Here is a 72,089-nt window from a genome sequence, read left to right as displayed (position 1 = left end):
GTAATTGCAGAAACAGAATATTCTTTCAGGATCTAATCATCAGGAGATGCAGCAATTAAGCGGAAGTCCTACTGGGCCATTGCTGTTTGTGCAGTTTTTATTTATTTATTTATTTATTTATTTTTATAATGCTAACACATAAAATTTATCATCAGCGTGTTTTAGACTGTTCCAAATTTGTCCCTGGGCATGAATCAGCCCCTTTTTTGCAGTATGGTGGAAACGTTATCTTTCATCAATGCTTTGGTAAAATGGCCACGAGTCAAGAATCCTCTGAGGCTCTGAAATTTCTTCTGATGGTATCACACAAACGTTTTCAAGTGCGCTTTAAAAAAAAAAAAAAATCATTTTCAAGTTATTTTACTTGTTCTCTCGTTTGGAGTACTGCAAATCGGGTACATGTAAACTGGCAATGCCAGTCAATCAGCCATCCAGTTTTTTGGACGTACCATTGAGTAGACCACCCTTTCACATACTGAATTAGGGGAATCCCTTTTAGCTGTGAATAAGTAAGTTCCCCCCTTCCTTATTTCCTCTATTATTGCATATTTGTCACACTGAATGATTTCAGACTTTTAGACAAAATGAGAAATTAGATAAAGGGAACCTGAGCAAGTGCAAAACAAATTTTTAATTACTTTTTCCACATGGGTAAATTAGTTTGTCACACATGCGTGATATCGGAGTTTGATAGCTTTTTTCATTAAATAAATGAAATAATAATAATAATAATAATAATAATAATAATAAAATCTGTTCTGTGTTTCCTAGGTTTCCCGTTGTCCAATATTGCATTTTTGTCTAAAGCTCTGAAACCGTTCAGTGTGACAAATATGCAATAATAGAGGAAACGGGGAAGGGGAAAATACTTTATCACGACACTGTAATGTCTTCAATGCCATGAGACAAAATTCTCATATTGAAATGCTGTGGGTGCTCGGGGAGTTCTCACGAATGTTCTCCTGAACTCAAAAGCATCAGGACGATAATACTTTTACCGCACATGCAACATTTAAGCACAATTTGAAAAGCTTCCCTTCACAAATATATCAGAGTTATTTCTATGTCCCGTAAGCTTCAACACGGGTTGTATTTAGAAATGACTGTTGGTTCAGTGAGATGTGTATGTAGCCCAGCCCAGGCGTTCCCAAACTGCTGGTCGCGAGTTGATGAGCGGATGGCCACGATGGCGATGCGGCCTTTGTGTCACACGTCGTTTCCTCCTTTCTCCGTCCAGTCACAGGGAAGCCCTTCTTCGTGGTGTCCAGCTTCTCCCACCGGTGGATCTTTGGCTGGGAGGGCTGCCGCTACTACGGCTGGGCGGGGTTCTTCTTCGGCTGCGGCAGCCTCATCACCATGACTCTGGTGAGCCTCGACCGCTACCTGAAGATCTGCCATCATAGATACGGTGAGCTCCCGCTGTTCCCGTGCCAAGCCTTAGCGTGTGTAATAAGGTCAAATGAATTTGGCATTAGCTAATGTTGGTTGTTAACATGAATTAATGATGTGAAAATGCATTAATTTAAGCATGAAATTAAATTTTCATGAGTTGGTAGTTAACAAATGCATTCACTAATGGTTTGGTTACGTGATTATTCATTTGAAAAACATAGGATAGACGTTTAATTAGTTAACAAAATACATTAATTGTTTTTTCATTCCGATGCATTTTTTACTCCAATATGATTTGGCATTAAATAATGTAGTTAATATGAATTAATAATTAACAAAGCTGTTTGTACTATTAGTTAGTAGTCAGTAGTTTGTAGTCAAGAACTGCATTAGTTAATGCCAATTCATGTGGCCTTATTGTAAAGTGTTCCCACTTAGATTGTACTTTCAGACATCAGACGATGCTCTATGGTGACATCTGAAACAACCCCAAAGTGGGAATTGAATATAAGCACCGGAGAACTAGCAATTGTGACAATTCACAATGTGAAAGCTTCTTTGTGACCATTCTTTGTAAAAAGCACTATACAAAAAAATTGAATTGAATTGAAATTGAATTCATTAAGCAAAATAATGTGGCTGAATCATGTCTGATTACAATGAATAGGTTGTGAGATGTACAATATGTTGATGTAAATGAAAATGAGTGCCAAATGCATAGTCCTGTGGAGAATTTCAAATCTGTGTTTACTCATGATCCAAGTTATCTTTCTGAGTGGCTCCCCTGACGTAATGGCAGTACCTTTATTTGGCCACTAGATGCTAAGTGATTACTGATAGGATTTCTGTCGGCAAGCGCTGTCCTTGAAAAGTTTACTTCAGTTTGAAATCATGAAATGCTGAAAACTGGCACATAAATTTCCCGCTTCTTGGAATGTTTATTGCAGGAACTTGGCTGAAGAGGCATCACGCTTTCCTCGCCATGGTGTTCACCTGGCTGTACGCCTCGTTTTGGGCGACCATGCCGCTGGTGGGGTGGGGCAACTACGCCCCGGAGCCTTTCGGCACTTCCTGCACTCTGGACTGGTGGCTGGCTCAGGCGTCCGCGTCCGGGCAGTCCTTCGTCATGTGCATACTCTTCTTCTGCCTCATCTTCCCCACCGTCATCATCGTCTTCTCTTACGCCAAGATCATCTGCAAGGTCAAGGCGTCCGCCAAGGAGGTCTCCCACTATGACACCAGGAACAAAAGCAGCCATATTCTGGAAATGAAATTAACGAAGGTGTGTATAACATAACATATAAACATTTTTTTTTAAATGTATACGTGTATACATATATATATATATATATATATATATATATGTATTTGCATGTGTGCCTGTGTGCATGTGTATGTGTGAGCCAACAGGCTTTAAGCTTGAAATAAAGCAGTCAAGCCTTGCCCTTAAACTGAACATTGCCCTCAGACCGTTTCTGTTTACTACCTGATTAACAAGCATGCTAATTAGCTGGCTAATTACTCACTGACAGGTAATTCCCTTCCTCTAAATTATACTTCGTGTGGCAGCAGTTTTTTTCCCCCTTCAAGCCGAGAGAAGAACTGCAGAAGAGTCAGTTTAATTTTCAAATCAATTTAGTCATTATTCAGTTTTTTTTAATAGAATAAATAAAATATTCAGAAATTCACTGGCAGGTAAATCCATAACTGCACATCACCATGCTTTGAGTGCGCTGCAAAACAAGCCAAACAGATCCTTTTTTAAATTTTTTTTTTAAAGGTGTTTTAAAGAACATTTAGGCAGTTTAATTTCTCTTTGCCTGATCAATATGTCCTGGTGGGTATGAAAGATAAATCAAAAAAATAAATTAATAAATTCCAAGAATTACTGGCAATAGTCTGTTGAAGATTGTTCAGATTATTATATGCTTGTTTTTAATCATTTTAAGTTCAGTCTATGGTTATTATAATTTCTAAAAAATAAAGTTTGGAATGACATTGTTCAGTATTTTGCACAGTAATACAATGTGATACGAAGGGTCAGAGATGTCATTATATGAATTACTGCGTATGGGGTCAGCAAGGGTGTAATTCTCACTTTGTCCTACAGGTGGCAATGTTGATATGCGCTGGTTTTTTAATAGCCTGGATCCCATATGCTGTGGTGTCGGTGTGGTCTGCATTTGGGGCACACGACTCGATCCCTATTCCAGTGTCTGTAATACCTACCCTGCTAGCCAAGTCGTCAGCCATGTACAACCCCATCATCTACCAGGTCATCGACTGCAAAAACGCCTGTATCAAAGGCTCCTGTTTCAAAGCTTTGAAGAAACGGAAGCACTGCAACAGTTCAAGGTACCGCATTCGGCCTCAAGCTCAGTATCTGTGGAGCTATTTCCCAAAGTGATAAACTCTCTCAAGGGCTAAATTAAAAGCTAAGGCTAATTATGTTTGAATCACATCCATGCCATTGTGTGTAACTAGCGATACACAAGCCGCAGGTAGCCTAAATCTATCCATTTTGTTCGTATACTGGTTCAAGCATTTACAGTATTCCTTATTTACTTATTATTTTAAAGTTATATTCTTACAGATGCGTATATACGACTGCTTTGAACACTGATGTCAGAAACAAGAACTGTTCAATTATAATGCATGTTTACGATAGCGGTTTTAAGGCAAAAAAAGGTTTGGAATACTGCATTTACATATGACTGGTTCTGAATTGAAAATTCTGTTCACGCAGACATTTCAAAACAATTTCTCTCTGTACTAACTGGACAACATTCCAGCTAATTTAAACCACATTTTGTCCATTGTTCTTACAATATACTTTGACAAGGGCAAAAGATCAAGATCCTGTGGAAAGTCTTAATTGCTGTTCCAAGGTGATATTAATAGATCTAGACCAGGAGGAATCTCATTACAGTAGTTACTGTGAATGACAAAAAATATGAAAATATAATAACATTTTAGTAGTAGTAATGCTCCCTTGATATCTGAACAATGCGCAAATGAGGGTTTATGTATTTGAGTATATTTTAGGCATTTACCAGATGCTCTTATCAATAGGTATTTAAATTATTTAACAGGGAATCCACTTTATATAGCTGGACATTTATAAGCCTAGTTTACTAGCCTCAACCCTACACTGCCCATGTATAACTTTATAATCTACAGAGAGCTCAGCAGGCATTGAAACTAATGTGAAACATCACAATAACTGGAAAAACATACTGAAACGTATTATTCAACATTACCATACCAACTTTACATATAGATTGAATTCTGCCCCGCATGTAAATGTATTTGAATCTTAATAATGTTACTATGGTAAGTGTTATTGTTGATGTGTTCATAATTTTGTGTAAAACAATGGTCAGCAATGTTTGGATAAAAAAAAGTATGTGTTAATGTATTTATTCTTTTTTTTTTTACATGGCTTCTTTAGCAGCACATATACATTTTGGTGTATGTTTTTTTTCCCCCCTGCATGCGCAGTCTCTGTTTTAATTTGAAGGCAAACACTAAAAAGCACATTTACGCTGTTCTCATTTACATAGCTGAAAAGCGAATTCACACGCCGTTTGTGTTCTGTCCTTACTTTCCATAGCTCCACGCCGGGACGAGCGGTGTACTTTTGGCATTTGTCATTGTGCTGCATCGTATATTAATGGCGGCGTATTTGTTCGTTCTCTGCAGGTTTCACTCCATTTCGGGTTCGATTAAAGACTTGCCTCCGGACGGGGGTCGTGTTGAAATGCAGAAAGGAGCCGGGTTGTGCTCATCCTAACTGAGACTTGGGGGCCTGTTTCCGAAAACACCTGACTCCACCCCTTTCGCTGCTTGTCCAATCACAATTCAGGGTTAAGCTACACACCTATCCTGTTACCTTTTGCTGTAAAGTGTTTATTTTAGAAAATGGTTTTATATATTCTCATTGTGTACATAAAATATAATGGTATTTCTTGTTAATGGATTTGCACCTGTAACTAATACCAGTGGTTTAACAAGAACAGTATCTTATTTTGTATAGATGGTCTTATCTAACTTTCACGATTTGTATATTTTTGTATGTACATATATCTATATCTGCAAACGGTTAGCATACAGTGTATCTGCAAATGTGCATTTTCAGTGCAGGCTGTAGCCTACACTGCACACACTAAGTGACTGGTACTGTGACTTAGGCAGGCTAATGAACCTGTATAGCAGGTTCAGAAACATAAACTTGTATAGTAGGGGAGTCACTTTTCCACCACGGTCCAAGTACTCAGCAAAGAAGTTCAATCCTTCACCTGACTTTTGCACCTGGGCAAGATCATACATCTCCTGAAAATAATGAGGCACTGATGCTTTAAGATTATAAGATGGCTTCGTTGAATGTGCTGGTATAATTTACATGGGGATCGATGACCAAGGGGCTTTTAATATCTGGGGTCTCCTTGTAAGCCCAGATTTGATAGAATTAATGGCCCTTCTTTACCAGACAATAAAGTCCAAGTCTCCACAGAACCCCAGAAAGAAAGAAAGAAAGAAAGAAAAAAAAAATTATGAAAGCATTAAAACATTTTTACCTTTTTTAAAAGGAGAGATTGAGAGGGTTCTTAAATCTGTTTACCTTATTGTCTAGTGTTAGCTATCACACATTCGGTAAGTAATGTGAAAATAAAACAGAAAAAAAACACTTCTCTATTTGTAGCACATCTATTTCATTCTTTCATTAAGTACACAGCTTAGTGCACATAGCTACAGTCTGCTATATCTAAAGCTGCTTTTATTCAGAGAATTTGTGTTCAATTGTTTGACTAAGCTACAATGAACTTCTGCTTTGGATTTAAAGTATCAGGCTGCATATCTTCCCATTGCCTGCATATGGGGCTGTTTAACAAGTCAGTTAGCAACTAAGCAGCTTATTGGGAAAGGGTTTTACTCCTCCAAATAGTGGTTAGCTGGCTTCATTGGGAAGGCCTTGAAGGCAAATGTGTGACAGTCAAAATGAGTCAATATCTGTGCCTATTGGGCCCCCAAGATGGAGTAGCATCCCAGCTGTAATAATGCATTTAGCCTACAGGTGACTTCTTGCAGTATTAAGGAACGTGTTCCCTTGTACAGTCAGCTGAGGTCAGCTTTCATATCATTATGGGAGGAATCTGTCATATGAGTCATGCTGAAGCAAGCCATACACTTTGGTTATGAGTGATTAGACAATATACACGAATGTCATTGCATTGTATATTTCAAATTGTATGGGTTCATCTCCTGTGAAGGCTTTACACTTGGGTCACAGTCACCTGCTCAGCCAAAAATATCCTACCAAATATTTACCTGCAGGTTTTGAATCTACAAATGTTGAACAAAATAGAGCATGTGTTGTCAGATTACCTGAGGTAATACTGGATCAAATAAAAATCCTTCCTACCTCGAAGTTTTAGCATGAAGATGAGATGGCTCTTGGAACAAATTGTTTTCACTGGCACATAATTTATCGAGTGATTCCAAGCTAACAACAGATGTGAATTTCATTAAGAATTTAGTCTGAATCTCAGAAAGAGGCAGTGACGATATATAATTGCAATAATATGGCCATTAAGTATGATGACCCCCCCCCCCCCCCGCCCCAACAGATATATTTACAGGATAAGTTTGCATATATGCTGATATACAGCTGTTTGTAATGTATATGCGAGTAACAATTTTTAACATTGGTGTAAATACCAACATAGTTTAGATGTTATACAAGTAAGCCTAAATAATTAAATGGACAGATATCACAGATCTTGAACTGATCTAGCAATCAATCATATTTTGACAAGTATTGCTTTGGAGATCATAATAAGAGAGGCCCTAAACCAGGGCCCAACCCTGTTCCTGGAGATCTACCATCCTGTAGGTTTTCCTTTCAGCCGTAATTTGGTACACCTGATTCTAAGTAATTAGCAGCTCTAGCTGTTGATTGAGCTGCGCTTTGTTAGGGTTGGAGTGAAAACCCTACAAGACAGTAGATCTCCAGGAACAGGCTTGGGCAGCCCTGCCCTACACCATTAGTGCCACAGCTGTTTTTTTTTTCACTGCTTATTTTTACCTGTAATTAACATAAATGATGTGGACATTAGGCAAAGAACAATCATGGGCATGTCGTAAACAATGAGAGAGGCCTTCTCCTTTCACGTCACGTCAAGAAGATACACGTTTTTGCCACCATTATTGGTGTGTGTGTGCGTGTTTGTGTGTGTGTGTGTGTGTGTGTGTGTGTCCTATATCCTCTATGTACAGAACATGTGTGGCTGTGTGAGAGCACTTTATTGTTGCATGAAGATAAGAAAATAAAGGAGCGGTGCCCTGCTAGGGCCAAGGTTTCTGCCTCAATGGTCAAGCATTGGAGATGCTTTTGCTGGTACTATTTTGACCTGTATTGTGTCTGTTTAAACCTTTTCAAGTTCCACTGTGTGTCATCTGTTTTTTGTCAATATGCACTTTCTCAGATTAAAATCGCAGCAACCTAATCTTAGAGGATGTCAGAGATATTTACGGTTTAAATGTAGCATCCTTGTTGGGTTCTGTATGTACACAATATCCCTTTTTCGCAGTGTTGACTTTGTATTTTGAGAATGTTGCATTTCATAATTTTGTCTTCTCTGTGATAGTCCTCACTTTCTGTTGAAGAATTTCTAGAGGTATATGAAATGTGCTTATGATGACTGTTTGCCATGTAGTGTACACGTGTCATTCCACTCGACATTAGAAAATAGTGTCCATGTCGAAATCACTAAAACTGTTACCAGTCATATCCTGCTTTCACAGGTGCAGCACAGGCATCCACATCCATGTCACAGCAGATGACCTTCAACTGACCCAACTAAGCTGTCAAAATAAACACAAAATAAACCCTGAAACTTGCCTTTATGTGATGTATAAGCACGTATTGAAAGGTATTGAAATATAATGTAGTTGATAGGTGGCAGATTGTGTACGTTGTTGTCTTTGAATCATGTAAAGATCAATAAAGATCTGAAGATATGCACTAGTACAGATGATCTCAGCTTACAGAAGAAGCTAGGAGTTTTTTTTCCTGATTCCTGCCTTGTTTTTGCATTAACCAGTAGGCCTATTTCCGCAAATTGAGATCCCAGCACAATTCAGTCTTTTGAGCGCTAGGCCCATTATGGTGCCACAGCAAAGGCCAGACGCTGCACTTAAGGTCAAGATGAAAAAGGTAGCTTCGCTATGGTGTGCCGTCAGTCATTGCTGTGATTGGATGGACAATAACACCAGTCTATGTAGGTCATGTAGTGGTTCATCGGTTCAGTGGTTGAAACTTTGAATTAAGGCCAGACGATATCAGTACAGGAAAAACAAAGATGAGCAAACCCACGAATAGGATGGCCTTTCAGACCTGCTCCAGTCACACTGCCTACAGGAGATCCCTCTTAGCTAACGAACGTTTCTTTCTTTTCTGTATTTTTCTCCCCCCCCCCACCTTCATATTTACGCAGAGCGTGGTAGATGCTTCCCTTAGCACCGCGGCGTCGGCTCCTGAAATAAACTGAGCGAACTCCAGGGGATGCGGCATGCAGGCGATGAAATCCAGGTCTCCCATTAATATTTTATTCCGCGAGAGATTCCAGAATAGGCTGGGAGCGCCGAGATTCTGCCTCGACGCCGCAGAAACGCGGGGGGACGATGCGGAAAGAAATCGTTCCACCGTAGTTAGTTTTGCTCCCCGTTCATGGGCGGAGTTGAAATGGACTATTTTCGTAATCTGATGGGATCAGTAATTAGCACAGATGAGATTCTCTGTAATGTAATTACTTTTGAATCAGACATGAACTTTTCATTATCCACTGCATGAGATGTGATGTGTGAGCAAGATTAGATTTCTGCAGTTTATTACACACACACACACACACACACACACGCACATGCGTTGGTCTCTTGATCAGGCATGTTTTGACTCATGACGTTTTATTGTTCATATGTTCGGACCTTGAAAATGATTAATAATACTAGTTCTGTTATTTCCCCAACATTCAGTGACAGAGGAAGACAGATCTCTCTATCTTTTTTTGTTACTTTCCTCTGATAAATTATTTAAAGAAGTAGACCCAAAGCATGCTGCTCACCACTGTGCATTGGTACACAGCAAGTGATGCACTGATCTAATTTGGATAAGGCTTGGTTCTAAGGAAAATGCAGGTTTGTAATTTCTGAAGACGCACAACTAGTTATCCTCTGGTCCTGCTCTGAAAACAGAAATGCACTGCTGGCACACAAAGGTCAGCAGACAGTTACATGCTGGCTGTTATTTTCAGTGTTTGAAATAAAAAATAAAAAATCTTTTCGTGCAAAATTAGCAATGGGCAGGAAGATTATTGCAGATATTTTTGTCAAATACTCAAAGACCAAAGACATTTTATAATGTATATCTCATGTACAGCCTATAAATAATATTCTCTGAGTTGACAATAATATTCTTATTGGGCTCCTAATTGCAGACAAAATGTTACATTAATTTATTGATGTAACAGTCTATTTTCACTGTTTGTGTAATGCTTCCCTTTACTCATAAAAATGGTTTAATGTCATCATAATTCCTTGCTTAGGCAACACTTGTGCACACAGTACTAGTGAAACTTCAGCACCAATCCCTGAAGAACAGCTCCTGAGCCTTTATCCAGTGAAAACATTAACCCCTCTGGACATTCTTCACTTTAATCTCAACCATCCAAGCGTTTAACATCCTTTCCATGCCTGCTCCTCCCATTTAGCTGCTCTTATTTTGGGGTGGGGGCAGGCTTCAGAGAAGTAAGGTCATGTGCCAACTCTTTCATGTGATCAGATCAAGAGAGTGCACTCACCAGGAAGGGTCTCAGTACCTTCAGAGATACTCAGAACAAACACAGTCATTGCTGTCACTACACATCTTGCACCCTTTGTGTCCTTATGCGCATGGTGGATTTGAAGGCCCAGGGTTTTCATCCTGGTTATTAACCCATTTAAGGGGTAAGATGATCACAAAGAAAATGTGATTAGAATGTTCTTAACTGAACAGTCTAATGCTGATGTAACAATCACTCCTGGTAACTGAAAGCAGTGGAGTTCTAGAACATTGACTTAGAATTTAGAAAAAAAAAAAAAAACATTCCAAAAAAACCTGCTCTTTAAAGGGCTAACTGGGTGGGTGCACTTCAGTTCCCTGTACCTCTGTACTGATGGCACGCTCCCCAGCACAGGTAGTGAACTGGCACAGGGTCGAGTCTTCCTGCATTGGCTGCTGCTTGGAAAGGAAAGGTCGTTCTGCAGTGCTGAGGTCACGTTGCCTTCTCGTATTTTCCGTTTTTCTGGAATACAGCTGAGATCGCTCTGAGACATTGAGACTCCGTGGACTGTTTCCATAGCGGCAGACAACACAGGAGGCTGTCTGTGTAAATAATGTTCGGAAATATTCTGCTGCACATTCCCAATGGGAATCATGTCCTTGTACGTTGTGCAGCAAGTACAGTAACTCCCTTTCTTCACAAAACACTGCAGTATCCTAATGTCGAACATGTACAGAGCGTGTTTCCACTATGGGACTAATGCTGCAGTTATAAATATATATATATATATATAAGGCAATCAGGCAGCCATTCCTCAATATGCTTTCAACTTCACCTTTACATGGCCTGTTGTGATGGCAACCTGAGGACTTCAATATGTATGGTGATGCATAGTGGCTCTGACAAGACTAGAATCAAGTCAGGCAGAGCGGAGCAAATTTTAATGGCGTTTTGGGGCACGTTCACATTACCATTAATTAATTTTAAATGTCACTCCAATCGGCTTTGGGAACGAGGGCTCGGGCCTTTGATGGCGCTTAGATTAAATTCCCTCCAACACCTCTGTGTGCAAGCCGACGGAACAGAAACTGGAAAACAAACAATACTAAAACTAAAAGTTTTCGTGTTTTATTTTCTTTTTAAACAGATTTAGCGGTTTGTAGCAGTTGCAGAGCTCTGGGGGGTGGCTAGGGTTACCTTCAGGAAAAAAAAAAAGATTATATGTCAAGCAGCGAAGCGGTTGTGGAACTGGGCTCAGAGCCAGGTGGTTGCCAGATCAAATCCCAGGTGGGAAACTGTCGCTTCGGTAAATATCCAGCTCGAGCTAACGGCCGATGCATGCGCTGACATCGTTAAGGCCATCCGCCAAAGGAAAGACCCAATTGGTTCGTGCGTGTCTGTTGGAAATTTGTAGTGTATACTGACTGTATATAACTGTCGACAACAGGAAATAAAGACAAGGCCTCAGCTGACCTTGAGCGCTGATAATATGATCAAATGTCTTGTGGGGCTGTGTTTATGTATCATTACCTGCCCACTTTGAGCAGGTATAATAATTCATAATAATGCATAATACGTTGCCTATGCAAAGCAGTATATTGGATACAATGGGTACAATCCATAGAATGATTATCATGCATGTTTTAATTGTCTATTGTACCTCATAAATGCATTAAATAAAAATAAAAGACAGTGCTTTGTCCTCCTCATAATCTCATCTTGGAAAGTTCAGCAATCGCCAAACAATTACATACCGTGATTGTGAAGAGAACTGACTCTTGCATTTATCTATCAGAGTTGAGGACAAATGATGATTGAATCCAAACCTTACAGTACATCTCCAGATGTCTGTCTGTGCCATTGAGATATAGAATATGGTAGAAAGATACACTTCAGTCAAAAAAATTAAACACAAACATTATTTCATAGACAAAAGTTTTTAATGAAAATTGTATTTTTCTCATATAAAAATCACTTAGGCATTATATTTATAGCTTCAACATAGCAGGCTGTAGAAAATAGTTTACATTGAAAATATTTAAAGCATTCAAAAGCATACTTCTAATAAATTTCAGACTTGAACATTCCTTAAAGTTTTCAATTCACTAGGATTTGTTTTTGGCATGTCTGTATAATTTACTGTCCTTCACTACAACATTAAATGCTTTGATGTTCCAGGACTTAATATACTTTTACTTTAGCAAAATATGTGCATACTGTACCTATATATTTACTGATGTGTGTTAACTGAATCAGTATTCTCCTTGAGCTTTGTCTGCTGTTTATGATATTGTAATTGTATAAATGGAAGACGGTTTTTCAATGGTGCTTCAGTGTATACTGTACTTTTTAAAGTGTCGATCCAGCAAGATTTTAATACACCCCCATACAGTATGTCCCCGAAGGATTGGACTCTGATATAAAAATTATTTTTGGATGCAGTTTTGTTAAATATTTTGGAAGGTTCTCATTATTTTATACTGTGATGTGCACTGGGGAACAGGCTAATTTATAAATTAAACTGCATTCACAAGACTACTTCTACTTTCAGTGGAAAACCAATTATTTACATACCTAAATTTCTGAATTTTTTATGGAAATATTAATTACAGATTCCCATATATTTAAATTCAATGTGATGTTTTGGTTCTAGAATTGACAGATAAAATATAACATTTTAGTTTCTCTGTACTATTGCTTTTTGTAAACAGTAGCCAAAAACCACCACTCAGCTTGGCTCTTGCATCTAAATCAAAAACTAGCAAGTGATCCAGTTTCAAACAGAAATAGAACTGTTTAGAAACTGTCGAACAGTCAGCAATGGCAAATGATTTGTGGTCAAGTGCAGCCAGCTAAATTTAACAAGTTTACTAGGGAATATAATGAAGAGGGATTGTGGCAGACAGTGATGTTCAACCGCTGATTTACTAATTGCTAATCAGCCTGCTTATAGTTTGTAAAGCAATCACACCATGTGTCAATGATTCAAGAGGGTGTGTTACTTAGTATAGTAATACTACAGCCTAGCATCACCTCACACCTCTGAAAACACACATTAACCTAAAATCAGTCACAAGGGAGTAGTCAGAGGTACTGTATTAAGCTAATCTGCCCACAGAGTAATATGTTCAGTGTTAATTCAACTCTAACAAGGGCTAATATACAGCGAACAAGGATCATGTATACTCTATCAGAGTAAAAATCCAGGCCTAATCTATCAGAGTTGATTTAACACTGAACATTTTACAGTGTGTTGAGGCACTGAAACAGAAATGTTGGTGGACAATGTTAGCAAATGATGATTAAACATTATTACTATTTAGCTATTAGCTAGCTACAGATTTAGTATTTTAAGGTGCACGTGCAAAGGATGCATTTCAATTTTTTGCTAAATTGAAATCCACACATTGTTAAAAAATTTATATAATTCTGGCAAAGTCAAAAGATTAACAGATGAACAGATAAGGTAGAGATTTTCCCCGAAGGTATAACTTAATCCATTGATATGTGAGCCAATAAGAAATGAAAACATTCAGCATCGTGACACAGTACTGTTGTCAGCAAACCTGGTAGACTTGAATACATACAGATGAAAAACATCAATCTTTATCATGAATGTAAATTCTTCCAAGCTAACCTTTCAAATTCATGGCTGGACAGGTGCTGTAAGTAGTCTACAGTTCAGTTATGCCTTTACAATCAATATACTAGCTTATATTAGGGAAAATTATATATTAAGGGGGAAAAAGATCAGTTCCCTCATATATATTATATGGCAAGACAATTGCTCTTAGTAAATCCAGCATTCCAAACAACAAAATAAAATGTTGTTAACATAAAATTATTTCCTTAATTATTTTATCTCCAAAATATTTAACTATTGCACCCATTCAGGTGGTACTGTATGTGAAATTTGTCATTTAGAAAATTTGTAAAAATGCTGGACAGACACTTTAAATATTTCTAATAATTTAAAGCTCACGCGATGATGTACAATTTTTTAAACACTGCCTTGAGTAATGTTTTGTGTTTTGTTTTTTCATAATTTGAGAACCTCATCTATGTTTATTAATTCAGTTATTTATTCCACAACCCACAAACCAGTGTGGCTGCAAACAAACAAACAAACAATCGCACAAACGAGCAAACACGTTAGCTGTACAAGCAAAAATGTTAAAGAAGAATGTCGGATTCCTGGTGATTGCTATGCAGTGAATGATGTATCAACATCCAGCCTATACCGTACTATTATTAGATCATACTCCATGGATATGGAAATATGAAAAAAATAAGGAATATCTGCATGTTTAAAAAATAGGCTGAAATTTCTTTTTAAACCTTGTTTGTAATTATTTCTTTTTCGGGAAGGGAAGTGCTCGGGGCCTGACGGCAATCTTGAACAAAGACTGAAGCAGACAGGGAAAGTCACTGCAGATAAGTTATGTAACCTGGTAGGAGCACCCCCCTGCCCCCCCCCCCTTATCAGAATGGGTGCAGTTCACTGAATTAACCACCGGGAGCGGCTGGGGTCGAGCTGACGTACCCGTGACGAGAGGAGGATAAAAATAAAGAGACAGAGCACAAACAGACCGTGAACAAGTCAAGGCAGATTATGACAAGGTGGAGACAGAGTACTGTCCTTGCGCACAGGTGAACTGAATAAGGAAACACACACTGCAGGTCTAATAGGCCTAACGTGCCTTCCTTCAGCCAAATTCGCCCCTCACGGGCATTCACTATGATTTGGGGAAAATGAAAATAATACATTTTTTACTACACTGTACACAATGCGGTAAATCTGTCGTTTTAGGTGTTAAACACGGAGCTGATGGTGTGGTTAATTCATAAGCGTTTCCCGGGTGAGCAGAACAGTTTTGGTCTTAGAGCGATCGCACTCTTTTGATATTCAAACTTAAGGGCTTACCTCCGGTGTCTGAAACGTTTTAAATTCTCTGCTGGATTGGACTGTGGAAGGGGGATTACCATGGTACCGACTGTTACCGATAGTCTCTTCACTCATATTAAATATAATTCCCTCTTCTCTTGCTCTCTTGCTCTTTCTCTTTTCTTTCTCTCTCTCTCTCTCTCTCTCTCTCTTTTACACTCACACACACACAAACACACACTTTATTTATCATAACGTTTTATAGCACACGTGGATTTTTTTCGGGGAGAATGAGGGAGTCGACCACACTGTTGTCACAGTGACGCAAAAGTCTCTGTCATAATGCAATTGGCTGCCACTGTCTTTGTCAAGAGTCATGTCATGGAAGATGGGAGGCCCAAAATGAAGCAATTAAGCACATTCTCAACTTCATAATTAATCATATTGTGGATGATCGCAGAGCTGTAGCCCCATTTGAGCATTTCTGGTAATTAATGGGTTATTATGGCAGACTGAAAAAATAAAACAAATATTAATAAATGAACGTCAGTAAGAAAGGTATATCTTGCATAAATTTGTAAGTCAAGTTTAAGGGCAAATCACAAACCAAGGGAAATGAATGGAGTCTTATTAAAGGTTTGACACAGTAATATATTCTTCTACTACTGCCAATTTTTTTTTTATATAAAGGCGGAAAAGATTCTTTCAAGTTCCCTCTATTCTAAAAATAGTTTACTAAGACAATGTGTCCTCTTGGTAGGCTATTTTGAGAGGAATGAATGTCTTTTGGCCCAACACTTTTTCCATATAACTTTCAGACCTATTTGCATAAATAAAAAATGCTGAAATTCAAGCAGAACTGGACAGTGTGAACATAATAAATAAATTGTTCCTTCAATCAATTACCCATTCTGTAACAGTACAAATCCATTTTAATTTGTAGCATAGCTATTATACTATTAAAATGCTCATATGTCATACTTGCTACTGCTGAACCATAACCGACTCACTGAAAAAAAAAGATAATTGACATTCTAAGGTATACTACAAAACAAAGAGACTCTCGATTTTGCAATGCATAACTTCATCGCACTGCAGTGAACAACTGCTGGTGAATTATCTGGTGATGCTAACCTTAACTAACCAAGAGAAACAGTCTTGCCCCTCGATTCCAGTATTTCCAAGGTCAGAAACTAAGCATGCTGTGCTAAAATTATCTTTGAGACAAACCCAGAAAAAAAAAAAAAATTTAATGGCAATGTCATACTTAAGAATGACGAGAGAGCAGAGGACTGGTGAAACCCTAAAATGTATTCAATTCACTACAACAAGAGTTTAAAAAAAACATGACAGAAACAGGTTTCATCTTCCCCGTAATGAGACCTCTTGTAGACTATGGTCTCGGCAGCTGGCTCTGTAAGGTAGGGTAACTTCGGGCAAAGTTAGACACGAGGATAAGGGGTCAGAGCCAATGCTCACATTCAGCTGTCAGGCGGCCCGTCCGGGGGGGGATGCTGTGGCTTTTTCAGAACCTAGTCTAATTGGCCAAGGCTACAGAACACCTTCAAAGAAAGTCAAACATCAACAACCTCACACATTTCACACATACTGAAACCGTAACATCCTCAACTTCCAAGCCACACGTTTTCTTGATTATATTTTTGTTCCCATTTGAGAGACACATTTACTGTTAATTGGGGAAAACACACAATGGTTGCTTAGTTTGGTTTTTGTTCTTTTGGGTCAATGTTAAGGTTAAAAGTAAAATGGCTGTTTTAGTGAATTGCCATTGTGCCAGTGCAGCAGACTGAATGTACACGTTCAGTGTAAATTCTACATTGTATCACTCAAGCACTCTAGCATAATTGGCTGTCTTATTGTATGAATTTTTAAATACGTTTTACTCAACATTCTAATTTTCAGGTTATTGTATATAATATCTAATTATATCATTTAAAAAATCAATCCATATTGCTGAATGGAAACTATCGCTACAGTGGCTGCTGTCTGAGAGCACACCGCACTGTACACACATACACACAATGGGGCAACAGTGTAGGCTTCCAGCTGAGTGGAATTTTCATTTGAATCTTACGCTGAGCGTGGCCACGAAAACGGAGCTGTACAGCAATGCGAATGAGCGCATCGTAAAAGCACCCCATAATAATTAAGTCCTTATATTCACTTAAAAGCCGGTGACTACTCAACAATTATGCGAGTGGCAATATAAACACAGTGTCGAAGAGGGCCGCGGAAGCCATTTTTAAAAACTAAGACAACGGGGTTCTTAACCATAAAGGCGAGCGATTTGTGACAATGCTCTAGGAATGATTATACATGCCGTATATGCACACTTTATACAGCATTACTGAAAAAGTGTCTCAAGCACTCATCTCTATTTGTTTATTGTTCTTGCTGTTGTTATGGCAATAACACAGGGCCCCACAGTCAACTTAGAACACAGGAAAACCTCAGAGCTATGAACACTCAGGGACTTAGAGAAAGGGGGAACATTTTCAGAGCTGGAAAAGTCTAAATCACCCATTTTAATTAGAATAATTTACTGGATCTAATAAACGAATTACTCTATCAATGTCATATTGTAGCTGTATATTTTTTTGTAAGTTAATGTCCAATAATAAATCCATCAATCAAATAATCCAATAGAAAGTTGGATCTCATTAGAACACTCATTTTTTCCGTTGGATTTCCGAAAAGTTGCAGTGTAAGATGCAAGAATGTATGCGTGCCAATTACAAAGAAATGGAAGCGCATGGTAGATACCAGGGACCCAGCTGTGAGTTTAAAGCAAGCGAGGGCTGACTCTACATGTATCAGGAAAGACACACAGCATCAGCACAGGAACACTGAAAGGGGAAACAGCAATCCTTCCGTAAGCAGGCAGCTCTTAAGTACCCAGCGCAACTTAATGGGCTTCCAGCTCCGTAAAAATTACAAATGCAATCGTCAAGGTGACGAGCAACACATTAGAACGTGTGCAATGTTGTTTCATTATGCCGTTCCCTTGGAAACGTGCTCCCAACTCTCCGATTTCAGATGGCCCCAACAGACAGCGGTGCATTTCTAATTTCGTTTTTCTCAATGGGGAAAGTATGACTCATTTCCATTTAATGCTTCCCCCCCCCCCGCCATTACTGATAATAACAAAAATAACCGGGACAATGTACGAAAAGGAGCTTGACAGAACCGAAGTGCTCGTACTATTTTCCGGTTTCGCACACAATCTGTCTGGCCAACCGGACAGTGCTTATAACTCTGAGGTTCCCGCCAAAAACGTGAGCTGGCCCCGTGCTACCTTTTTGGAGCCGTGCCAAGCTGGCGCCATCCGCATCGCAGCCCGTGGTAGGGCGTAACAGATTCGAGATGACAAGCAGCGCAAAAGCTCTTGAAGACTCCGGCGGCGCGTATGCGAAATTAAACTTCTGCGTGAGGTCACAGATGTGACGGAGATGCCACTGCAAGCTGACCGATCTGGAATGTGCCGTCTAACATCAATTCACCGACTACAACCTGAAAAGTTCTTAACGAGCTAAAATATTTAAAATAAACACAGTATCACACGTGTTCTTGATTTTTGGATATTATAAACAGTGGCAAATATAGACAATTTATATCCATAGCATAGCCTTCAATTTACAAAGGTATTTAGTGGATTTATTTCACGTATAATTTGGTTAGCTTTATTGTTTATTACATATTTGTGTGTCTATGCAACCTACATTGGTAATAAAAATATTATCACCAGGGCAAGTGAAAGTGCAGTTAAGTTGAAAGAGGCAGTTTTTCCCGGTAATGTTGCAGTACAACTAAAATAAGCAAACAAACAACTGAACTAAAATCATCCACCATCTTCCATACTAATTACTTACAATTTGAAATGTACCAAACGGTATACTGTGGTGGTGCGCAATTAATTTATCTGTTTATAATTTTTTTTAAAAAATTGAATATGAATGAAAATCCCTCAAGTTATTACTGGCCTACTGCGTTTGACTTTTGAACTTTTTCTTTATTGCTTTTTTAAGTAAGAATTTAAGCTTAAAAAAATCTTTTCATTGATTCTTTTTTTTTTATAAAATTAGAAAATCATGTACAAGTATTTTACATAATAATGCTATTTTCTGGCTTTTTTCTGTTTGTTTACACCAGGGGTGTCCAATCTCATCCAAAAAGTGCTGGTGTGGGTGCAGGTTTTCGTTCTAGCCCAGCACTAAGACACCTGATTATCCTTATCAAGTTCCTGACAGAAGACCACGACTAGTTACTTAGCTCAATCAGGCGATGCAGTGCTGGGCTAAAACAAAAACCTGCTCCCAAGCTGGCCTTTTTCAGACAGCAATTGGATGCCCACGGTTTACACATACGGTAAATGTCACAAAATATGATCTTTAGAATATGCATCGAAACAAGAAATGTACGTTCCTACAGCCTAACAAAACAATAATAAACAGGGGGTTACAGACACTTATTAGGTACATGCATACACATACATACAATATAGCGCCATGCTTTCACAGTCAATTTGGGAAGTTTACGAATTCAATTTGCATTTTTTTCCCCATTATAGTAGGTTGATTCTCATGCCTCCTTGTTATACACAAATGATTTATGGCATTTATAAGAACACAATGATGCCCCTGGTGGTCAGAAAACAGAAAATTCGCCCGTTCCCCCCCAAAAGTTCGGATACACAAACACCTGGTAATAATAACGAGGTGGGTGATTATTATGGTTTTTCTTATGGGGGTAACCTGTAATTGTAATCAACATTCAAAATTCACTCTCCAATTAATTTTTGTTCGAATCCCTCAAAGGTAGACAAAACCCCTCTGTATGAAACGCTAAAATTCACAGCGGCGGGGGAAATCAACTCTTTTCCAAAACGACGTAATCTGCCATTTTGTATCGATTCATTAGCAGCTCTTGTCATACATTAACAAATATCGCATCCTGTTTCTAGTGCTGGCGTACTGTGCGGCTTTTCCTTCAGCTTTTTGAGTTGACCTTGGGACATAAAAAAAAAACACGTCTACGAAGACCAATATCTGGACAGCTTGATGGTGAAACTGAAACACTGCTAGACAAAATGTCTTTTCAGGCTCATTTCCTTGGCTTCCCAAGTTCATCATATGGGTGACAGTTTCGGTCTATGCATTCACTTCCTGTAAGACCCGGGCTAGACAGGTACATAATGACAATGCCCCCTGTTAATGACAATAACCACACTGTTATCGCATTCTCAGAACCTCTTGTTCTGGCTAGATAAGATGTCCCTAGACAGGACCTGTGCTTCCACAGTACACTCATGCTGCTGGATATAAAGTATGAATTATTGTGGAAAAGACTTTTTAAATGAATCTTCCTTGAAGCATTTCTTAAAAGAGAAAGGTTCTGCAATGTACTGTACGTTGGCGATTACTGTTTTTGTCTTTGTTTGTCTCCAAAATTCTTTTTTTTTTGTATGTATACCTGCCTGCTATTATCTAATCACATGCATAATGTTATTAAAATGTGAATTGCAGTTCCATTCCTAATCTTAGACATAGGCAGACATGAGAGAGAACTTTTTAAAACTAAAAAAATAAAATATACAAACACAAAATTCTGCCTTCACACAGTAATGTGCAAGATTCGATAAAATAGACAATTTGTCATCTGCTTTGTTTGTTTCGGTCTGTATTTTTAGGTCTGTGTAGGGCATACACATGCATAACTATCCTTTTTTCATTAGCTGATTTGTGAATTTTAAAATGTATATGACGCCCTAAAAACTTTTCAGGATCCCTAGAAACTTTCTATCTAGCAGCTTTGCATGGCATGTATAGGGAACTAGTGTTCGTCCCCCCTGCTCTCTCTTTAAAATTAGATCTAAAAAGACCACAAAGAGACATTCAACGGGTCCACAAGTTCAGGTGATGCTGTAGACATTCTGGGTAACGTCAAAAATGCTGGATTATATTCGTTGGGAAATTCTCACTGGAAGGCCAATTATAATACATAAAGTTTACACAGCTTTATTGAGCCTTTATGTAACCAGGGCAGTGAATTAAATGTATTTTGACAGAGAGTGGCACTCAGGAACTCGGGGTTGAGGGGGCAGTGTAAGCAAAGGATCTTTCTATCAAATGCCAAATTAAGTTAATTATGTGTTGGCATAATGCGGGATCACGCAGAATGCATTTAGACATTTTCTTTAGAACAGAAAATCCTTTTCCTCTTTTTTTCTTATTTTTACTGCCAGGCTCTCATCATGGTCTCTACTGGAATAATTCACGAAGGTGGACCTTTTACTGCAGTTGATTTAAAACATTATTTTAGGACATAATAGATATGAATATAAATAAATATGAATATAATATGAATATGAATATAAAAATATGATTTATGACACATGCTACATAAACCATTGTTATGGCTTGAGCTTCTTGCTAGGATCTTGTTTGCTACATAAAAATAACTATACAAATGCAACTGCAACACTTTGTTTTGACCTTAGCCCAAAATGGTCACAGCAACACGTGAATTAATGTCTAAAACGAAAACAAAAGGAAACAAAGATATTGTATAGTGGGAAAAGTGCACTATGGAAAAGTTCTTCACCCTGATGGTGAGACTGGCTGGCTTTTGTTGGGATTTCGAGTACCTGTCCTTGGGTATGAGCTATCTGTGGCTTGGTCAGCTCTGTCACCCCTCGACCAGAGAGGCACTGCCTGTTGCTGCCACCTGTTTGTTTTTCTTCTTTGAGGATACGCTCCACACACTTTTACACACTTTTACACACAGCCCTTTCAGACATTGGTCACATGATCAGGGTTGTCCCTGACTTCGATGCACTCTATCTCCTCCCGCTCCCTCTCGCGCTCCCTCTCCTTCTCTCGTTCCCGCTCCCTTTCCCGCTCTTTCCGTTTCGCCCGTTTCTTTTTCTTGTGCCTCTTTTTGGAAGGGGGGAAGAAGGTGAGAAACACGGGCAAGATGACGAAGCAGTGCAGCACGGTGCAGCCAGCGGTGAGGAGGGAGCACTTGAACAGCGTGTAGGTCAAGTTGGAAGGCACAAACACCAAGGGCATCATCCCGATCACAAAGCAGGACGTGTTCTGCAAAATGGCCGCTCCGTGCTCCTCCAGCGAGATCTTTATGCACTGGGTCCTGGTGTGCTCGGTGGCGAGTACAAAAGTGTAAAGGTGTGGGACACAGTGATCCATCGCAAAGTTCAGGGTATAAATAAGGCACAGGATAGATATGCTGTCCATGTCGACATTCCACAGCGTCATTAGGCCCAGGACCCCCAGCTCCACCGAGGTGACCGTCAGTATCAGCCAGAAGTTTCCCAGGGGGTTGATGACCAGGAAGAAGGTCAGGATCAGGACGATCAGGACGCTGAAGCCCGAGGTGAGGATGGGGGAGATGACCGACGAGCTATACCGATCCATGAAGACGAAGGTGGGGTTGAAGACGATGAATTTGATGCTGTTGATGAGAGAGAGCGGCCTCAGTCTCTCCAGGAGCTCCACCACCTCCTCTCGCGTCTTCTCCGTGGTCCGGGCCACCAGGTACATCCGGGACGCGATGATCTCCGTCTCGTCCCTCATTTTGTAAAATATGATGTCGTCCTTGAAGTGCTGGTACTCTGGGCTCCTTAAGAAAGAAGTTTGGAGGATGGTTATGAATTCGCTTTTGGTCGACGCGCTGACGTTCACCACCTTCAGATACTGAAAGAAGTTGTCAATCCACGAGATCTTATTGAACCCGTGGCCCAGCGTCTTCAGGTGCTCTTGAACCGTGGCGTTCCAGTACTCGATGGGTTCGTAGATGTAGAACCCGATGACCGGACTGTAGTTGCTGAAGTACTTCTGCTGGGTCAGAGCGTAGGAGGCGCTCGGGGAGTTGCTGGCCAGGAGGTTGACTATGTTCGACCCGTCGCTGATTTGTAAACATCCCATGAACGAAAACGAAGCGTAGATCAGGTAGAGGATGACCACGAAGGGTTTGACGTAGGTGTTGGTAATCCACTCGGTGTAGTGCTCCCGCAGGAAGTGCTGGATGAAGTGGTTCTGGTAGGGGATGCTGTCGTGGTGGGTGGAGAGGTCGTGACCGTCGCTCATCATGGTCTTGAACCACGTGGGCTGCCGGTCCAGGTACTCCACCGACGGTATCTTGCAGCAGAAGACGCTGTGGTACCGGTTCTGCTCCAGCTGCCCAGCGAAGACCAGGCAGGAGCCGTAGAAGGAGAAGACGTAGAAATAGTTCACCAGGATGGCCACGCACATGCTCTGGCAGAAGATCTTCACCGACTCTATGTTGGTGAAAGGGCTGGCGCCCATGCCGAAGGTGATGATGTAGAGGGAGCTGGTCATGGTGTAGCACACCATCACGTCGGCAAAGGCGTCGGCCACCCTCTCTTTGAACGGCAGGTTTTCTCTGGTTCTTCTCCACCCCGCCAGAAGCTCAAAGACTCCTTTTGTTCCGTGTCCTAAAATAGCAACAAAGAAAAAATATTTAATTAGAAATCTGTAGGTGTAGAGTATGAAGGGTCGGTGGAAGTTACTGAAACACACGCGCATGCACACACACACACACACACACAGACTCACACACACAGCTGATAAACTGTCACAGATTTTGTGTGTGCATACACACACACACACACAGCTGATAAACTGTCATAGATTTGGTTAATTTTACCAAACTGCCAGGGAAATGATTTTCACAAGATTTGCCCACAAATATCTGAAATGTCTCCCTTCTTGCTTTTCCTTCTTCATTCAATAGCTCTGTAAGTTTCCAATCATCATCCACAGAAAAAAAAGTAATTGATTTTGTATGATTGCTCCAATAAAGTGAGTGAGGTGAATTGGATAATTGACTATGATTGATTTCAGTTTTATTAGATTGCAGTGCAATTCAATTGCTATAGTGTCAATTAATTTGGCAGGTGTGGAAAAAAATACCCATAAATTTGGTTTATTTATGCAAATGTGATGCAATTTACCCATATACCCATATGAGGTAAAACTGGCATAATTCCAAGTGATATGTACTAGACCTTGTGGCTTTGTACAGAAATAATCTTAAAATCACTGGAATAAAAAAACACATAATTAAAAATATGGAGCATGTTTTCCTCATTATGTTGAAAGGTGGCAGCTTATTAAAAGCAGAACATATGACTTTGGCTAAACATAGCCATACCAGATTAATGAAATTAATTAATTAATTAAATCCTTTTCAGCCAGTCAGGAAATACAAATTTGCTTGCTGGTAGTGAAGTCATGCTAGCTTTAATTTAATATGCCCAAAATCAGTTTCCAACATCTCCTACAATCAATCACTGCTCCCCCCCCCCCCACCCACCCCCACGTCTGGGCATCCCCATGCGGGGAAAGTCCTTTCATCCATTCATAGATTCTTTCTCTCACAACACGCCATTCAGCCGATGGGAAGAGGCGTGGAGTGAAGGCACGCTTTGAAAAGATGCTGACCTCCTTACTCCAGAACAGCACCTCCATATGCCAATATCCTCCTACTCTCAGTGCAGTCGGGTCAATCCATAGCACTGCTTCGCCTAAAAACATCTCTGGGACTGACTGTGAGACACACTGGCTTTTATAAAGGCAGCCAGGAGTCTCAGGAGACTTCGCAGGCCATCTCTCGTCTTTCACACTCACACTGTGGACATTATGGATACATAAAACGGTCAGTTTAAAAGTTAATACGAGGAGTTAATACGCAAATTGACAAACTCGTTCTTCGTTTCGTCTCCAGAGTATCCGCGGCGTGATAATGAGGTTCTTTTCGTTTTTGAGCGGCAGCCTTACCGAACGAAACAGGGCTTTTAAAAAAAAGTTCCTCCGGTTTGTGGAACCTCCAAAATTTACGACGAGGCTCAATAATTGAAACTCTCCGGAATGTTAGAAACACAGACGCGTCGTAAAACACCCCTCGCGACTCAGCGTGTGCCTACACCGAAAAGCCGGCAGTTTGATGGCTAAATACGTCAGCGGCTTTTAAAAAGCGGCTTAATATTTAATTAGGCGAGCGGCGTGGAGGACCGCTCGTCTGGATGGGACGGAATGTAAGAAGTGCCGGAGAACGATAAGAACCGGCGGTTTTCACAGAAGGGCCACCCCCCCCGCCCCCCCCGCCCCCACCCATTTCAAGCGGCTATATGAATCACCGCTGCCTATATTCCCACTAGCATTGAAGTGGGAAGGCAGGTTCGAGAGGAAGGGCTCTTCAATTCATTAAAAAAAAACCCCCTTCGCTGAAGCCTCCTCACTGGCTTTATTGGAATGTCATGTGACCAGGCCTCAAGCTCGGTCCGCGGAGAGACCTTCTCCAGCTACTGGAGGAAAAAACGATGAATAATTAAATTATCAAACTCCACTGTCAGGTTTCACAATATTTGTGTACAAATGTATATAAGTGCACACAAGTACAGATATTGTGGGCAATTCGTTCTGTATTTGGTAATGAATTTACTTCCAAAAAATGTTCCACTAATCAAAAAATTATTTAAATGCTTTAATATGGTGTTTAATATGGTGTTTTCTCAACACACATGAATATATGTAATTGACTAAAATAAAAAGGCAATAAATATTAACAAAATATTTGCATAAAATAAGTTTTCATTTTCTAATATACAACATATTTACTCTATATATTAAACCATATATATCACATTTTCATCTCAATATTGTTTAGTGATAAAAATGTCCTCAGCAAAAACAAAGTCACTGACAGATGATTTAACAGGTTCAGCTGGGCATGGATTTTATATTTATGCTTCATTTGTTCTCCTGCCCTGAAAAATGCAATGCAGCCACTGAAGGGACTGGCTTTGTCACAGTTTATGGAAGATTTGTCAATGGACTGGATTTGAGCCTGCACGCCCATAGAACCTGTAACCACACAGCTGCAATCATAAGGGAAACGATGAGTGGAAAATTCATTATGGAGGAGGCTCAAAGCATTCACAAACAAATGTAGCTCATATGGAAAATGGTAGCATGGCGCAATAATCTAAATCTGCAGCGGGACACGGATAAGATGTCATTCTGTATAGGCCCAGAGGGTTCCTCAGTCTGGATTTGGCACTCTGAAATGGCCTGTGGCACATTATTAAGCGACAGCAGGTTGGGCTTATTAACACCGGTCACACTCTCTCCTGATTGGACGGGAACTCGCTGTGAAGGAAGAGTCCTGGTCACACTAACAAAGTGTGTGTGTGTGCGTGTGTGTGAGTGTGTGTGTGTGTGTGTGTGTGTGTTTGTGTGTGTGAGTGTGGATATGTGTGTGTATGTGTTTGTGGTTGTGCGTGTGTGTGCGTGTGTATGCTTGTGTGTGTGTGTGTGTGTGTGTGTGCGTGTGTAAGCTCGTGTATGTGTGTGTGTGTGTGTGTGTGTTCGTGTGTATGTGTGTGTGTGTGTGTGTGTTTGTGTGTGAGAGGGTGTGTGTGGGTGTGTGTGTATGTGTGTATGTGTGTGTGTTTGTGTGTGAGAGGGTGTGTGTGGGTGTGTGTGTGTGTGTGTGTATGTGTGCATGCAAGTGCGTGTGTGTGTGTGTGCGTGTGTATGCTCGTGTATGTGTGTGTGTTTGTGTGTGTGTGTATGTCGTGTATGTGTGTGTGTGTGTGTGTGGGTGTTGTGTGTGTGTGTGCGTGTGTATGCTTGTGTATGTGTGTGTGTTTGTGTCTGTGTGTGTTTGTGTCTGTGTGTGTGTGTGTGTGTGTGTGTTTGCGGGGGTGCAGAGGGGGTGTCTGGGGTGATGAATCACTTACAGCGGGCAGGTGGGTGCCCTGTCTGGGATTTTTACGAGTGGCTTAATTGAAATTGAGGGTGACCGAGGGACTTGGATCGTTATGCCACCCCAAATCAATCCCGCTCCACCGCTCATAATTTTTTAATAATTGCTACCGCGCAGCTGCTGGGACCTTATGTCCTTGGACCCAATCTCGGGACGGCGCCAGGTTTCAGATTTTAGCTGGCCTCCGCACCGTGCCACCGGGACTAACGCCCCACAGGACGCCGCACACACACACACACACACACACACACTCGCGCCCACTCCTCCGGTGTTCCCCTTTATTTTTCCACCCAGCCAAATAATCGAAATGTGCGACGCCGGCTACAGAGGAGCGCCTGCCTCAGATTGTTTTTTTTGTTTTGTTTTTTTTTGTTTTTTTTGGGGGGGGGACGTGCCGAGGAGCAGATCCCCTGCTAAAACATACGGCGGGTGTCTCTGAGGGAGCCGGGAGAAGAGATGAAAGGCAGTATGTCATGTCAGGCGGAAGCTTCCGGATAGGTACAGAGTTTGACAGCACTTACAGAGGGGCAGTTTGTCACCGGTCTCCGGCGGACAATTTTGGGCACAACGGCGGGGGGGGGAAAAAAACCCCCCCTACGTGAATCTCACCTCCACCCCGTAGCACGACACCCCTCTCTGCACTAGCCGCCCCTCCCCATCACCCACCTCGGCCCCGAAACCCCTAAAAGCCAGCGACCTTCACCCCTGGACCTGACGGGCCGCGGGAGTCTTGTTTTTGTTGCTGCTCGGTGCTTAAATGATCAATTAAAGCAGCCGATTACGCAGTTAACTCAGCACACCTGGTTTCCTGGGTCTGAACCGAGTGCTGATTATTAATGCGAAAACTAAAAAAATAGCAGCAGACCCTGCGGACCGAGACCAGGAATGAGGATCGCTGCCCCAAGCACAGCCTCCACCATCATGGACTTTCCACAGCTGCAGAGTCAGACAACACATTAATCTTTCAGGTGGGGGGGGGGGGGCAAACAATTGATCTTTAATTCACGGGGTATCATAAACTACGTCCAGTCAATTTTTCAAAGAGGGGGATTTAACATGATGAACAAAGCTTGCTTTCTAATATTTATCTTTCTCGTGCTCGGCCACCCAAGGCATGTCTCAAAGCAACACGAAAGCATCCTCATTCTTCTGACGCTTCTTCCACAATAAAACCATTTCAAATTATGCTGCTTGTGAGGCAATATATCGGACAAAAAAAAGGTGTAAATGCTTTGATCGGGGAAAAACCTAATGGTATTCTACATATTAAATTGGGTCACAGTCCTGATGAACACAATCCAGTCCTGACTAATGTGTAGACAAACGACAGCTCTGGTGGAAATTCCAGCTACCAGCCTAAGGCCTAAAATGGATTCTAGCTGGAACCAGCTTCTGCTCCAGCTGGATACCATCTGGAATTTGATGATGGTCTGTTGTCCGTACCAAGCTGGCCCACGGACTCGAGACGGTCTTGCCAGCAAGGCTGCTATCTCAACCATCTTAAAATCCTCTGCACAAGCTTGAAACCAGTTGGATCAATTTAAAACCGGGCTACAACCAAGCTGGAATTTGGGAGTGCCAAGATTCTTTTTTTTTTTTTTGCTTCAACTTGACATGGAGTTGCAACAGATAGAATCAATAGCCCTTCTTATAAGCACACTTCTAATTAACTGAAGACACCTCACTTTAATTTGGAAAAGACAAGAAGGGTTTCTTCATCAAGACGACCAAAAGTGAACCAAAAATTCCTCTGCAGGTGGTCTATGCACTCAGACTCAAAATAAATGCATGTCGATTCTGGAAGAATAGATTACTGTGTATGGATTTTAGAAAGGGACGTATGATATTATCAGGTCCATATAAGCCGATATTAAAATATTTCTGTAATTTAGGGTAAAATATAAAATATGGCTGAATATAATCAAGTAATAAGATAGCAGTTGTCTACTGAAACAAAACAGAATTGTATCTGTCATTTAAGTTACTCAGCCAACATTTATCAACAAACACACAAAGGTATAAGCAGTGAACAGCACATGTGCACACACACGCACACACACAGACAGCAGCTTGAGCCAGAAGTGGCTGGGCATCTGTCGATGAACGCACTGCCACACCACAGGCTGAGCCCCACAGCCTCTGCATTGCTAATTCAGGCCTTGGCCATGTCATTAGCAGAGTATAACTGGGAGCCCACAGCAGGACACCTCCACTCCACTGACTTCCTTCCACACGGCTAAGGCCGGGCTCGGATCGACCGGGGTTTCCCAGGGTTACGGCTGCACAGGCAACCGCCTCGCTGCAAGTTACCGTCGGCCATCTGCGAGGGAAATTTCCCCACCGCAATAAATGCGGCTTATGAATAAGTCATACTTTCAGCCATAAGCAGTATTTGCCTTGCTTAAGCTATTATGCAAAAAAAAGCATGAAAACTTAATTTTTTAAGGACAAAAAATTAGTGAATCGGTTAATCAAGCCAATCCAGTATCTGCGGTTAGTGGAGCATATTGCTACTGTTTCCCAAAACAATTCCACGGTCAGCTGAAGGTACGGATGTGTTCTTCATGCTCTTTGCCGAAAGGTCAAACTGAATGTGTGCATACAGCACAGCGCTGGAGTTCGCTATCTGTCCAATATAGGCAGGTGCCTCCTTCCTGCCCCGAAATGTCACATGATACGCAGTCTCCTTCCCGGTGCCACTGGGGAAAAGTCATAAGGGATCATTAGACTCAAATCACAACAATTATAGTGTTTTTATTGGCAGCACAACAATACCTCGCTTCGCCACACGCATTACAAGTGATGCGTATTTGGCCCAGTAGGCCGACTGAGCTCGATCGCGGCCGCTGAAACGCAGCCCACATCCCGCGTAACGGCAGTAAAACAGGGCTGCTAACTGCACGTAGCCGCCGCACGTACCGGATGTCCTAAGAGGACGCGTTATCCCATCACTCTGACAGGCCGCGTTTCAGTCTGCTCGTAACGGGTCCCCGAGCCCCGATTCTGAATGCCTCAAAGCCCCCCGCTGGGGGGGAAGGCGTCGCTCGCGGAGAGGCCTCGCGGACACCGTGCGAGAACTAGCGGAGCGGCTCGTGGCGACACGAGGCGGTGTGCGTTTCGGAAATTCGTGGGACACTCGTTGCAATTTTTTAAATTTTTTTTTTTGGAGGTGTAACACATAGTTCTCCATAAGGAAAAACCACAGCTTCCTCCTGCCTGTGTATACTTAACCACTTAAGTGCAGAAGAGAGTGTAGGCATCCGCTTCGCAACTAAAACTAAAGCGAAATTATAATAAAAATATAACAATAATAAACTGTATAGCGCCTTTCTTACAATGAATTTGCAGCCGTAAATGCTTCACCCCATGGGTGAGATATAGCATTTCAAACACAGTCGAGTAAATAAGTGAATACTGTAAGTAAAGACTGTACGAATGTTCTCCACTAAGTGAAATACCATCATACTTCTGGAGTTATCATAATTCTGGACATGCATACAACTTGCAGGCTGACTGGTAATAGACTCCCCATCCCCATGAAGTAATCATGAGTGATGTTCACTCGTGTGACTACCACGCCCTCAGAGGAAGCGAACAGGTTTTGCGGTAAATTGCTTTAATTACTCAGGGCTACGACGCACTCAAGATATTCAGACGCTTCAGTTTGTCTTCTTCACACAAGGTGATAATGGCCACCGCCACCGCCGCTGCAAATACCGCTAACATTTCCACAAGTGTGATCATTGTAATGCCCCATTTGTTTTCATCAGATTTAATGGTTTTTTTGAATTGTCGCCACCTATAGATTAATGAAGTCATTTAAACAGAGCCTATGTCTGTGTTTTATTACACAGTACCCGATACGCAGGACCAAGGGAGCTTCAGTACTTTTCCGTTAATTTGAAAAGGTTAATAATATTGTGCAATGGCCACCATTTTCAAAGTGAATACAAGGTTTGGCGGTTTCTCATAATGCTTTTCACAAGGTTTCACATTTGGGTAAATTTTACTGAGCTTAAAAATAGGACCGCGAAAGGTTTATTGTTTTCACCCTGAGAGTTTGAGAGCAGTATGAGAGAGATTTATGTCCTTGGGTTTTGTCATAAACTTTGATCACAGTGTGCCAAGATGTTCAAATGATGTAGTGTTGATCTGAACACTTTATTTTTACCACTGCTGTACTGTTTTTACATACTCAGAAGTGGGATGGCTTTTATTTCTTCTATTCATTTCTATTGATACATAAAAGTGATTTCATAAAAGGAGAAAGAAAATGCAAATGCGAAATACAGTGCAGTGAAAAAGTATTCGCCCCTTCCTGATTTCCTCTATTATTGCATATTTGTCACACTGAATGGTTTCAGATCTTCAGACAAAATGTAATATTAGACATCCACGTAAACCCAAAACGTAAATTATAATTTAATTTACTTAATGAAAAAAGTTATCAAACACCCATATTTACTATGTAGGCCATATATACTGTTTTTTTTTTTTTGTTATTTTGGTGATTTTGCATGTTGTTCATAATTTCGCCATTATAAAAGCATTGAAAAATAATATCTGAAGTTCAGATCATGTTCTGTCTGACACATGAAAACTATCATTTTCATGTTTGGTAAAGTGTATGCATTCTGGGAAGCCCATAGTTATTATTTCCAGGCACAGAGCAATCTGGCATCTGAGCGAATGAAACTAAATTTAGCCACGGCAAGAGGAGGTCTGTCACGTCAAAGCACGTTCCCTGCTGACTGTTCAATTAAAGATGGATTACTTCATCTTGGCCACATCGATTAACAACGACACAGTGAACCTACATGGACAAATAGTGCCACAGCGGTGAATTGAATATCACGAGGCAGACCGACTGAAACAACAGGTGGAACTTCAGAATGGGGAAAAGACACAAGGCCCTTAATCTAATAAGCCCATTATTGTTGTTAACTATGAATCAGGTCTTCCATAAATACTAGGCCGAATGAAAATTGCTTATCGGGCTATGAAATACAAGGGATACCGGACATTTTGTCCTTCTGAATGGCTTTCTCTTCACTCCACTGACTGTGCAAATGCAATTTTAAACTTGGCTGCAGTTAGCCACCCAGCAAGATATCTCCCCAGTCTAACATGACAATAGTAAATTAAACAACTGGCCATTTAATGGAATATACTGTAATATGTAATTCTTCCAGGCATTCCCTGTAAGTAGCTCGTAATATGTCCAATTTTTTTCCGGGTATTTTTCTCTGTGCTTTGTCTCAGCAGTACACCTCATCAAATTCAGTATTTTGTCTCCAAAAACATTTCGTTAACATTGGAATTGAATGCTCCCCACAGTGAATCCCACGCTTCAGGATATTTTAGCTTATTGTTATCAAAATAGCCAAGATTGTACTTATTGGCCAAGATACTGATAACAGTAAGTATTGTGGAGAGTGGGACTCAATAAGGAGAAGGATGATACCCAAAATTGTTTTTATTACATTTATACAGTAAAGACCTTCCTTGGGTTTTAGATGAAGTGTAGTTAACTATGTGAACTGCTAGGGCCTGATATTCATAAGCTGCTGACAGTCAGTGAAATGGCATCTAGGCATTCAAGTGAAAACCCGGGCTACATTTGGTTGAAAAGTGAAAGCTTTCTAGCCGACTAGGATGTAGCCAGGCTATATTCGGGTAAAAACTTGAGCTATATTGGGGTTAACCTAGTTTATGTGAAAACGTTTCACAGCCTAGATTTTCACCCGTCTGGATGTCTAGATTCTGGCCTTTGCTCACTTTTGTTATTACAAATCGTGGAGAAAGTGGATAAAAGTGTAAGACGTGCGTTGATGTACCTTTACTAGATTAACCTTTACTGCACAACATTGCCCTCCCCGTGCTCACTCTGGGTCTGTTAGCGCTACATGCTACTGTATCACTGTGCACAGTCACGTCTGTGTGGAGCGTGAGCTTGTTCATCTGTTCTGGGAGACCAGAGTTCCCCTGACAGTGGACCCTAATGAATGAGAATCAATGACCCGATGTGCTGGGGGGGTGTGGCCAGCGAACATTGGGACGCTCCCCTTGCCCACGGTACTCACAGGCATCTTGCAATTTATTGATCCGGGCGGTGGAGAAATATCGCCGGCTGAGACAGAGAGGGTAGAAAAGTATGGATTCTGTTCTGAAGGCCAGACGAAGAATGAGAGAACCTGATCATTGCTTTGTCTTTATGAATTAATTAACTTACTTGATTCTGAACGCACTCAGCAACTTGATTTTCCCCCAACTCCTTAGAGTCCGAAAGTAGTATTGACGGCACTCTGTAAACCCGACTGAGCCAAAAAAAAAAAAAAAAACCTGTATTATTTCACCTTAAGAGTACTTCCTGTCTCCTAGTGACACTGTTCCAGCATGTGGCAGAAGGACACACGGATGGGTTCATTTTTAGAACTGAGTCATGATTGATTACAGGAGTCATTGGTGTCCTCAGACGCACCCTCAAACAAACCTCGTAGCCACCCGTCAGAAATGGCTTCAGAAATTATGCAGCTTCACGTCCTCACAAAGACATGGATTGGAGAGCGTATAATATCAGCTAGATACTAGATAACCCACTCACTGGTAGTGCTGCTGTTGCCTCTGCTTTTAAAAACATCGGCCTGTCAAGGGAATTTCACAACATGGGAGTTAGCCCACCAACTTTCAGAAGTGTATACATTTTTTTTTACCTCTAGCTTTTGTCCAATCATATTTCATCACAATATTTGAAAATATTTAGATAGACGAGTGTGAACATATCCGACAGTGGGACGATTTCTGAAGTTTTATCAAACATCAAAACATTCTGTCTCGGAAATGTAAAAATGAAACATATAATTTATTTATTTATTTACTGCTGCTGGGTAACACATTTGCTTAACAGTTGACATTTTTATTTTAAAAACGAATAAAATAACTGCACATTCCTATGCAACAGCACTTAAGAATTTCCATTAGTGTGGATGTGCTGCTGCTTACACTGACAATAGTAAGGCATTATTCTAAATTACTTTCTCGATATGTATTTATATTCACAAAATAAACAATACAACCATCCCCTTGGAAAATCCCTCGCTATCCTCATCCATTTTGAAGTCCATCAAACGCATGCTGTCTCACGGGACCCACCGGAGGAGTACTCAGAGCAGGGCACCATCTCACCCAGCGGGACAAAATCAATTCTCTCAAATTGCCATTTGAAGACAATGTAAAAATACAAAGGGCAGTAAATCAAAGTGGTCTACCAATCTCCAGAGCAGTTATGTCAATGCATGGCTCACAGAAATGAATCTTTTTTTTTACCCTTTTAGAAGAATTGAGGGTGTTTAGAAACTCAGCAAGTACTGAGCAGCAGACATCTTTTTTTTTGGCATTTTAAAGATGACAGAAGCACAGAAATAATTCAGCTTTCTTCCCATAAAGCCAAGCCAGAAATATCATCCATGTATAGTTTCATCCAGCAATACAGACTGTGCATATAATAATAATAATAATAATAATAATAATAATAATAGCAGTAGTAAATTGTCATTGCTATTATTGTCATAGTCTGTACTGTAAAGCCCAAATCATGAATACTTAAATTTATGAATAGTACATAATAGCACATTTCACAGTGCTTAAAAAGCGAACTTTAAATGACATTTACACCATTAGCACTCTTATTTGTTCAGGGGCATCTGTTCTTGGCCGGCCCGGTGCAGAACCACTAATCATTCCACTACAAACTGCCTCACGCTACAATAATGACGCCCTAATCTATTATATAGATTTGAATTATCTGCTAGTTTAGCGATCGGCTTGTGCTATCAGCCCGTCCAGATGCCATAAAGATTTGCGAGCAGACTTCCAGCTAACAATGGTAGGCTGCGGTGTTCAGTAAAGATACGATACCCCGTGCTTTGTATACCACTGGAGTAATACGCTGGCCATTGCCTGCATAATGTGAGTACAAAGCAATATTATGACCATAATTTTGTTATAACCACTTCCATGCACTGTCACAAAACTATAATTATATTATACAGATCTATAGTTATAAACGCTTATGTAAATTGATTATCTGGCTACTTATATGAGCCACATTGCTCGCTTGGTATACATGATAATACCAAGACTGTGTCATTTCATGCATCGGTTTAATATCATGTAAATCAGGAATGATGATATTGTGCCACATTAAACTTGTATGCTGCTTACACCCCATGGAGTGCGTTTAATGGCTTTCCCCATCTTCCCTAGGGACTGCCACTGAAAACTGGCCAGTCGGTTAACACTGGCACATTTACAGTAATGTTCACTAATGTGCTCTCTCCTCCTTGTAAAAATAAACCAGTAAATAAAACAAAATGCAGTCCACACTAAACAAAAACTTGACCTTTGTCCAGGAATTTCTCAATAAATTCCACAGCCTCCATCCAATTTAGCTACAATGTATTTTGCCCTTAATTTTTTGTAAGCACATTTAAGTTACTGTTACATTTGTTTTATAGTTACAGCAGAAGTTGTTAAATAGCCATCTAATTCAAAATATGCTAAGTATACCACAATTTTGCCAATACGAGAACAACAATGCAAGCAATGGGCCTCATTCCCAAAACTTTTTTAATTATTTTAATGAAATTACTTAAATTATTTTTACTTGTGTTCTTAAAAATGTTCCTACACAAAAAACAAAAAAAAAACAAAAACAATATGAGACTCATGAAACATGTGCAGACCTTTGTTTTTGTGCATATCCCAGGTGTATGAGATGATGAACGCTGGCTGTTTTTATGTGCAATCCTGTTCATGTGATTCGCATAAGGTAACAGCCACGATGAATGCCGAAGTGTTCTTGGAAATGTTCTTACACACAGTTCACGCGCAAATGTGATCGTACACGTGTTTCGGGAATGAGGCCCAATTGCCTGGGTAATCACGCTTCAGGTTTAAGGTTGAAATCATTCCTAAACTGTTCACAGGATAATGCCAGAGAAGTCTCACGTTTGTCAGAATCTGAATCACCACAGACTTTGTCACAGCTCTTGCACTTTCTAAAGTGGCGTTTTGCAATCATACGCAACGCAGTTTCATGCCCTGAAAGTCTACGAAGCCACCACACGTCGCTGCATACAAAGGGAATCAAATCAGAACATTGTTATGCTACAATCAGGATGTCTATCCATAGACTGAGCCAGGAAAAAAACAGCTGTTTCGTTTTAAAGGACACTGTAAAAAAAATCTTGTTAAATCTAAAAGATTGCTTCCAGTAACTGCCATTGTTTTATTCCAAATCACTTTTTTTTTTTTTCCACCAACACACTACTCCGGTATAATTACCTGTCATGTAATTGCAAGGACACGATCGTAATCTATGTGTGCGTCACACACCAGACCGTTCCTCCGGGTTCAGGCGGGAGCAATGAGAGGCAGAGAGCGGGGGTTTCTCTCCAGTCTCTCAGGCAACGCTGCACCACAGAAGAAGAAACGCGACATACTCTAGGCTGTGTACAGACAGAGAACTGGGAAGGGATGCCCTCCTCGCCTACTGAGGGAATTACAAAGCCCTTCTCCCCAGACACACAAATGTGCGCACACACACAGCAACATTCAGTCCATTGGATGGCAGTCCCTCTAGACCACCTAGCAACTCAGTTTCCACCCACTTCCAAAATGAGAACTCCACCACTCGCGCACTCTAAAATACTGTATCGCGTATTTATGCAAAGAATGGCAATAAATGCCAAAAATTATTAGCACATCCAAATTAATTCACATATTTTAAGATGGCAAAATAAATATGTGACCGTCCTACTCTGGAGTGTGAGAAATATGAACATTGGCTTCTTGTTTTCAGAACACAAAAAGATGCTGCAGTTATCAATCAAGCACTGAGTAACACAAAGCACCAGTATGGCCCTGTAACCCACCAGGACCAGTGTGGAGAACCTCTGGGGTGGTGGTACTTTGAAACAGCAAGGGGGCTGAACAATGGCAGCTGTGACTAAGCAACAGTGTCTGGATGTTTGGAGATGGCTGGCATTAGAGGCCTTTTAATGGTCTGAAAAGTTAAACCAGGAACAGAATGTGTGGTGGTTGGACCAGAACACTAAGCAGGGTGTGATTATGAAAGGAATAAAGGCATTTGGAAATTGTCCACATACAGATATTACATTTACACAAACATTCTTTGGCAGTCCACCACATAGAGCTCTTGCTGTATGCTCTTTTCTGTTAAACAAATTAAATATGCCTGTGATGCATAAAAAATAAAACAATTTGTTCAACTGTTTTGCAGCCATGTGCCTCCACAGACTGAATTTATCCAACAATGAACAGTTTCAGATAGGGAACGATCAACAATCGAACGTCGACCAATCAGTCAATCACATCAATGGGGACCTGCAATAACAATACGTATGCAAAGCACATTTTAGTTATACCAATAGTCGCAACCTCCCCGAGAGGGGCAGACGCCCGCAAGCACGCAAAGATATCAACCTTTGCTAGGCTACCGCTCGCAATCGATGTGCTGACGACAGCTTCGCTTTACAAACCTTTTTCTCTCTGGTAAGACGGCGCTGAATACAGTACGTGCCGTCCGTTAATAAAACTGATCGCGAGATAAAGGCGGCGTTCTCTTTCTCGTTCGTTGGGTCGGATCCTGACTGCGGCGGCTGTCACTGGGTTAGCCCCACAGGGCGACGCAGAGGCTAATTGTCGGCAGCGGCGCTCAGGGATAGGGGGAAGTTTCCGTTGGCAGGGACTTGCACCTCATCACGAAGTGTCTCCCTCTGACTCATTCTCCGTGCGAGCCTAACCTGTGAGCCACGGTGCGAAAGGAAGTGCCGCTTGACGTCACGTGCTTGCTTGCGCTCCCCGAGGCGATAGCGGAGGATCCGAGTACAGTATACGCGCTGATCTACGAACGGGAGTTCAAGATTGGGAAGAAAAATTGTGTAAAGGTGGAAAAGCACAACTATGGGTATAAACAGCACTTCTGTTCAACAAGTTGTTTTGGATATCTGTAGAGGATTTTGGAACCAGTTTTCCACGTCTTTCTCCAAGGGTAACAATGGTAGAGCACACCTTCACCCTACAGAGCCAATCATGTGACCAGTAACGGGCCCGTTCTACCAACACTCAGGTGGCCTGCAATGTAAAATGCATGTAAAACACAAGTCTTGCCTCAGCCTGGCCAACTCTACAGGTTTAGTGTTCATTAAAAAAGGAGCCTAATTATAAATGTGTGGTGGCACTGCTGTTGCATGCTCTCCAAAGTGAGACAAAAATATAGGTTAAAATCAGCACAATGTTCTCCAATCAGCTCCAAAGCAATGACAAAAGGCATGCAGCCTTTATAGTGCTTCTTCTCCTATCTTGGCTAGCAGAACTTCAAACAATGGGAATTAATCTTTTGTTTGATGGATAGTTTCATGCAACCAAAAGGTGGACATTCCAGAGGTCAGAAAGTAAAAGTTCTGCCATGAGTTTCTTCCACCCATGAACTCAGCCAGCTGATTTCACTAATTAGTTCTACCGCCTGGCTGAAGAATGTTGTGCTAATGAGAAAATCCAGGTGATTGGAACAGAATTTTTTACTTTGTGAATCTGAGTTTTCTACCTCTACATTCAAGCTTGATGCAGTGCAGGGCACAAGGAAAATACGACTGCATTCAGTCAGTGTATTAAATTTAAGGTTATTTTCTGGGATGTGTGCTGCATCCCTTTCAGCCGCTCAAAAGTGGCATCATTGTGATATAGCTTGCAGAAAAAAATATTATGTATGCATGAAAGTGTGAGTGTGAGTATCATTGTGTGTGTGTTACAGTGTAGTAGTAGCATTTTCAAGAAGGGAAATCCTTACGCCCGTACAATACATCTGTACAGCTTGCCTGTAAAAGCATCAGTATATAACACCTTGCTTGCATCTTTCCCCATTTTCCTTAATGCAGAAGGAGTTATGCAAACCGCTGCTTGTCGCCGTGCCATCAAAGCGCAGTGAATCATTTGTATCGCCCGGGATGGGTCTGAGGCAAAAAAGGGAGGGCAGGTGGCGTGCGGCAGATATGTTTAAAATCGAGACAAGCTGAGGTTCGATTCGCCACCGCGCATGAATCAGTGTTAGCGAAAGACATTACGGTGCCCTCGCTTTGTGTAGAATGAAGCTCTTCACCGCTTTATTGCAGGCTTTGCCTACCACATGTAATATTTATACAGCTGAGCATCACAATCCTGAAACAGCAAAGCAAAAACCAAGAAATATTTTGTGTGTGTGTGTGTGTGTGTGTGTGTGTGTGTGTGTGTGTGTTATATTTAGACTTAAATCTTATTTGTATTACTTTTCTTGTTAAATAACACAAAAACGATTTCCAATGAGGTGAGGCAGTTTGACTCATTTCAAGATTTCCCAATGGGGCTAAATGATTTCAGTTGTGACACAAAAAGCAAATATTTTCTACTTGAGAGAAAAAAAAAAGATTTTATGTCTCATTTCAAGACTAAAACACTTGTTAGGACAGACTTTTTTTTTGCAGTGTAGCTGTAACTGGAATGAAAGGCTTCTTGTTGACTCAACACCTGGCATAGCTCACACAGGCAAAGTTATACTGTAGTTAGTTTGGTTTGCTTCAGAGGAAAGCACTTGGAACATTTTAAGTTTTGTGTCCCAGTTTTTGTCTGGAATTGGCCAGCTGCCTGGGGCTGCATAACCACAGAATCCAATTTTTTTCCTGACTAAAAAAGTTAACAGGATTCCCTCTTTGGAATTTAAAGATTATTTTTTTGCCAATTATAGAAGAACCTGCTATGTGATTGGGTGTTGCTTAGCAATTACTAAGCACAGAAAAAATCAGAAGCAACAGAATAAGCAGTAACAGCTTTTTGTCAGGGAATCCCATAATATGCTAAACATTGCTAGACGACAGAATTAAACCTGCAGTCTTGAGTCTTGATTATATACTTCCACGTCAATTGAGAAGTCAGAACCTGAGTTCTATTGTATTAAAACCGGTTTTTAAAAGGGGGTTCGGAGGCCCCTGTGGGTCCTTGAAGGTCATGTGGGGGGGGGGGAGGGGGGAGCCCTAAGCCAGCACATCCACTTATTTCCCCTGTTCGTGATCTTAATCTCTTCCCCTTTGGTCCTCCATGATCGTAATACACGCCCCCCCCCCACAATCTTAAAAATATCAATGTTTTAAACGTATGATGGGGCCCCCCTTTCGGCCTAGGTGCTGGTACCTGGATCAGAAAGGGTTAAAAACACACGCATTAAAGTATCGGCTTTGTACCCACTTAGCACACAAATAAGGACGCGTTCCACCACAAATCAATATAGCATCCCTCCAGCGGGGTTTCAAATATCTCAACAGACATTTGACTGAAAGTCTATCATGTAATGTCGGCTACTGAAATTTTTAAATAATGCCGGTCCAGTTTATAACATCTAGCATTGTTAAATATACATAACATTACAGGCAGTTTTGGAGAAAATACAAGTAAAATGTTCTATGATAAAATGTTCCACTTGGATTAAAAAAAAAAAAGTTCGCAGGAACCGCAATAAAATGTCAGATGAAGAAAGAACAAGATTTATTTGCAATATTTTTAGACGATAGCGAGGGCATGTTCTTGGCCTTTATTAACCTAAGCAGATAATGGAAGTGTAAAAGCTACTGAAGGAAACATGTGGTGGCACTTTTATTAAATCAGGGCAAACAATCTATTCCACTATAATTCAACGTGAATATAAAAATTCCAATAACCACACGCTATTTTTTTCCCCCTTATAATGTAAAAGTGACAGCTGCTGTTTGCACATCATCAGTTTGATTAGGCTTCAGTGAAGCATCTTCAGTATGTTTGTGAATTCACTGGCACATTGATATGATCGCATTTTTGTTTTGTTTTTTTCCCAACGTTGACTGCTAGTGCATTAAAAAGGAAGAATTTTCCAGATAAGGAAATGGAAAAATAATATCGCCTTGCTTTTCCTTAGACCAATGCGTTGTGGCATCTGCAGATTTCCAGCTGTCTTGTACTGTGTGCATCGAGTAACTTTACATTTGTGCTCATATTTTTATGATTATGCTTGGTGTGCCAGTGTGGTCACTACACATTTCCCTTCATGCCAGTTATGAGTACTGGGACAATGTGAAAAAACAACAAAACAACCTACAGAAGCCATGTGAAAACATCCCTGCTCTGTACTCAGTTGGCATTGTCCTGTAGCAGCCATTGGGAAATATCACTTCATAAGCATGATGTTAGTGTGTGTGCATGTGTGTGTGTGTGTGTGTGCGCGTGTGTGTGTGTATGTGCGTGTGTGTGTGCAGGTGCATGATACAAAAAGCTGATACAAAACAAAACCGTTACAAAAAGTGGCACAATTCTGAGGATCCCTGTGATGGTTCGCTATGTAAAGTATGATTCGTGACAAAACCCAGACATCCTCTGCTTTTAGTCAAAACCTAGAGGACCCTGGTGTCTGCAGAGCAAAAGGCCCTCAATCTTCTCAACTTGATAATGCTGTTTAATTAATTTACAATATTTACATTTATTTTTCCTATTCATTCTTTAGTTGTAATGTACTTATGCAGCCGAAGCAGAAACACTCTATAGTGGTGTGACTTGTCATTAGCATTGCATTACCAATGCATTACTAACAAACATCATGGTTTCAAGTCAATGTCAAGCATGCTTGTCTAGTTTAACTTAGGATACTAATTAGCTAAGCTAAAATGTGTTTTTTTTTTTTAATTTAAAAGAGATGAGCATTTGTAACACATAAATTAGCTTCAAAATTGACTTTCGAATAAATCTCACAGATCGATGAAAATACTAAACCAAGAAAAAGTTCCAGCGAGGAACAATTACTTGCATATAGCATCGACAGCTAAATTGTTTTCCTTAATTTATCGGATATGGGATTTACGGTTAACTAACAGTAATGGGATAATTGCGCAGTCACTTTTAACTTCCTTTTTTTTTTAAAAACGGCTCGGTAATGAACTGGGGATTTTACAGAAGGAGCGGGAAGGCTCGCTGCAACATGAACAGCAACAGCTGCAGAAAACTGATAGAAATAAACCTCTGGAAAGCTCCGACGGAGATTTGCACGAGGGTCACACAACATGGCGCAGATGCAGAGGACAATTAAAGCCCCTCTTTGAAGAGGCGGCACACAGCCCAGCAATTACTGCAAACTCCTGATGCACTTCATGGCGCGCAGCAAAACGTCTGCTGTTAATTCAACTCCAACAGACATGCATACAGTCCAATAGGGACCACATGTGCTCTGTGAGAGTTGGCGCAACACTGCACATTTTATACAACACTTGACCAAAAGGGAAAGGGGGGGTGGGTCATTGCTTAGCACTTATCCATGGCAAGGAAGTGGGGTGGGGGGGTGGTCATTGCTTAGCACTTATCCATGGCAAGGAAGTGGGGTGGGGAGGTGGTCATTCCTAGCGCTTACCTTACCCATGGCGAAGAGCGGGGGGGGGGCGGTCATTGCCTAGTGCTTACCCATGGCGAGGGGGGGGGGGGGTCATTGCTTACCACTTACCCATGGCTAGGAAGGGGGAGACATTGCTTAGTGCTTACCCATGGCGAAGAAGGGGATCCCGAGCAGCGTGGAGTTAAACTTTCCGTCGGAGATGAAAAAGATCCCCGCGGCCGTCACGTTGGCGATGCAGATGGTGAGCACGCCCAGCAGGCCCAGGAAGGGCTTCCCGCGCAGGCAGTCCCTCATGGAGCTGGAGACGGTGGCGGCCAGCAGGACGAGCACCAGGCTGACCAGCACCTCGCTGCGGGCCAGCACGCCCGTCCTGTGGAAGTCCCTCCACAGGCTGAGCGAGGTGAGCGACTGGACGTACAGGTCCCCGGCACCGCCGCCGCCGCCCCCGCCGCCGCCGCCGCCGCCAGCCGCGGACGCGGACGCCAGCTGTCGCGCCAGCGCGCAGAACTCGCTCTCCCACTGCTCGGCGATGGCATCCTGGGCGAGCGAGTCGTAGTTGTGGAGGTAGTACGTGATCTGGACGGCCCGCGCCGACTTCACCTGCTGGTCGCGGCTGTTGGGGGCCGGTATCACCCCTCCCAGCTGGTGGCCGATGAAGGAGACCCGCCCGTCCTAAACAACAGACGGCACCGTTTGTTTCTGTTAGCCGTACGCACGCCACAGCCCAGCCCAGAAGCAACACGACCGCTAGTCTATCTGCTAATGCATTCCAGACGGGCCAGGTGTTTGTTGCCACAGATTACCCAGCCTTAATTACTAAATTAACTCAGTGCACCCATGCTGGGTCCCTCGTAGATCAGGCTAGACGGTACTCAGTCTCAGTCCAGGGGAACCCCTGTGTATGCTGGTTTTCATTCCAAACACAATTGCAAGCCCAGAATTTTAACAAGAAGTTCATTTTTTCTTAATTAGTCACTTTTCTTGTTCTGTGGGATTATTTACCCTCTTAAACCACATTATGTCAGAAATAGCTATGCATGCTATGAAAATAGAAGTCCCATGTTTACATTGTGCTTACTAATGCTATACATTGCAAATGATTATATGAAAAGGGGTAAAAAAAAAAATTAACTGATTAAATTAAAGACTGATGCTCCTAATTGGAGAAAGCGTGGACACTGGCTACTGGAACTAACCATTCTGCAGATAATGAAGAATTCAAAGACGAAGCACAAGATAATGAGCTAAACTTGCATTGTGTAAAAAAAAAAAAATTTCAGGAAAAATTATGATGAAAGAAGTAACACATGTTCAACAACCTTAATTAAGAGAGCTTGGCTATAACAAATTCAAGCACAGGCAGGGGGTCCCCAGGACCGAGACTGAGAACCAGTGGATTTGGTCATTGTGAAATGTTTCATATAAAGACATACAGGGAGCAGAATTGCCATGGGATTTCAGAAACAGATATGGCCTTCCTGGCCAACCTCTAGTCTAACTGCATCTACAGCTCAGAATTTTGTAATTGTTACTGTGAGGTCATTGACAATCAGGTTTTCAGAAGGTAGCAAGGTTAAACTTTTCAACGTTTATGCTTTTAGGGAGATGTCAAATGAAAGATTTAACATTGTGCAAGAGGGTCCAGCAATATAGGTCAAAGACAACATACATGTAGGCCCACAGCATCATTACTGTACCAGTAACTCCTATTGCCACTAATGTTTATGCACATATACAGCATGTAAAAGGTCATCTTTTTAAAAAATGTGTTGATTTCCATTGAGCAAATTATTACAGGCACTCTGTTTTGTTGTGCCACCAACATCTCTTACTTGAGCATCATATATTCAGTTGACCAGGTTTTAAAATGAACCAATTATTGTTGTTGTTTTTCTTTTTTCCCCTTTTGTAAACATCCATAATAGGTCAGTAGCACTTGTAGCAAGTCCCAACCATCCTGCTCTTAACAACACGGGTATCTCTAACGCACAAAAACCCGGAATAGAAATGTATTCCACAGAGATTTGGCTGACTGATTCAGGCGCTTGCTTCAACTTGCCCTCCTTGCCCCCTAAATTAAAATGGCCTCTTTGATTGAGGGAAGCAGTGGTTACCGGGTCATGTAATGGAAAACTGAAGCTCATTGGCTGCTGTTCCGATGTGAACCTGATCAAAACACTGCCTACTAATAATAGCACAAACGCATCCTACGGCTGACTGTTGCTTTGAAATGTCTGATGTACTCAAACCACCTTGCTCTCGCAGAGAAAACAATGGTGCATTTTTGGCATCCCACCCAAGGAACTAATACTCGACACCGATAATGTTAATTAAAAAGCAATATATCAAATCGTTAGGCCATCACAATCATCAGAAGTCTTACTGGGACTCTGTGGGCACAAATCACATTGGACATATCCCATTCAGGTTTGGCTTTGACTTTGAAATGCAGCAGTTTGCACACTCAAGCATGCTATAGAATAATGGCGCAGGTCGCTATTCAGCAGCTGTGAACGCTGACACACTGTTTGTTGGGTTTCTGGAAGGGGCTTGCATTTAATAAATAAATAAATAAATAAATAAAAATGCTTAAACTATGGTGCAAATGAATAACATTCAGTCGAACGGTGAGGGGGATGCCCCCTCCCCATCTCCCCCTAGAATACGAGTTCCAGGGAAGCCGCACCGCTTACTCCAAATCACATGATGCAGTGGTAAATCTGTCAAGAAAAAGCTGCAGGAAAAAAAAAAAAAAAAACATCAATGAAGCATTTAACACTTAAAGCAACTACAGACGCAGGCCGCTTTCCTTCTTGGAGAATTCGGGTTCCCGAGCGCTGCAATAATTTCAGAGGCATTGTGCAAAGAGACGGGAACACACTGCCGAAAACAGACAGCGCAGGGATCGAGTGAAACAGGGGAGTACCAGAGCCTCGGATGCTGCATTACAGCGTCACCACTTTCAGGTCGGAAGTGATCAAGTGGAAACACCGTATGAATGAACAGACCACAGTTAAATTACTCACAGGGATCACGGGGAAAGCGTGCAATAGCCTAATTTAGCAGAACTAGAATTGTTTTTTAAAAAGTGAGTTGAGGTGCATGATGATAAAATGTGTGCCGTACTCAGATCCGGCTTCTCCACATGGAAATAATTTTCTCAATGACCATGAAGCACAGAGTGAATAGGACTCCCACTGGGGGAGTGTGTAATATTCAAGACGTGAATGCATCATATGCTCGCATGCGATCTGAATATTAAAATAAGCATTACTTTCAGTCCGCCGGCCTGTAGGCTTGCGTGCATTAAAAAAAACAACCTTAACCATATAAATAAATGATAAATTCCATCCTAATTTTACGGAACTTCGATGATTGCTTCATACACGAAGACCACATTCCACACGCTATATCGAGCCGGCTATCATCTATTAACCGGGATTAAAATGAAAGTTAAAGTGTTTATTTATAACGTACATACATTGGAAAGTTGTGAATTGCACCTTGTATTTATGGGTAGCCACATCTTACACATACACACACACACACACATGCGCGCGCGCCCAAGCACACACACACAAACACACACACACACGAATGCTGACTCCATGGCAGTCGCTATTATGTGTGTAGATATGTCTGAAAAGGACGAAGAAATTGCAGACTGTTTCAGTGTAGCAATATTTACGTGAACATTGCTCCTACACGCTACGTGCAGCGGAGACTACGCACGAATCCGTTTGCATTGCATTTTCATTGTTTAAATCAGAGGGGAATCTGATCGGCAGCAAACGACCAGACCGCTGCCACCGCACTCGTTATTAAAAAATTACGCTATAGCTAGCCAGCTTGTAAAGCTTTTGCAGTGCTCGAGATCATTCCGGCATTTGGTTTTTGGCTAATAATGTAAGATACGGAAGGCATCCCCATCGATGTAGGGTACTCATACAACCCTTGCACATTTGATTGTTGCTCGTTAATGTTGTTTTTATAAAATGAATTGCTGTGAAACCCATTACCGTCTTACCTTTAACGTTGTATTTGGATAGCTCACTGGTACCTTTGAGAAAGTGCTGTTAGAGAGAACAGCTAAGCGGATATCTTCGAAAATTGTAATTATATCATCCAAAAGACATCTCTTATCCCGGTAGCTCATGACACAGAGATGTGCGAAAGTGTAATTGAACCCTTTATAATTAACCCGCAAATCCAGCACCTTCTTGTGGACCTGCAGGACCTGGTCGGCCAGTTCCAGTATGTTTCCCCCGGATTTTGCCAGCAGAATCAACCTGCCATATCTGCCGGGAGTGTGTAGATCTGAATACAGCTTGTTTTTTGACTGGTCGATGGGGAAAAGACTGTTCGCCAGACTCCGTTCAATTTTAGCGAGGCTGTGGGTCGGTGCAACCAGTATCTCGAGGTCCCTTTCGGGCTTGAATCTGCTCAGCACGGTAGATCCGAAAATGATGGTTAAGACAGCGGGAACGGTGAGGAAAAAAACCGGATGCCTGCTAACAAATAAACCCAGCCAGTAGAAAGAAGCTTTTAGCCCTCTGTGAATCACTTGCCGCAGCATCCTCCTCCGGATCCAGCTTGCAGATGCCCCGTTTCTTCCTATGAAGCACATGTGACATGTGGCTCCGTTGCCCCGCTTTGTCAATCCGTTTCTTTCTTTCTTTCTTTTTTTTTTTTTTTTGGAAAACACTACACCTGTGAAACACTGCAGCAATTTGCAACGAGAGTCAGATATTGATTGATTTTTTTGTTTTGTTTCATCTCAAGCCATCCCTCCCCCTTTTTTAACCGCTGATCTGGGACTGTTAATGTTGCCCGTGCTGCAACCGCAGCAGTCCTCGGCGGTCTGGTATAGCATGTGTGCCTAGTTCTAACTACACTATCGGCGGTAGCTGATTAATGTAGGATACTTGACTGTAACCATGTGCTGTGGTTGGTGAGGTTTGAGGGGGGAGGGGGGGCGGGAGGGGGGGGGGGGGGGGTCTTCGCAGAAATGCTGATGCAGGGTTATTTTAAGAACACGCGCCGCTTACAGCTTTCGTTATTGTGATAAAATAAGACGGACGTGGGAAAAAATAAATCACTCATCGTTTTATAGTCAAGTAGTTTCCCTGAAGGTCTCCAGATTTCTCGCCAATTAACGTTATAAAATGCGTGGAAAGCCTACATTTTAAACTGCTGAATTCCAGAACACTGACCTCCAGATAAGATTAAATCAGAATTAATTTTTAAGGATGGCACCGAAGTGGAACCTTAACTGTTCTGGCCCGTATTGCTCCAATCACAAGCAATATAGTCCATACAGTCAATATACTCAACTCCTTAATAGGATTACAAGTCTATAGTTGCCAATCCTCTCTCTCTCTCTCTCTCTCTCTCTCTCTCTCTTTCTCTCCGTGTGTGTTCAAGTTGGTATTTCATACAATACCATTCTATTATTGTTATGTTGATATGGTGCGGTGTGTTAATAGTTTGGGTACTGAATCTATGCTATCGTGCCACCTTAGTCCTTGCTACTTCTGTCAACTTATGTCCATCTGTCCCTTATTACTAATTTTTTACCCACACTGTTTAATGTGTCTTGTCTCATGCTGTTAACCTTTTCTAAACCTTACAACTTTCTCTTCTGTAGATTCTTATGAGGTCAAGACACGTTTTTTACACAATGTTCTGCCCAGTGTTTGGATATGTTATTGATGGTACAGTTATCATAAAGTAAGCTGTTGCTTTCCACTGAACGGTTGTCGGAATCTGCATATAGAATGTTTTCCTGCTGTCTTTTTGTGCGGATCCCTGAACGCAGAGTGGGTCTAACTGCAGTGGTGAGTTCCCTGAAGCATATATTCAAACAAGGACAAATAATGAAAAGCCAAGAAGACACCATTTGTCATTGCAGTATCTCATTTCCAAGCCAAAACCACCAAGCCATAAAACCTCTAGAATCACAGAATAAAACAATGCAAAAAAATAATTTTGAATGATAATTAAAGAGGTGCTGTCATTTATACAGTGGGTCATGCATGTATTGTGAGTCGCAGAGCATGTATTTAAAGGGCACATCTGTGAGGTCAAGGTAAGTTAATGGAAAGTGGAGCCCATCGCCCTTTTTGTGTTTAATAAAGACTGCCGGGGATGCCAGCGATAGTTTTCTCAGATTGCATTTAGGAAAGGCGTGGAGCCAAAAAAAAAAAAAAAACAACAACAAAAAAAACAGTCTCTAGTGACCCAGAGAGGCTGTGCCTCTCTTAATGAACTCCACCTTTATTGTGATTGCTGCTGGGAGGAGTGGTGGAGGAAGGAGCAGAGAGGGCTTTTTTTTGGGCTACTATCAGCTGTATCTGTTCTCTCCCCATAGCCAGGGAGGCCTATAGGACCTTGGACAGCAGCTGTATCTGTTCTGTCCTCATAGCCAGGGAGGCCTACAGAACCTTGGACAGCAGCTGTATCTGTTCTCTCTCCATAGCCAGGGAGGCCTATAGGACCTTGGACAGCAGCTGTATCTGTTCTCTCCCCATAGCCAGGAAGGCCTATAGGACCTTGGACAGCAGCTGTATCTGTTTCGTCCTCATAGCCAGGGAGGCCTACAGGACCTTGGAAAGCAGCTGTATCTGTTCTGTCCCACAAACAGGGAGGCCTACAGGACCCTGGACAGCTGCTGTGTCTGTGCCTTCCTCTAGCCAAATAGGTGTGCAGGACCTTGGACAGCAGCTGTATCTGTTCTGTCCCACAAACAGGGAGGCCTACAGGACCTTGGATAGTAGCAGCCTCACACACACACACACACACACACACACACATACATACATGCTCAGCTAAGAACATGTTTTTGAGCACAGCCTCTGTGCATGTTGGCTCACCCAACTGCAAGCCCTTTGAGAAAGTTATTGATCTCATAATTTATTTATCTAGAACGGTATTTATTTTAAAAATGGAAAGTCATTTTAAACCCCACTGCAAGAGGTAATTTGTTTTTCATGTCTGTTGTCCCCAGTCTCATGGATATTTTATTTTTGTGCACTGTTTTGCTTTGTTGATAAATGGGTTTAAGATTATTGCTTCAGTTCAGTTGAGTGTATCTTATTCGAGTCGCCACTCCATCCAGTGATTCCACCCAACGCTGTGCCACAGTAATGCACCAAGGGACAAAAAAAAACAGATTTTGATCCTGGATCTTCGTCAGGTCTGGCAAAGATCCTGTAGGATCACAGTTTATTTTAGTTGGTCCTTTGGCATTTCACCAATAAAGGTGTGAAGCACTAAGAGCAAAGCAACTTTGATTACAAGATATTGCAGAATGGGAGAAATTGATTTTCTTTAGCAGTAGGCAGTTTTGAATCCTTATCCAATGCCAGTTGTCTCTCTCTCTCTCTCTCTCTCTCTCTCTCTCTCTCTCTCTCTCTGTGTGTGTGTGTGTGTGTTCCATTCCCATGCTGCTTGCTATTAGGCAATGCTATTATGTTATCAGATACTGGCATTGACTGCATTGACTGTTACACTGCTCATTTAAATTCTGAAGCAGCTGAATGTATGTGGGGTATACACATTACAGTGTTCAGTTTTGAATCAACTCTTAACATATTTCATATGGTCCCAATTGGACTCATGTACTCTGTTTGGGTTAAATGAACTCTGGACCTTTTACTGTGTACAATTTTCTGCTCTTGGTCTTAGTGAGGTTATATTCTCTTCCATTCTTCCCTTTGATCCATGTGTGCATCTAGTATGTAGATGTAGTATTATTTTTTTTAAAAAAAGGTCATTTTCTGCCTCGGAAATGATTTTGCAACATTTACATCAGCAGCAACCTGTCAGTCTACTCAAAAGGCCTTCAGATTGGTTATGGAACCAATGAAGCCAATTATTCAAATGTATGGATTGAGTTATTGTGCCTATCCATTCACTATGGTAATGGGTTTTTTAAAATCTAATATCCCACCACCAGAACTCATATTAAGATTATTCTGCAGTAAAACGGAGTGGACATATATTACATAATATTGATTCCTTTAAAATGCGCTTTTTTATGTCTATTAGATTACAGTGTTGTATAGACCCAGCATTTCACATTCCCATAGATCTACACATTCACATTTTGAAAGTATTCATAAAGTCACATTTGTAACTGTCAGATATAGCTCTGCTTCCGTTGGCTTATAGATCCTGCTGGTTTAGCTTCATATATTCATACCTGTGCCCCTTTATCATAACAGATACTGAGTTCTGTGCATGGGAGCAGATAGAGGACATCGTATTCCCATCCTGAATGAATTCGCTCATTGAGGATTTTTCTGAAACTCTGAATTACATTTTTTTTCATGCCGTCTAGACCTGTTTTAAGCTACTTTCACTGGATATCGTGTGCAGGACTGATAAATGAGCTATGTGATTGGCAGTGCGTTTCACCTTGAAGTGAGGGTAGATTCCAAATTATTCAAATCTCCGCAGGTTGGTATTTTTACCGGTAAGAATAATTACTGAAGCAGAATGATTGATGTAAATGGTTGGGAAAAGATGAGGGCATCCAGTCCATTCTTTACAGCTAATTGGGAATTGGGAAAAGGGCATCATTTATAAATAAAATAATTTGTGAGAACGACAATGGCATCTTGCACAGGCAGCTCAATGCAGGTTTGAGTGTGCAACTGCTAGTTACAGGCTTGAATGTGAAGCCAGTGCAGCATTTATATCAAATGTTACATCCTATACCAGTCAATCATATTAATGATTAGCAAACCCAGCATTTAGGTTACACTCCTAATTTGGTAAAACAGTGATTTATTTTAATTCAGATGACTTCTTTAAAATCAAATCTATTCCCTTCCTGTAAAGTTGACTGCTGCATCATTGAATGAGGATTTCAAGGAAAGTGTCACTGATTAATTTGGCTTGTCCTTGCCTAATTCCCCTGACTGCAACCAAATAGAGACTGTACTTTTCTTAGTAAGCTAATTTAAACTAAATTGAGAGTCATTAAAAACTCAAAGTTTTTCAGTCATGTGCAGTATTTCAGCTGTAAATTATGAGTAAGGCACAGGGGTACAAATCCATCTATCCATCCATGATCTATGCCCGCTTATCCTGGTCAGGGTTGTGGGGGGTGCTGGAGCCTTTCACAGCATGCATTGGGTAAGAGACAGAAATACACCCTGGACAGGCCGCCAATCTATCACAGGGCACGTACACTATTCGCTCACCATTCACTCATACTCATACCTATGGGCAATTTAGAGTCTCTAATTCACCTACCCACATGTCTTTGGACCCATGCAAACACAGGAAGAACATGCAAACTCCACACAGAAAGGCCCAGGCCAGATTCGAGCCATTATTTTTCTAATTACTCCTAGGTATGAGCGTTCTTGGTTGTGTTTCCTGTTTTCCCCCACAGTATTCTTGCTGGGGGTTTTAAAAAATATACATATGTATGGGTTTTAGATTTACATTATACATTACATTACATTATAGGCATTACAGCGCTCTTATCAGGCGACTTACACACTTTACTTAGCACTTCACATGTATCATTTATACAGCTGGATATATCTGAAGCAATGCAGGTTAAGTACCTTGCTCAAGGTAACGGCAGTGTCCTTACCGGTTTGAACCTGCCCTTTCGGTACAGCCAGTTCCTTACCACTCGCACACTCGTCCTAAGATTTGATCTACATTTTCTGTGTGGCACTTTATTACATCCATAGCAAAATGTTAAGTGTCAATTTGAGAATCCAGTCGGGTTCAAACATGTTTAAAATTCTAAACTGCAGCAGCAAATGCACTTTAATTGACATACGGACGCAGTAAACCGTTGCCATTGATGGAGAAACAGTTCAGAGCTTTATTTGCACATTCATTCTGCAAGTGAGGAGAGCACTGCAGTTATGAAAACTGCGCGTTTCCAAAAAAGTTTTGGGGGGGGGATGGCTGGCTTGGAGGAAAAGGGTATTTCTGAGATGTGAACAGGCGGGCAGGAGAGGGAGGGAGGAACCGGAGTGCTCAGGAATCCCTCGTTAAAGCTGTGAAACTGGGCCCGCGTTCAAAGTTTAATCTGCAGTCGCTGCCAGCCCAGAACCTGCCAGGTGGTGCGCCTCCCGGCATCTCCTGTGCAGGAGGAGCCACGGAAACAGAGCTGAGAGTGTGACCATCAAAAACACACCTCCAAACCGCGGACGGAATTCACGACATGCACAGCGCACCTGTATGTGAGGTTTGCTTTACACATAACGGAAACACTTTGACAAAATTTGAAAGGCGTCTTCAACGTGCCGTGCATAGGAGTCTGCCCACATAGGAGAAAGTAATATATTCAAAATTTGGAATGAAGAATTGGCAAATCTCTATAAATGGGCGACAATACCACATGGCCTGTTTTTATTTTTATTTTTATGTTTCAGCAGTTAGATTTGTGAAATGAGTTATCCATGTCTTGATCTGCTAGGGCATAAATGACAGTAATGCGCCACTGCAGGATATTAAAGTTTTTACATGCAAATGAACAGTTTTAAAATGTAGTTTTTATGAAAGTACGGGTGCAAATATTTAAAATGCTACTTTTGCTTCAGCATCTCGTAATGTAGCCATCCTCTCACACAAGGGAATGGGTCCAATCTAGGGACATTCAAAGGTTTTTATAGCAATTAAAATTTTATGTCTGCTTGTTTATTTGGCTATGGACAAGAACCAGCCACCCACTGTAGTTGAGAACTGAGAATGAGTGAGAACAATGATTAAATTCCTATAAATACAAATGCTAAAAAAAAGTTTATACATCAGAAATATGTAGCCAGTTTTGTGCATTGACTCTACCTAGAGTAGAAAAATACCTCAGGTCTTGGGGTATATGTAGATATTATTATTAGTCAATTGCTGATCAGTATTAATGATAACAGTATATTTGTTTTCCCACAAGCTTATGAGTCATGGTGAATAAAAAAATGAAATTACTAGGATGGAATTTATTGTTTATCTCTCTATATGCAAATTATACAAAATTTGCCTTCAGATAATATTCTCATGTGCATTTTTACAAATATTGCAGTGTGAATGCCCTGGCTGAATATATTGTGAAAGATATTGAGAAATATGCCCGCATTTGCATAACGTCTCTGACTTTACATTACCAGTCTGTGTTCATTCCAGCTTGATCCATCTTCATTGGAATGTTTCACCAAAATGTGCTGTCAATACATCCATTTAATATAAGTAAGCAAAATTATGCATAATTAATAGCCTACTGAGGTACAGTATTCAGTGTGTCTCTTTGGGGTATTTCTTATATTTTTATGCTGGCTGAATATATTGAAGTCTATTTGAAATATTTTGCCCGAGGCATTTTCTCGGTTTCATTAAATCTCTCCATGACCACAGACGCACCCCCTGCCCCTAAAATAAAGAAAATGGAACCCGGCGATGCATTATTTCAGGCGGTGTCTCAAGCTCTCTCGATTTGACGTGCACACAGTTATTCATGTATAACTCCCTCGTATGGTGACAGTGCGAGCGAGCCAAGATTTTCCTAATTATGTAGTGCTAGGGGTTCATGTTCCTTCTAAAAAGATGGCGCATCCTGTTCCCAATAAAAAAATTATTATTTTTTAAAAAACATGGTTGACAAGTCAAGCGTGAACCTCAGTTATAAAACCCTGTGAGTGTGATCCCCCGCTTCAGTCTGAAATTAATCTGCTAAAAACACGTGGGGAGAACCGTATCCACAGCGCCCACACGGCGCTCTTTATTCCTGCCTAATGTGGCGCTGTCGTTATTTCCATGGCGATTAATCAAAATCGCGATGAAAATGATCTGACTAACGACAGCTCTCTCTCCTTTTGTTGTTGTTGTTGTTGTTATTAATGGCAATCTCACGCCCCGTCAGAGTGTAAGTCCGTCCCGGCAGAGTCACGGCAACCGTGAATCACGGAACTGTTTTGGCACTCCGTCTTAAAAACAGGAAACTCCACCTGCTGCAGACGCCAAGTGATAATTTTTCAAGGCCAGACTTAATTTGCTGTGGGGGCTGAGAACCCATTAGAGTTACACCTATCCTCTGTTTCTCTAACACGTTTTCCGTTATGTTGATTTCTTTAAAACCCCGTCATCCTAATAACATTTGACCGATGCAGGACATGCATATTATTTCCTAGGTTTTTTAAAAACGTGCTACAAAATGTCTTCCTTAAAAGTTATTGCCCCTTGTTAAACCTCTGCTTCAGTCCTTCAAACTCCATTAATCATCTTGCTTGCCACAGTATATGCAGAGCTGACGTTGCTTGCCTTGAAATATATAGCCCCTAGTGTAGGGTTTCGACATTCCCCTGGTTGCTATTGGAAAGTGAGTGACTATAATTAATTGGGAGTGTGCTGGGAATTAGCTTTCTCTCTGGATGACTAATGCAATTCAGAACAATAGTTAAAAGCCAACAACCTTGGTCCATCATTGTGGGCTTTTGCGGTTAAAGTCATTCAGCGGGTCAAAGGTCATCATTTGACTGAAATTATTGTTTTCAATTGGTGAAAGTATCAGAAAGCACTACATTATTTGAAATATGACACCTTAAGTGCAGAACCATATAGGTAAAGCAAGACATTTCTGCCAATGATAAGTAAATTACACACCAATTATGCAATTTATCATGTGGTATTTAATGTAATGTTTTTACTAACGAATACACATTCCTTGAACTATTACAGAAAGTATTTATTAAATACAAATAACCAACAAAGGTAAAATCAGTTTAATAAAAATGTTCAAATAGAATTTTGTGAAACTATAAAAAGCAATGTATCACCTCGGCAACACCCCTCTTGCCTGAGTCATTGCACTAATTTATTAAACAGAGGAAGCTCACAGAAAGCAACAACATGCACTAGACTGGCAGAACTGGCCTCCGTGCGCTCTTTTTATAACTAGCCTGCAGCCGTCATGCAGATGACAATGGTACATATTTCTGTGACCAATAACTGGCTAGCTAGACTGACTGCTCCTGAACTAGCTGCACGTGAGCATGGATGTAAACACTTGTACACCTTAACTATAAGCAAGCTTTGGCGGCTAACTAGCGAACCGCCACAAAAATATGTTAGTGAATTACTTATGGGTCCTCAAAAACCCAATCATTTTTAAAAAATGTTTAAAAAAAAAAAAAAACTTTGGCACAAAGTGCATATTTTTTTACCCCTGATATCCTGGCGAAGCTGCATAGTATGCACAACATCTCAAGCAAATTGCACTGCAGCAGCAATGTCAACTGGAATTAGACATGTCTTCGAGTGCATTAAATCTCCTTACTTTGATTAACTGTAAAACCATTTGTGCGTTGGTTTGATCATTATTGAACTGGAAGTCCTTGACAGCTAAAGTATTTTGTAATCAGCATTACAGAAGGCTTGCAGACTGTAGGGCTGCACCAGTGATATCACTTGTGGTGGTGATAGAAAGCATTATGCAGTGCTGTAGTCCATCTCTACATTCCAGTTTGCGTGTGTAGGCACCGACCCATCTCAGCTCCAAGCATGCTGTGGCACTGACCAGTTTTTATTTTTTTCTGGTCATATTGCCTTTAGAATATGCAAGCCATGAATTGTTTTTTAACCCTTTATGGCGTAAGATCACAAAAATGTGATTTGAATGTTCTTAACTGAACATTCTAATGCTGATGTAGTAATCACAACTGGCAACTGAAAAAAGTTCTAGAACACTGACTTAGAATTTTGAGGGTAAGAAACATTCCAAAAAGGCTTAAAGGGTCATGTGGAATTACATAGCATTGCATAAGAACAGAATCACCACCCTAATCAGCACATAGGCTTGAGCTGCTTCCACTTTCGTTAGGGAGGCCAAAACTCAAGATGACCAATTTCAATTCGTCCATGAATAATGTGGAAAACCTTAAGGCTTCCATGTTCGCGAGCATGTATTACAGCAAGTACATTTTTTGCTGCAAAACTGCAATCTTTAAGCGATGCAATATTACACAAAGCAAATCTCTACTATTAGGGGAAAAACATCAACTGTGAGTGTTTGGATTATTTTTTTTTTTCCGTTTTTATCAATATCCATAGGTTGTAGCACACAGGCACCACATACCCTATTTATCACTAGTGGTGCAGAAAATTCGTTGATGAAAAGAGAGATGAAAGAAATAATTCTTCACCCCCACTAGCATTAGTGAGATTTTGAACAAATTTATATAAAATCCATGAATTTTTTTTTTTTTTTTGACAAACCCCTATTTTAAAATCATCAAACCACATTTCCATGTGAGCAGAACAGCTGTCAAGACAAGTGTTCTCAAATTTGTCATTGAAGGAAGAGTCAATTTGCATGTATGGTAAGGTTTTTGTTTATTTGCCATTATGCATATTCAAATTAATTATTCTGTTGTTGTTTTTTTTTCAGAACTGCTGATGCTGTAAAAATGGAAAAGTGTAGCTTTTATTAAGTTGACTGCTCAATTGCTTGTGATGCTTGTTTCTATGAGGCAAAAATTGAGAATCAAAGCTCCAAAAGTCATGTTAATGGAAAAAAACCGCAGGATACAGAAATAATTATCCTGAGAAATCTCACCCTTTGTATTCTTTTTACCCTCTTATACACCCATGGTCTGCATGCTTGAATCCTGTCAAGTAGGCACTGAACTGTGGATTTAATTGATTCCTCCCTCCTCTTCCAGAGTATTTGATTTTTTTTCAAGAACACAGGGACCTTGCTTTGCTACGGAATAGCTACCTGCCAGGCATTGGGCAAGTGTGCACTTACAATGTATATACATATACATACAATACAAACATATATATACAATGTGTGATTTCAAATTTGTTTCCAGCATTCTGACAACGGCTGTGAGTTCTTTTGCCAATGTGAATACAGTGTATTACAGTTACCACAAAATGCAAACCACAAATGTGATGGTACTTGTAAAGCAGATTTGACATCTGGTGTTTACAAGGCAGGTAACGTGTAAAATCTAGTTCACTAGAAAATTAGCTTTTATTTGCTAATCATTCAGTTTATTATGACTAATTTGCATGGATCATGGATCATAAAGTATGTTTGCGAAAACAGGTGGGTGTATTTGATTGATTTTATGTTTAAAAGTTGACTTCTGCATTTAAAATAGCACAGCATCCATTTTGTTATTGCTTTCGAGTAATTTATTGGCAGCAGTCTAGCTCCAGGTGAGAGAAAATGGGTTTCTGGGACAATGTATGAAAACCTGACGCAAATATTTTTGTGGCTTGATAATTGGGCCTGGCCGTGTACGCTGTAGTGCTCGTTGGGAATGTGAAATGTGACCATTATAAAAAGTAAAACAGATGCTCAGAACCAGCTATTTTGGGCCTTTTAAATGTGATTCTTTTCTATTCTTTAGTATCATCCAGCTATTTTAAAAATGAGGCCATTGAAGTGCAATGTCTCTCTCTCTTACACTCCTGAAGCGTACATCTCTCTGCCAACACATCACACGGCCACAACCGTGTTCTCAACATCTTTGTCATTATTTTAAGAGTGTCCTTTCCCCCTGCCACTGTGGCGAGAAGAAACGCTGCCGCAAAGGTCTTCTCTGATGTTATTTTAATGATTTAATTCACTGCTGTCACAAGCTTTGTTTCTCTATCCCCCCCCCCGCCTCCCGCCCCCACCTCCCCCCTTCCCCACCACCACATCCACTGTCAGTATGATGAATAATATCCCAGAGGACAGAAATCACAGAACCATACAGTTTCTACCCTGGCGGTAAAAAAATATACAAATGTGGCACTGTCACAAATGATTAGTACAAATACTTTTAACGTGGTACTCCACGTGACATCACTGTTTATTTTTTAGGGGGGGGGGGGGTTTGGGGCACAGATTGAACACTCAGTAAACACTCCCGCACCCTTTCAGATGCAAGGAATCTGTCCGGTTGTATCCGTTGTAGAGGAAGTACCTCACGCTGATTCCCTCTGACAGACCCATTGGCTCAGTAATGGTACAGTGCTTAATATCTAATCCACTTGGCTATCACAAATCACAAAGCAGCTGTACAGTTACTTGGGGGGGGGGGCTCGCCCATCCACTGGTCATTTTACTGTGGTATATTTATTTATTATTTGCACTTATATTAAAAGCTATGCTCCGTGTGCTCTGTGGAGCATAGCTTTTAACATAATCATGGCTCATGCATTTACAGTTGAAATGGAGGCACTCAAATGCTGTGAACTGTCAGTGAGAAGTCTTGCAGTCATAGAGATTTGTAAAAAATACCTTTGTAAAAGGCTTTTGCGGCACATTCATTCTAACTGCTTGGTGCTTTGTTCTTTGGTGTGAACAAAGAAAAGTGTCGTCCCTTTACTCAACATTATTCGTAGTTTGTTCCCTCAAACAGTTTTTAGCACTGCATCAAAAACGGTAAGTTTGTCAGAAATGTCTTTAAATGAAGTGGCTCGTTGAGAATATCACAGGTTTAATTTTATGTAATTGGCTAAATCAATGCTTTATTTAATTGCGTTTCTCTAACATCGCAAGAGTGCTCCCCAGGATTACTTCCCACCCAACATGTCCCCCAGCTCCACCCCACCTCCTGCAGCAACGCATCCTAAAGAAAAATGGCACATCCTCTGGAAAGCTAGCTTAAACCAGCCACTGGCTATACAAAGGCAGTCAGAGAATGGGACACGTCTGCACACTGTTGAAGAAATTCATTACGATGCAATTATGGATTGATGAAAATTTCTATGAGCAAAAACCAGAATCTATATGTCTAAAGGAGTGGAAATCAAGGTTGGGAACAAACAGACTATTTCTCTATATAGCTCAGGTTTTACCCAGATATAGCCTGGCTACGTCCTAGTCGGCTAAATACCTTTCACATTTCAATGAAATGTAGCTGGGTTTTCACCTGAACACCCAGACGGTGTTTCACAGACTTTTCGACACCAATAAAATTATCGTATTTTTGGAATGGAACAAAATAACGAGATCCTGACAGTGTCTTGTTCAGCTTCGAGATCTTGAGATCTATCTCAAGAGAATAAAAGCAGGATTTTTGTAAAGATCTTATTCTGAACCATAGAACCTATGCCGTGTCCAAACAAGCTTTCAGTTCTCGTGCACAATTTTGACTAGGATCCTGCATTCTGTTCCTCACCAGAATTTTGCCCTGTTTCCAGTGCAGGTGGCTCTGTGTGTTGTTCAGGGAGGAAGGGTTCCAGTTGGCAGGAGCTCTAGTCATTATTGCCCAGTGACCCGTTTGGTGAACCGGGCCATTGCAATCTACCAGGAGGAGCTGAGTGATTCTAAGATGCTGCCGGGGCAGGGTTATGGTTGGTCGGTTGCGGAGTGGAAATGGAGAATTTGGCTGATGGGTGTGCTCTCCCAAATTGATGGATTGGTGTTGCGCTAACGAGAAGGATACGCGTGGTAACCGGTTGTATATTTTCACCTTTCCGTGTTAAGCTCAGCACTCTTCATAATAAAAGCACGGGTCTCTTTTACTGGGGCTAATGTGCTTTTATGGCTCCGGATGTGACTTTTCTGACATGGGGGAAAAAACTAGAGTGTTTCACATTAATGGCATTATATAAAAACATCGCCCGCACTAAATTATATCCTTTTCACCTCTGCGTAGGAGCACAGGGAGTACCATTTTATGTCTGACATTACAGGAAATAATTCTGTATATGTTAGGCCAAGAGAGAGAAAAAAAAAAACCATAAATGATAACACAGTGGAGACTCTCAATTTAGCCTCAACTAGATACTGCACTCGTGTCATATAGGTCAAATCCCAGCATTCTGTGGCGAAGTCGTGCTGCTGTGCAAAATCAGCACACAAGCTCAAGTACAATTGGAAAACAAAAGGAAACTGCAATAAACAAGTTGCAATAAACAAATTCCGTGTTAGGGTGAGCGGTGGGGGGGGGGGGGGGGACATTCAATTTATGATTATTCTGTTTTAGAGATGAGCTTCTGTTGTTCAGCCTCCTTTTGGACATCTATAATAGAAGATGTAATTGCCTAAACTCGCACGCACTCAGATCATATCTTTCATCCTTCATTGCCACAAAATCTCTCAATTGTTTCATTCTTCCGAGAAAAGAATGTGATTGTTTTCCTCCGGGCGAGAGAAGGCACATTTGCGCCCTTTCATGAAACGTTAATTTTCGGATGTTTGGAAATCCCTTCTCAGAAAACATAAAGTTTTACAGCAGCCCTGCGTCTGGAGGGGCCGGTGCAGCCACGGCTCTGATGGAACACTTTTTGGCAGCGTTTCGCACGCGGGCCCGAAATTACCGCCCGAAGACAGTTTCGCCCACGACTGTCTAAACGAGCTCGTGCTCCTGCGTGGCAGCGCGGCCTTTTCGGAAAAAAAGGGGCTCTTCCCTTGCTGCGCTGTGCTTTACTAAAGAAGAAGAAAATAAACGCTAAAGCTTCTCTTTTGTGATTTACTCATTGATGCTCGGAGCCAGAACCGTAAGCTGATGGGTCTCTGGGTGCTCTGGGGGCCTCCCGAGAGCATGTGCAGTATTTTTCATTTTTCACCAAATCGTCTGTTCGGAGCACGGAAGCTTCCGGCAGTTTTTCTAGTTTTTACCCGCCGCTTGTAAATGATCGTAAATGGCACAACCGGAGGAATAATATTGGATGAAAGCGACGCCGATGCCTGCACCTGAGAATCAAAAGGAGCACCGAGAGGTAATATCGTGCGATGACAAAGTAAAGGGTCCTCCAAGGAAGGCTCTGAAAGGAACAGTCTCTTTTCGAAATTCGTCACCCGTGTGAATTCGCTCTACCCTTCCCGGCGTTGCTCTCATCGGTCGAGAGTCATCAAACCGTCTTCACGGCTCGTGATGAAACTGGGCACGCGCCTAATGAAGGAGAATGAAATTCCGCTCACACGCGTGTGCTCCAGCGGCCTGGCTGGCGAGCTGACGGAACTGAAGTGGAAATTAATCCTGGCGAGCGGCCTGTAATCTCCCTCCTCGCACCTTGCGGGGGTGATTTCCGAAGGCGCTTGTCTTAAAGAGGAGTTCCGGGATGGCCACGCCTCCCGCTTCATTTCGAGCGTCCGCCAGACCGGCTTCGGCGGGGTGGGCTGTACGCATCATGAGCCTGACGCGCCCGGTCACTGCTTCGGAGTAATATACTGTAAGTATAATTGAAAAACAGTCGGACAAGGGAGCCGTGGGACTTGCCTGCGAGTGGGTTTGAATCCTACTCAGGGCTTTGATTAATAAAAGTGCACGGGTGGTAGCAGAGAGCATGTGTAATCCCCCTCTCCGATACTGTCCGTTAGACCATTCCCATGAATTACACCTAGCCTGGCCTCTGCATCAATTATCCTTATGTTATCTCTTACGCTCGTCTGACTTTGTACTGCAAAAGACTTTCAAAATGTTTTGTATTGCTACAGGTCATACAGCCTTGTTCTGATCTCCACCAACTGAACTATTCTCAAATTATGGTGACCTGAATCATTCTGAACACAAGCACACCGTTTGATGCTCACAAATATCACCCCAGAGAATGAACACATATACAGTGTACTGTATGCATATGCAAAAACCTACCACAGGCAATTTCTTTCCTTTTTTTTCTTCGTTGCGTTGATTTATTTTTATAAATAACATCCTATGAATAAAACAGCCTCAAGAAAAATGCAAAATGCTCCCAGGCGTTTAAGAATGTCTACTGCAATGAGATTTGGGACTGGTTTCACAAAAGAGATATGCAACCATTTTTTTACTTTTAAATTGCAAATAAAAAATGTGGGTTATTTTTCTCTCCTAGCCTTTACGTGTGGCTAATAACTGGCCATGCATCTTCACAGGATAGTTGTTATGCATGACGCAAAAGTGAAAGCAAATTTGAATTTGTCCTTAGACCAGGCCAGTGAAACCAGGGTATAGAAATCAGGGTATAGAATTTTATGAAAATACACAGCACCTCATTGGACGACACGCAGCAGAGAACATGACTATGCCCAGCTAGGCGTAATTTAGTGCTATGTCCCTTTAGACTCCAATTAAAGCTTTGTCAGTCCTTTGTGATACCCTTTTTTTTATTGCGGTGCAACCCAGCGAAAACCGGCTCTAATTGGAGCAAATGATGGCATTATTCTTTTCCGTGACACCGTTCTTTCGGCACAAATCCCAGGTTCGACTCTGAGTGCGGCGCGCGCTTTCACTGCTAGGAATCCACGTCCAAGGGGGAGACTTTAAACACTAATGAGGCTAAACGGAGGATATAACAGAGAACGTTGTTTCTTGAGGGGTAATTTTGATGTTGCTTCATGTTTTTCTCGTAGCGACCCCGAGCGCAACGGGATTACGAACGCGGCGTTCGGCAACACAATGTGAGAGCAAAAAGACGGGAGAGGGATTTCAAAGGTCTGTTGGCCTGCAGTGACGAGATGGAGTCATACATAACACAGAGGGTACATTTCTCCTTCAGGGGAATAACTATTCACATAACTATTATATGTGAAATACACATAATGGAGTTTGTGTTACTGATATGGAATACTTTGACAACAGAATATATATAAAGAGCAGTATTATATTATTATGTCACATTTTTTGATGTGGAGAATTATGTAATATGGCTTTGTTTAATTACTAGAGTTTAGAATGATGTATTCCAGTATTTTAAATCAAGAGCGCATTAGAGACGTCCTAGGATTTCTCTGTGGGGCCATTTTCAGTCTGTATTGTCAAAGCAACAGTCAAGCTTCTCTTGAGATATTTCTTCCATTTCTGTGGATTTGATCCTTTAAAATCACCGTCTTTTTTGAGGAGCAGAGGAATATGTGTTTACTTTCTGTTATTTTGTTTATTCATGTTATTTCCACCAATCAATCTTCAGCTCTTCTGGACTAGCTCTCATTCGAGACGGTCCAACTTGAGACCATCTGTTCTGTGATCCGATACATCTTCCACAAAAAATAAAATCGGTGTCAGTGTGGATTTATAATGGAAGGAGTAAATTGCTTTTGACAGACAGAATCCACGGACCGATTTGGATGATGTATCTCCTGTTTTGGGCTTCTGCGGTGGATAAAATTGGAAGGCAACAAAATGGCAATATCATAGAGGTGGGCTAAGATATCTGCCTTTTAAGAGTGAAGAATGAGATTGCACGGTGTATTGTAAAATTGCTCAGTACATTGTCAAACTGCATCACAAACTTCTGCAGAGACTTCTGCTCCATTAAATCCATCTATAGTCATACTTTGAGCACCGTTACATTGATAAATGACTTTGCTGAAAGCAAAGCTCCAACTGAAATTTTGATTTATTATGTTATTAAAGGACTTTTTAAAAACTCTGAAAATAGGGGGAAAATAAATGTTTGTCACTTGATTTTGCAGATTGTGAATGACCATGTACACGATGGGCTGCTTATTTTGATAACTTGACACTTCAGGTGCCATTTTTGATTGAAACCACAAACAGCAACATGAAATGATCCTTTCTGATGGTATCGCATGGTTTACAATGTAATCATCAGTTGTGTTATATGTGCAGCAAGTGCATGTTTTGCTGTGCTGAAAATAGTCTTTGGCCCACAGGGAAAGTGTGACTTCCATCACATATCCAAATCAATACTTCTGTCATGGTTTTGTGTGGCTTGAGCATTCTGCTCTATTCCTTTCCACCCCTGCTTCTCTAATTAGAGTTTGTCACCTCGTTTGGGTTAATTGTCTGAACGCATGCAGAATTCACTCTGCCTACAGACCCCTTCCGTGCTGATTGGTTCAGAGCTTGGCAGGCGTGTTGATTTCGTTAGCTGCGGCACCTGTCTAACGTTACTAAAGGTGTGGGTTCACAGAAAGACGGTGCTTTAGTGTCATCTACACACAAGAGCCGGTACTGGTAACCAAACAGTGCTTTTCAGCGCTTTGTACCTTGTATAAAATTCACGTCCAAGAATTATGCCCATAGGCGTTAATAATCTCTTGCGTGAAACTTGTATAAGGGAGGTATCTGGTTTAGCATGTCCGTGACTCCTTTAGTCAGGATTGTCACGGGGTGGAGAGTTAGGAGGAGATCAGTTCTGCGAGTTGTGCAGTTAAACCTCCGTAGCTCAGAGAGAGGACTTTTTTGAGTGCAGTGCCCAGAGGTTGGGTCTGCATCCGCTCGCTCCGTCAGGCTATTGTTTATTTTATTTTCGTTCTGAGTTTTGTAGAACCTATCTACTCCTCCCCCTTGGTTCGGAGTCCTCCTTTTGAGGTTCCCTTATTTAGTTGGGATATTCCCGTGGAGTAGTAGTCGTTTCTGTTCGTTTATCTTTACCCTTCCTCGATCTCGGAAGAGATTCTGTGGCGTGCTCAGTTTTAAGTGAGACTCTAAGATCCCTGTTCGGTTGCACTTGGTCTCTGCCCCCCAACCCTTACAACTTCAATCACAACTATCCCACAAATATCCATAGACTGTAAATTAAAGTCCTCAATTTTAAAAGTGATCCCTAAATGCTTTTCTGATTGTGTGTTAAGATGTTGAATTTATTCAATGTTAATAAATGTAACTGAAGGTAATTTCTCCCCCTCACAACACGATTTGACAAGTTTGTTGAAATGAAAAAGAACACATTTAAAAATGAACACTTATTTGTAAGTAAAAATGAAAGAGAAATGACTGAACCTAGGCCTTAAAGAAGCACGATTTCTTGTGTTGCTTGACCAACCAATACATTTTCAGCCCAAAGTCAGTGATTAAAAAAACATTTACTTCACTTAGTTTATGTAGCATAACAAATTGTACCTGTAATATTTGCAAAAAAATAATGTATATTTTTTTGCAGAACTTTCATTTCCTTAAACTGTAGCTCTTTTAGTCACTGAAAAAATGTCAAGTGTCAGTAACAACCCAACACCAACAACAAACACAAGAAAACAAGAAGAAGACTTATTACCAGGCTACACAAATTAATCTGTGTCTTCTCCACAATGGTAAATATGGGCATAGGAGAGGACAGCAATAACAAACAACAGCAAACATGATGGATCACTACTTGGAATAAACCATGAAAGGAGGGACATAAAAGTTGATATTACACTTCCTCACCTGCAATGATCTGTGACTAAATTCATGTCAACAAGAGGCTGCGCAATTAGTCTGGAGTAGGACAGATGCTTAAATTATGTTAGAAATAGCTGCCAAATTCAACACTTTGTTGAACCATGAGGTGTAAACACTATTTTTTCTAGCTTAAAAAATAACATTTGTTTTTTTTTTTTTTTTTTTCATTTCTGTTGGTAATTCTGTGGGTAAAATGAATAGAGATATTTGCTAGGAAGTTTGATTTTGTCAAATGAATCACCATCCAGCTTATAGCAATAATGTCTCTCCTTTGAGCCAAAATTCTGTGCAACAGTGTCAACATATCAATACCACAATTGCTAAAAGCTGACTAGCATTATACAATCCAGTACCATTGGTATTTAGTACTTTCTCTCAATCCCAGAATGCAATAGGACAGATCAGCAGCAACATGTTACCCTGCTATGGGAGAAACTGTGCCACTTTACTGAAGGTGTATTTCTAAAGTATTTTACTGCATTGTGCTTTGTTTGCATATACTGTACCTACATTGTATGAATACCGTTGCTGCTGTAACACCCACCAATCAACAAACATACAATACCAAAATATGCATTACTATGGGAGTCTTATAATGCTCACAGTGCTCAAGACTCTAAAACCGTGAGCTGAAGTCGGGTTAAGTACATCTGCCGCTGGTATGAATGCAGCGCTTTTTCCGCCTCCTGGTTACAGCGGTGTGTCAGTATCTGAGTATCATGCTAATGTTCCAGCCCCCGAGCGCTCCAGGACGAGAGGGTTGGCCTGGGCATGCCTTCTCCGTAAAATCAGCCATTAATCCCACAGAGCCGGTGCAGTGTTACGGACATGTGAGCCTATTGGCTTCCCGGGGGAAAATGTGCTACCCTTGGCTGACTGTGAATAAAACACAGAAAAAGCCGGAATAATCCCCCCGACCTCGACTTTCATGGCTTTATATAGAGGGAGATCCACCTACTACTGCTGATTTTTTTTTTCTTATATTCATCACGTGAAAGATATGTACTCGAAATATGCTTCAAATAACAGTGGACATGATACAGTACCTGCCGTGCTAAAAATTCCAGTCTGAATACTACATGACCAGGTTAGCCATACCTCCTGCACCTATGCAGCTCAATTTCAGATCTAATTAATTAAGATTATGGATTCAATGCTATGCTAAAGCTTAGTGACATGAATTAGCAGCTCAATTCATTATTCTTAGCACCAAAATAAACCCACTCTATTTTAACGTGATAAATGTTAGGAGAAGGCCTCTGTTTTTTGTGGGAAAATACATATTTTATTTCCCTGGGAAACAAACACTATAAAGGCAAAATTGCTTCTCAAATACAGTGCATTGTCACTGTTAAGGTAGCTGCGGGCCCAGTGTGAGTGGCACTGTGCATCAAGCTGTGCCCTGAGGTTTTGCTCGTTCACCATCAGCTGCTGAGCCATGTGAATCAATGATCGGCGTGAACAAGAAACCGGTTCATTTGGCATGCTCGGTCAGATGAACCGGCAGGCGGGCAATGTGGTAAAAATGGTTTTGGGGAGCTCAGCGTATAACTTTGAGGGTTGCAGTTAGACTCCCGGGTCGCACCCCTTCAGAATGGTACTTAACCCGAAATTGCGCCTGTGTAAAAATTATCCGGCCGTATAAGTGGACGGAATGAGAAAAGAGGCTGCAGGTCGCTCTGTAAAAAAATGGCAAAAATGTAAAATGAGCTCAGAACTCCACAAATCAAGACCCTTGAGAAGCTGAAAGCCCAGGTTGCCGCACTTAATGCAGTAAATGGCCGGTACTCGCGCAGAACTGAGTGGCACTCTTGTTTATTTCACGCTAATGCACTGCTCTGCCATTTGGCAATCTTTACACTGGGGGCCTGACATGGGGGAATTAAGTGAATAGTGTGAAGCAGCCAAGTTTTTATAAAAAGTTGTTTTTTTACTTAGTTTCACACCAAAATGTGGGTATGATGTAAAAAATGTTGTAATCTTATTCTTATTATCATGGGAGCAACCAGGAAGTTAGAGAGTTAAGTGAAAGAGGTTAAGGAATAGGTTTCACCACAAAATGTTAATATACATATGTTCCTAATACATAATGGATTCATATGCATGATTTTGTTCCACAAGATGCAATGCATTGGAAAGATATTTTCCTGAATCAAATTCATCTTATTCATATCATCCATAGTACTCTGGCCTACTATATGTTTCCTTTTCTTATATACACTAATTTTCAAATTTGCGCATAGAACAGAAATCTACATTGGATGTGTAATCATCGGCTTATGGTGCATGGTTTCCAGTGTATTCAAAATGTGGGTGAGCGAGGATATTATTAAGATGTTAAAATGGTTCCTTAGTAACCCACAATGAAACAAAATAATCAAAGAACTTCAGTTAATTATGTCTGAGATTTTTCTCCGGACCATTAATCAAGGACACCGTGGTACATTTACAGCAGGCTCTATTTTAACAAGCTGTTCCCTGCGCATACAGTATAAAGACCCCCCTCGGTCCCTCTAAAAGGGAATTGGCTCACGCGAGGCGTGCGCGTGTGTCGGAGGAGAGGAAGTGAAGGTCCACAGCTGATTGGAGCGATGACTCATCCCTTTTCCGTTTCCACGGCGGCGGCGGCGGGATTACGGGGCCTGCTGTCTCCGGTGGCGACGAGGGAGCCGCGACCGCGTCTCCCGCGCGATGCGCGACCTTGACGTCACCGGGGGGATTTAATGTACCCTCATCAGCACGAACCTGAAGCCAGGAATGATGTCACGCATACCAACAGGGATAGAAACCCTGCTTCCTGTTAATTAGACCCGTCCTGTGCCTTCTCTTGGTCTTTTATTTCACTTCCTCTCATGGGCCAATGCCCCATTTTGTTTCTCAATTACTTCTGATTGCACCCCTGCAGAACACTCATTCTGGCTTCAGACGTGTTTCATTGTTCCATACTAACTTCACCTGCACCACGTTGTCCTGTATCACCATCATGACTTACTCAGATGCTTAAGCGGGAAAAAAAACAAAAAAAACAAAATGGGTGATCAACAGCATTAAATCCTGTACTCGGATTCAGAAACAGTATGGTAAGAGGCGTTTTTCAATTCAACGTTCAACAGCGGGTCAGTTAGCTTACTTAAAGTAATTGGCTACTCAGCACAGCACTTTCGGCACTGGCTTAAGTGAAAACCGAATGGGGTCTCAAATAAGGTGTTCCTGCTAAGAGGTGTGCTGTCAATTGTTTCGGTCAAACTCTGTCAGATGGCTGACAGAAGGTTGGAAGAGGCTGCGCCCTTGAATGCCCAGTAAGCCCGCACCAGGGACTTCAATTTAATGTGAGTAGCATTCAGAAACCAAGGAACTGATCCATACAGACGTGAAACACGGGCATATTTCAGAGACCGGAGACCGCCAAGGCAGCAGGGGCCCGAGTTAAATCAGCGTTTGCCCTCAACTGTCAGGAGGCCGCTAAACTCGCCAAGCAGTCTCAGAGGAAGCTTGCATTTATTTGCGAGTCAAACTTAAAGGACAAATGTTGATTGAATCCAGGCCAGAATAAATTTAAGTGGCCTGGTGACGGATTGAGACAGGAAGACAAGGTAGACGTCCAATCAAATGTCAAACCATAAATTTGCTGTACGTGATATTGCATCACTACACATACTAGCTCACTACAGTGGACAATATACAGTGCGCCAGTATGCCTAAAAGAATCATGGAAACAAATGAAGTTCTTCATATGAAATGCAGCTTCTGATGCATGTAGCTTTAAATCAGTAGGTTTCCAAAGGGCAGGCCTACTCCCAGTCATTAATTTCATGGTGCGTTCATATGTTAAGCCAGCCATGCATTGAGCGCTCAGTGGAATATGTCCCAAAATTAATTTCACAGTTACAAGTGAACAGCAAATTCCGAATCTGCTGACTGCGTTCGAAAACTAATCTGAAGGGGCTCGGGAGAACGGGACGATGCACTCTGTGTATTCGGCTTGTGTAATATTTAAAAATGTATGATCGTGCGCCGCATAATCCCTCGCGCCCCGATAGCTTTGTGGTTTTCATTATGGTTATTAATTGCCGTAATACACAATGCTCAAAGAGCTGAATACCGTTAAAGAACTGAATGATCGCGGTTATGGAAACAGAAGAATTAAAATGTCTCCCACGGGCTGTCGTTGCACGCGTTTCTTGATGGAAAAATGTTTCCTTCGCAGAATGGATGTTGCTCTGATTGTTGTGATAAATGGCTTTGGACTTCAGCAGCGAAATGATAGATGGCGACATGGCAGCATCATTAAAATGGAGTTGACCTTATTTCATGAAATGCGTTCGGTTGAAATTCTGTTCAGCAAAGTGCTTTACATTTCAAAGGAAAACGAAGTAATGTCAGTGTTAATTTGACATGACATTGTTTTCTGGTATGACAAATGACTTTTTTTTTGATAAAATCCTTCTGAAGTTATACATCGCACATGAGCAACCATTAAAATGGATGCAAGCAAGCGATCTACAAACCAAGAAATAACTCCAATATATTTGATTATAAAAAAAAACGTTCAATGTGAACCTGGACTAGTGTGATCAACTGGTCATTTGACAATCACTGAAGAGATTACACTCAGAAGCTGATTCTGATAAGGCTACAGTTTCAGTGAAGAGAAAAATTGCATGTTTTTTAAATCTTTTGCAATTGAGATGACTCATTATTTAATTTGTCAGGATATTTCTTGAATGAGCAAGCGGGGGCATCTGGCAAAAAACATATAATAAAAAGTAGAACTTCATGATTTCCTATCTGGACCGAGAGTAACAGCATAGGACTTGCTTACCTGATGGTATAAAGACTTAAAACATTTCTTGGTAAGAGGATGATTCAGTCTACTGATTTTATTCATTTTTGGTAAGCAACGTTTTCTATTTTTTTCCACATTGCACAGCTATTTTACATTAAAATAACAAATCAAAATGGAGCCATTATACATATCTATCCATTCCCACTCCCCCGTACTAATCAGACTAATGTAATGAGGATCTGGTGAAGAAGCAAAGGCACTTATGTGGGACAAAAACATTATTGGGAGTTTGTTTCCTGAAACCCCCTCTGGTGTGCAATAAATCGCTTTCCTTGCAACCCTTCTGGGGTGTACCAACCAGAACCAAAGTTGTTCGTGTGGCTGAAATAAGCAATTTAGGTGACAAACTCGTAAGTGGCAAGCATCTCTGTCTCTTTAAAACACCTGCAGTGAAAATGAATTCATAATGAGTTAATGAAGCATAATAAATGTGGAAACTCATGTCAGGGGGGAAAAGCAATATATTAATTGTCCTTTAAGTCACCCGTAGAATCAATAAAGGAGGCACTTTAAAACCTGTAGTGCAAGATCAGCCTTCTCATCAATTATTTTTAGACTTTGTATCTACTGAGGAAAAGTAGAGCACCCGTTCAACGGTTAGTATACTTTTGTCACATTTTTTAACGTTTCGTTTAGCACCACTTCTTCAACCACGAAACACACAATGAAAAAAAAGCATATGAATGATTTTCACATTGCATACTGTAAGAATAACAAAAGCGTGTGGGGCAATGGAGTAATAGAGGACAAACATAACGAGTAAAAAAATACTGTCAAGGTCAATCAAAAGAAGAATTTGTTAAAAAAAAAAAAAAAAAGTGAAACGCTGAACTACAATTGCAGTTTAAAAATGCGTTCTGAATGTGTCTACCTCAGCTGCAGAGGGTACAGCAATGTCCAACACTGTGACTCTGCATTATATAAGATTAGGCTTTCATACTGAGTAATGTTTCTGCAGGACAGAGGCTGGGTGCAAAAATAACCCAGTTTATGCTCTAGAACAATCTATCATTCCGGTCATGCCGGTTTCTATGTTTCTATGTTTATATCAGAAAAACCGGTTGGCACTGGTTATAATGAGAGAGCCTCCTCTGATTGGCAGAGCCACATAACATGAATCCAGGAGGTTTTTTTTTTCTTAGGAAATTTCCAGCAACTCCAGTTTTTTTTATTTATTTTTTATTACTGCTTGTTCTAACTGATAGCTACAGACGCCAAGTATTATCGAACTAAGCGCGTGAACCAAAGAATATGGACACGCCTATTGATTCCCAGCAGTTGTGATGTATGGACCTTCGGCGTCCATGGTGATTGAGATACAGGTGAGAGTGATGTGAGTTATGGAGCGGTGGGGAATTCTGTTACCCCAGAGGCGTGGCGTGAGAAAACCTTGTGTGTAGAAAATCAGTCAATCAAGGAGGCCAGGTTAGAAATCAAGCAGAGAAGGCTGTGGTAGTGGAAAGGGTATCAATATGATCCCTGTTCAGTACTCTTCATGTGAGGTTTGGTCTCCCCCGATTCTACAGTATGTCTCTTCCCCTGCATTGTTAATGGGTGTATGGTGTGCTTTCCAATATTCCATGTTGTTTACATCAATGTGTACCAGGCAATTAGATGCCTTTAGTACTTAGGAAGACTGTGTAGTGTATGATATGGTCATATCTTTGTGGGTCATATGCAGCAGTTGCAAAATAAAGTTTAAGTGTAATTCAGTTGACTGCCGATGATGATTGGTATTTTACAGTAAGAGTTGCTCTGTCCCTTCTCTCAATCCCTCTTTCTCTGC

General features: G+C 41.2%; 2 protein-coding genes across 2 annotated transcripts in view; one reads left to right on the top strand and one right to left on the bottom strand.

Moving 5' to 3' along the window:
- The window catches only part of opn5 (opsin 5), a 21,086-nt gene extending 12,798 nt beyond the window's left edge, over positions 1–8,288 (top strand). The window contains exons 4-7 of the mRNA XM_064340267.1: positions 1,238–1,408; positions 2,340–2,674; positions 3,503–3,747; positions 5,095–8,288. Of these exons, the coding sequence (XP_064196337.1) occupies positions 1,238–1,408; positions 2,340–2,674; positions 3,503–3,747; positions 5,095–5,185 (842 nt within the window). The 3' untranslated portion in view covers positions 5,186–8,288. The remainder of the gene's footprint in view (positions 1–1,237; positions 1,409–2,339; positions 2,675–3,502; positions 3,748–5,094) is intronic.
- A 9,947-nt stretch (positions 8,289–18,235) lies between these two features.
- ptchd4 (patched domain containing 4) lies at positions 18,236–47,281 on the bottom strand. The gene is made up of 3 exons (XM_064340266.1): positions 46,413–47,281; positions 42,532–43,057; positions 18,236–23,587 (listed from the first exon to the last, which is right to left on the bottom strand). Exons 1-3 carry the CDS (start codon positions 47,010–47,012, stop codon positions 21,906–21,908), a joined length of 2,808 nt encoding a protein of 935 aa, XP_064196336.1. The 5' UTR covers positions 47,013–47,281; the 3' UTR covers positions 18,236–21,905.
- Positions 47,282–72,089: the final 24,808 nt, after the last annotated feature.

This window comes from Anguilla rostrata, chromosome 6 (genome assembly GCF_018555375.3).
Source record: "Anguilla rostrata isolate EN2019 chromosome 6, ASM1855537v3, whole genome shotgun sequence".
Lineage (NCBI taxonomy): Eukaryota > Metazoa > Chordata > Actinopteri > Anguilliformes > Anguillidae > Anguilla > Anguilla rostrata.
Note: the sequence above shows the minus strand (reverse complement) of the source record. Positions and strands in the feature narration are given on the sequence as shown.

Coding starts and splice junctions, on each gene's coding strand:
- ptchd4 (XM_064340266.1), bottom strand. CDS start 47,012: ATGTGCTTCATAGGAAGAAACGGGGCATCTGCAAGCTGGATCCGGAGG. Junction 43,058..46,412: donor ATCCAAATACAACGTTAAAG/GTAAGACGGTAA, acceptor TCTGTTGTTTAG/GACGGGCGGGTCTCCTTCAT. Junction 23,588..42,531: donor GATCCCCTTCTTCGCCATGG/GTAAGCACTAAG, acceptor TTGCTATTTTAG/GACACGGAACAAAAGGAGTC.